General features: G+C 40.1%; 2 protein-coding genes and 1 long non-coding RNA gene across 3 annotated transcripts; 2 read left to right on the top strand and 1 right to left on the bottom strand.

The window, feature by feature from the left end:
- The first annotated feature begins 3,503 nt into the window (after positions 1-3,503).
- On the top strand, positions 3,504-14,186 carry LOC129178494 (secretory carrier-associated membrane protein 5-like). Its single transcript, XM_054770775.1, has 7 exons — positions 3,504-3,695; positions 7,294-7,338; positions 7,440-7,559; positions 9,481-9,637; positions 9,902-10,003; positions 12,606-12,723; positions 13,455-14,186. The coding sequence occupies exons 2-7, from the start codon at positions 7,332-7,334 to the stop codon at positions 13,632-13,634; spliced, it is 684 nt and encodes a 227-aa protein (XP_054626750.1). The 5' UTR covers positions 3,504-3,695; positions 7,294-7,331; the 3' UTR covers positions 13,635-14,186.
- Positions 14,187-27,736: 13,550 nt separating this feature from the next.
- On the bottom strand, positions 27,737-65,040 carry loxl1 (lysyl oxidase-like 1). Its single transcript, XM_054771749.1, has 7 exons — positions 63,718-65,040; positions 53,825-53,933; positions 51,197-51,334; positions 35,183-35,339; positions 33,973-34,068; positions 33,659-33,774; positions 27,737-28,810 (listed from the first exon to the last, which is right to left on the bottom strand). Exons 1-7 carry the CDS (start codon positions 64,796-64,798, stop codon positions 28,804-28,806), a joined length of 1,704 nt encoding a protein of 567 aa, XP_054627724.1. The 5' UTR covers positions 64,799-65,040; the 3' UTR covers positions 27,737-28,803.
- LOC129178990 (uncharacterized) lies at positions 38,377-41,366 on the top strand. The gene is made up of 8 exons (XR_008569871.1): positions 38,377-39,066; positions 39,185-39,215; positions 39,342-39,509; positions 39,655-39,791; positions 39,896-39,989; positions 40,086-40,144; positions 40,279-40,453; positions 40,565-41,366. It is a non-coding gene; the product is annotated as an uncharacterized LOC129178990 (long non-coding RNA).
- Positions 65,041-72,089: the final 7,049 nt, after the last annotated feature.

Below are 72,089 nucleotides of genomic sequence, written 5' to 3'. Positions count from 1 at the left end.
TACGTATATGGATAAAGATAAGGGGATAACACGAAAACAGTGTTCAGCAGAGATCAGGAACAGGGCTACAAGCTGGATCTGTTAATGCTGCTCTTCCGGCTATAAGGAACTTTAATATCCTTCAAAGAAAATAATAATTCAGACTATCCCAACTGTTATTGTTTCGCTTGTGTGCATGTTTGCACTTTCCTAAAAAAACATTGTGAACTATTATGTACTATTTCAATTTGTATACGTACTCCTAAGTTTTTACGTTTTTTAAACGGTGGTGATTGAACACTGCAAAAACTAAGCAAGGCAATAGAAGCAATATGGGGCAAAGTGCGTTCCTTGTCGGCTCAATACGGGTGTTGGCAACCCTACGTGACACAGCACACACCTTCACATTCATGTCATGTTTGTGTTGTCATGACATGTATTGTAATGTTGTAATGTAATTGTTTGTTGTGATCGGCTTAGAAAGGCATTTATCACGTGTTTTTAACGGAAATCAGCCGATACTGATCGGTGGCTGATCGATGGAAGAAGCAACCCTAGTTTATACCACTTATACTCAACTCCAGTCTTGTTCTGAATCACATCTCCACATTTGGTGACCTTCGACATGAGTAATATGTCGACCAACAATAGCGACAGCAGCGCAGCCGTAACCGTGCCGCTCAATGCTAACGAGGCAGCTGACTCCGGTGTTAATGGCAACTTTTGACAACAAAGCACATGCCTGTGGTTTCAACACATGGTAGTCTGCGAGGAATAACACCGGACGTGACAGAGTATTTCCATGTAGTGGCCACGCTGGACCTCCACTTTGCAGTTGACGGACAATTTTAGTGGTTTTGAAACCGTGACTTTTTCATACATTAGTATACCTTGAAACCAGTAACCGGCCCATGTCCATTTCTGTCTGTTTCTGCATGAAAACTGCGATAAAAATATGGCACTGAAGCCATGACACTGCCTCGAAGCACCCATCAAGCATCCGATCAGATTGCGCTGATGTCATCCTGTATACGGCCAACAACCACTCGGGGACAGAGTTACATGGTATCTGGGGACCACTATGATATGATGTGAGGTATTAAGAAGTGCGCTGACAGCATTTGTCAAGAAATAACAACAAAAGACTAATTCTGTCTCCTGAATTTTTTTGTCATGAGAAGTGGAAAAATCTGTCTTCACATTGTAATAATGTATGCAGTGTGAAGTGCCGCTGGCAGGCAGCATTAGCCGCCAATGTCCTAATTAGCCCCGAAAAGTATGTTTCTAAATTAGAAACAGAGACGGTGAGACTTTTTGAAAGGGGGCTTACTTAGGCTGGTGCAACACAACGACAAAATGAAACACTGAAATGCTGGGGGAAAAGTAACTTTGATTCGAAAGATGATATACTGGCATGGTTGTAGATAACCCTTGGCTATCCTTGGACTGTCTATATACTGCATACATGTCATAACAACAAAACAAGTCCATCCATCCATCTTTTATGCTGTTTATCCTCACTAGGATCACGGATATGCTGGAGCCTATCCCAGCTGACTTCGGGCGAGAGGCGAGGTACACCCTGGACTGGTCGCCAGTCAATCACAGGGCACATATAGACAAACAACCATTCACTCTCAAATTCACGCCTATGGACAATTTAGGTTTGCCAATTAACCTAATGGATTTTAGAATGTGGGACGAAACCGGAGTACCCGGAGAAAACCCGCACGGACGGGGAGAACATGCAAACTCCACACAAAGATGCCCAACAGAGATTCAAACCCAGATCTTCCCAATCTCCTGCCTGTGTGGCCAACATGCTAACCACCAGGCCAAAACAAAAAAAGCGGTCAAAACAAAAGAAGTCCTATGCATCCAAAAGAAAACTGTCACATGCGTTCTGTGCACGTGTAACAGATGCCAACTGGTGTGCAAAATTGTGCAAACCTTGGTAAACTTTGGTAACTTGGTAAACCTCACTCCATGACGCCTTTAGAGCCACGTCGGACAATAAGTTGACAGCTGCGGCTTTCAGCTCGATAGCTAGAGCTGCTCAACTCTTATTCAGCAGGGATCTGTGGACACAGTCCCAGCCCATGCAGGACGCAGGCCTGGCTGGGTCGCGCGTGTCACTTTGGTGCTGTGACCCGAATGAGAGTGAGGGCTGGGGGGTGAGTGTAACAGATGCCAGCAGGGATGGCTGTACAAGTAAACCTCACACCCTGTTGCCTTAAAAGCCGCAGTGGACGACGAGCTGACGGCTCAGGCTTTTAGCTCGTCTGCAAGCATTACTCAACTCTCATCTGTGGACCCTCGTTCGATCCCCCGTGAGTGTACAGCGATGGACCAATCGGGTTACACACATCTGTGTATAACTGAAGACATTCCTTTGCGAAACTATGGCCTGCGCTGTGCGCACACAAAAAAATTCTGCAGCTGACTATGAATCACGTCAACACAAATTTCAAAGCAAATAGACAGACGACTATAACGACCAATTAGTTGCTTTTTTAAAATGTTATACTCACTACTTTGAATGCACTATGCTGTGTCTGTAAAGGTGGCAAACCCTCTCTCTGTGTGAGCTTGGCAGGCTCCCAGCAAACAGTACGAGTCGTTAAGATAATGGATGGACGTGTGTGACATGACGAATGGCTCCTTCAAGCGACCTTCAAACATGTTGATGTATCACCTGTGACTTTTACCAGGCTGGCGTTTAAGCACCTCGGGAACCATTACACACAGTAGTCATACAATAGTGTCTCATGCCTGTTTCCACAATGTTTTTATCTTCGTAATACATTTTCCCAGTTTTAACTAGCGGTGCCAAAATGTCTGTGCTATTTTAATTATACATGCACATACAGTAGATAGTGTAGTACCATGCACTGATGGCTTTGAGGTTTATTAGCATATGAATAATTTATTGAGGGACGACCTAATGGCTTCATGTTGTTTGACATGGAGACCGATTGATAGATGGATGGTTTGATGGATAGATAGTTAGATAGATAAAGGGCAGAATTTTGTATTGGAATGTACTATTTCATTCATTTGTACAAGTGGACCGAATATTGTGTTATTTTAGTTCCCACACTTGCTCCTAGCCAAGGCTTACTCGTTAGCAGCTAAGCAGCGGCCTCAAGTGGTGAGGTGAGGTCATTACATTTACATAAAAACCTCCATACTGGAATCGTGTCAATGCCACTTCCTGCCTTCATGCATCTTATTAAGCTATATAAGAGGGTCAAAATATTAGAAACATCTCTCAGTATCATGCAATAATGCCAATTTATTTTAGGAATACCATGTGTATAGCTTTTATCACCTGAAAGAAGTGAATAACTAAACATCTGTCTATATGTACATAAAACTGAATGTACTGTATATGTATAAATACATTGTTCAGCACCATGGACAGAGAGCCCCGGGCAGCGATTGGATCATAAATACAACGTTAGGGATTACAATAATCTATGCTCATTGGTCTGAGAGGAAGGGAGCATCAGATCCACAGAGGATGATTGGTCAGAGGCCGGACTAGTTGGGATTTAAGAAGGCTGTGTGGTGACGAGTAAGTACTATAATCGACTAATGCTGTCATTTGCTGTTTAGATACTATCGTTTGGAAGTGTTGCACACTCGAACCTGTGAGGCCTCCGGTGGACGCCTCGTAGTTTGCGGCCACACAGGCAAGCTGCTCTCTGGAGAAGGTAAGAAGATTATGTCTCTCTGTAATTCCTCTTTACAGTTTTTTTTTTGTGTCCTCTTTTGTGTTTTCTGTGTATGTTCCGCATGCACACACACACACACACACAGTCCCCTGCAGTGTACCGTGGATTCAAGCTGCGTGAGTTTGTGCCTGTGTGGGTGCTCTTGGGTGGGTGTGTAGGCTCGTTAGCATGTTATCAGCAACATTTCAGCATGCAACAGAGGGCATCAAATCCCCCCCGGGTGCAAACGTCTTAATGGCGGCGGCTTGTTTAGCCCCCACTGAATAGCCTTAGTCACTATGTGTGGGATGGGCTACGGTTGTCCACAAGAAAAAGAGCTGCATTTCTTAACAGAATTTGCATAGAAATAAGTTGTTTAGTTGCATATTAAAGTGCACTGGTGTGACAAGACAAATGCACAAACTCGTAAATTGCCATTCCTATTAAAATTCAAGCCAAAATGCCAAAGAGAGAAATTAATTGAGGACTACAGGGCTGGTTAATGCATCACAGCATATCATAGCAATGGTTGTAAGCAGCACAGGGCATGATAATAACATCAATAATATAGATTATCAACCAGCAACTATTGACCGCTTTGATATTTTTATGTAGTTTTTAATTTTGTAAAAAGGCTAAAAATGTGTGTGTATACAGTATATATATATATATATATATATATATATATATATATATATATATATATATATATAAAATATATATATTAAAATATGTTTAAAGAGCTTTTAATGTTAGTCATTAGTATTCAAATTTTAGCTTCTTCTCTTTACATTTTGCCTTTTTGCTCTATTTTCTCCGTTTTTGTTGGGTTTTTTCATTTACTTTTATTTCTACAATGTGCCGCGGGCCAATACAGCTGTAACAATTCATTGATGAATTGATGATCAATCAATTACCGAATAAATCTACAACTGTTTTGTTATTCAATTCATCGTTTTTTGATGTAAAAATATAAATATGCTCTGACTTCAGCCTCTCAGATGCGAATATTTTTTAGTTTCCTTAATCATCCATGAAAGCACACCTATTACCTTTGTGTTTTAGGCAAAACAAAATATTCTCACACATCAGCTTTGACTGTTTGTATTTGGTTCATACTGATTCAGTCCATCTAGGGCCTAACCGATTGCTTGAATAATCGAAACAACAAGCTTCATATGAATCAATTAATCGACAAAATAAGCGTTAGTTGCAGCCCTAAACCATAATAAAACTGTGATTAGAAACTCCAATCCATTGCACTTTTCCTAGTCGACGGTCTTAAATATCTGATTTTCCAGTTATCTGGAATGTAGCACAATGTTGCGGCAATGCCAGGACATCATTGCCACCTTATTGCTTTGCCGTCCATCAGCTCATCTTTGATAGTCTTGCAGAAAAAGTGTAATATTTCAGAAGTAACGACCAATTTGGCTGAGAAACGTAATAACACACGTGTCCCAAAGAAGTCTCACACTTTGGGCATTAGACATTTAGACATTTTTAGACGGTAAAAATGAGTGTAAGAATTCAAAAATGATGTGTGTGAATATCTTCCATTCATCTTCTATGCCGCTTATCCTCACTTGGATCACGGATATGCTGGAGCCTATCCTAGCTGACTTTGGGCGAGAGGTGGGGTACACACTGGACTGGTCGCCAGTCAATCATAGGGCACATATAGACAAACAACCATTCCCACTCACATTCATACCCGTGGACAATTTAGAGTCGCCAGTTACAGTAACATGTTTTAGAAATGTGGGAAGAAGCCGGAGTAGCCACGGACAGGGAGAACATGCAAACTCCATACAGAGATGCAGAGATTCGAACCCAGATCTTCGAGATCTCCTGACTGTGTGTCCAATGTGCTAACCACTAACACACACTAACAGCCCACCATGCGGCTGTGAATCTTCATTCCGTCCATCTTTCCTCCACCTATCCGGGTCCGGGTCGCGGGGGCAGCAGTCTCAGTAGGGAAGCCCAGACGTCCCGGTCCCCGGCCACCACTTCCAGTTCCACCGGGAGGACACCAAGGCGTTCACAGGCCAGCTGAAAGAAATATTCCCTCTAGCGTGTCCTAGGTCCGCCCAGGGCCTTCCCCCAGCTGGGCATGCCCGGAACACCTCACCAGGGAGGCGTCTGGGAGGCATCCGGGCTATATGCTCGATCCCCCTCAACTGGCTCCTCTCGTTGTGAAGGAGGAGCAGCTCTACTCTGAGCCCCTCCCGGATGACTGAGCTCTTCACCCTATCTCTAAGGGTGAGTCCAGCCACCCTACGGAGGACACTTATTTCAGCTGCTTGTATCCGTGATCTCATTCTTTCGGTCACAACCCAAAGCTCATGACCATAGGTGAGGGTGGGAACATAGATCGACCGGTAAATTGAGAGCTTTGCCTTCCGGCTCAGCTCTCGCTTCACCACGATGGTCCGGTACAGCGACCGCATTACTACAAACGCTGCGCCGATCCGCGCGTCGACCTCACGCTCCAACCTTCCCTCACTCGTGAAGAAGACCCCGAGATACTTGAACTCACTCCCAATCTGGAGGGTGCAATCCACCCTTTTCCGACTGAGAACCAAGGTCTCATCCCAGAAGCTTCACACTCAGCTGCAGTAAACGCTGAAGGTCACAGCCGGATGAGGCCATCAGGACCACATCGTCTGCAAATAGCAGAGACTCGATCCTAAGGCCCCCGAACTGGACTCCCTCGACGCCTTGGTTGCGCAAATTATGTCCATGAAAATTACCAACAGAATCGGTGACTATAGTTCTGTGTTACTATCTTGTTTTGCCTAAAAAATAAAGATCTGCTTTTATAGATGAGCAAGAAAATAAAAAAAATCAGAGGACATTTACATTTTTAAATCAAAAAACGATTAATCGAATAGCAAAATAGTTGTTGATTAACTGGACAATCGATAAATCATCAATTCATCGATTAATTGTTGCAGCTCTTGTAAGAATAACTCAAAACGATATGTGAATGTTGATGAATGTTATCTTTGTGCTAAACTGATGCTGATTATCTGCGATTGGCTGGCGACCAGTCCAGGGTGTACCAAAGTCAGCACAAAGTCAGCTGGGATAGGCTCCATCATACCCTGCAACCCGAATGAGGATAAGCAGCATGGATGGATGATGCTGATTATTACATCACATCTTACCTATGCAATCAAAACACCGTAAATGCTCCAAATAATGCCTCCATTGAATTTCCCGCAGTCTCCTATACACACTGGCATTAACAGCTGTGGCTGTAGGCAACCTTCTGATGTTATTTTTATTAACCCCAGAAAATGGCAGCAGCTTGCATTTGAAGTATGATGAGTGGTCAGCATCCAGCAGCTTCCTCAAGCTCTGCATGTGCTTTAAAATGTCAGTTGCGCGACTGTTGGTGTGTAACTCATGCGTACTGTTGTTTCCAATGAACTCCTCGGCGGTCTTCATGCTGGCTGAGCCGTTTGCCTTGCCGCCATTACAACATTGGTTCTATAACTAGAGCATTTGCAGTACAGAAGCATTACGGTTGACATCATTGCTTTTGTGCAAATAACCCATGAAGTCTTACCTTCGCTTTCCCCTATCACAGTTTGAAGAGACTGGATTGGGAGTCAATCTGCTACCTCGATGGCTGGTTAGTGCTGATATGCTCCTACTTTAAACACTGCTTATACTTATGCAAGTTTCTCCAGTTATGTATTGCGGTTGCAAAATCTCTCAACCATCTCTTTGCAGAGCCCAACTTCCCCCCGCTGCCCGGATTCATTCCTCTCAAGCCATGCTTCTACCAGGACTTTGATGAGATTCCCGAGCAGCACCGCAGCCTGTGCAAGAAAATGTACCACCTGTGGATGTGTGAGTGGCATTAAGTCTTCAAGCTATGTATATAATAGCCACTACTAAATGTTACAAGACCTTCATTAGGCTATGATAAGTCTTGCAGATGGAATCATCCGTGTTGCTGTCTTCTGCACTCGCGATAACAGCAATTTACAACAACAGGGAGATGCTTTACAAGGGTCCTCCTGCAATAATAGCCTGTGCAAAGTGGGTTTTATTTGCTAGCGAATAACTTGCTGAGCAGATGCTCTCAGTTTGAGCATGGGGACATTTAGGGATAGACTTGTGTAACGTTTGCATCATTTTATGGCCTCATAAACAAATAGTGCAATGAGGCTGGTCATAAAAAATCCACCCTATAACAAGTTTACATTTAAAAGCTATACAGAGGCATTGCTTTTTGCAGAGAGATACGAAATAATGCTAAGAGAAATATTCTGTCCCGTGTTTGCGCCACTATGGCCAAGCTAAACATTTTCACACATGAATCCACCTCAAAATGTATAGAATTACATTAATATGCAGATATAAAAGCCTGTTTGTGTAATATGCACCACAATATTGCATTTAGAGAATTTTAAATACAACACATTATGGTCATGATATAGGATAAAGGCGATTTAGGACGTTAGCTTTATGCTAGAATTTATGCCAACATATACTGTAAGGCAATAGCAATACCCCCATGAATGAATTAACAGATATTAGCGTCACAATAGTGAGACATTATAAACGTACAAACAAAGTGTATATAAGAACAATTATCTTCAAACAGTGATACTTACAGACATATTCTCCACACTGTGAAAACAACAACAATACAGCACTTTTCACTCGAAAAAAAGGGCCTGTTTATTGCTCTCTTGACAATGCTAGAGCACTCTACGGAAGCCTGTAAGCATCAATAAACAACAAAATAAAAGAAAGCCTACATCAGGGTGTTTTTATTGACTCTTTAACATTTTAAAATACGATGAAACAAGAAACCTAAAACAAAAAAAGGGGGGGGGGGGGATAAAGATGAAATATTAAGATACTGCAGTCATAATGTTAAGAGAAAAAATAGCATAAAGATCAAAAATAAAATTTTAAAAAATGTAATAAAGAAATAATAATAATAGTAGTAATAAACAAACCATGCACAAGGAAATTTTGCACATTTTGGAAAATTTGGTTGAGAAAAAGTTAGAATATTACAATAATAATGTCAAAATATTATGAGAATAAACTCATAATACTATGAGAAACAATAAGACAGTTGGTATATTTATAAAAATAAAAAACAGTAAAAAAAAAGTGTAATATAAGGAGAAAAAGTGAATACTAATAATACCCTTTGTTAGTAATAACACAAAGCTGAGGTGCGTGCTGTTTTTTTTTCTCTAAATATAAAACATGCCGCTGCATATCGACATGGGTTGGTTTAAAAAAAAACATGTAAAAGTTGCCTCCACATCATTTGATTTTTCAGTATGCAGCCTAGTGTGGCAAAAAGTTTCACCACCCCTGGCCTCAGGGGTCCTGCCAGGAATTCTGGGCCCCAGCCCCTCTCTATTTTTTAATAATCACCTACTTTTTCTTGGAATTCTCCTAACTGATACATTTCTTAGTAACATAACTGTCATACAAGTGTAACAACAAGTTCATCGCTGTAAATATTAAGATGATGAAAAAAATCCTTTCTTTCTTTCTGCAGGCCTCTTCTTATTTCTTAGAAAAACATAAGCAGGTACAGAATGCCCTGATTTTTATTGTCTATGTAAGGCCTTGCATGTACTTTGCATATAATGCGAAATAATTCCTTATTGTTGTCTGGCTGACATTTTCATTCTATATAATGCATGCAAATTCCGAGGTCGAACATGAGCCAAGCGTGTGTCCAACCTAGAAGCTTTGAAGCCTAAATTACGCCTTTGTGCGTTTTTATTTTTTCCAGTAAACAGTGCAACGCTGGCTGTCAATCTCATCGGCTGCTTTGCGTGGATGTTCGGAGGTGGAGGCGTGACCAACTTTGGCCTGTCCATCATATGGCTGCTCATGTTTACGCCGTGCTCTTACGTGTGCTGGTTCAGGCCCATATACAAGGCTTTCAAGTAAGAACTGACTATCTTATCTTCTTATTTTGGTTTTTGATGCAATGCTTGGCTTGCTCTAATGTTGTGCAGGTGTGTCTGTGCAGTGTTACCCCGCTATTGTCCAACAGGGGGCACTAGTGTACAGGTTTTTGTTCAACACTTGCTCAAAACCTTCTCAGTGGAAATAAAATATGCACTTTGGGCAAAATGATAATTATATGTAATATAACAAAATAAATTGTGACTCCAGCAGAAAAATAATCCTAAATATTTTCTCCTCAGGAGTGATAGCTCCTTCAACTACATGCTGTTCTTCTTTGTGTTCATGGCCCAAGTCGGCATCAGTATCATTCAAAGCATCGGTATACCGGGATGGGGAGTCTGGTAAGAGTTCAAAAACAAGTTCAGTTTCAGAACACAGCATGCAAAATGTTGCACATTTGCATAAGTGCTAGATCCAAGTCAACAACACATACTACATACTTTGAGAAGAAATATGTACCGTAAACACTTCAAATACAATTGCGGCATTTATTTACATAAATTGCAAAGAGTTCATTGGAGGCGGCGATAATCAGTTATTTAACAAGTTCATTCTTTAACTTTAGTTGTGATTTTGAGAGCATGAGATACTCTAAAGGAAACCGTAGCACCCTTTGACCACTTGGCCATTTAACAAGTACAGTCGTCCTTTGCCACTTTGCAGTTTGAATTTCGCAGCTTCACTCTATCCCCCAAAATATATTAATTAATAAGTCACATCAGGCACAATAATCCCTGCTAAAAACCACTCGGCTCCCGGAACACATTTCTATCAACACACAAGAGCATGAGTCTTATTCTTGTCTTAAACGGCTTATTTACTCTTATTATGTCTACTATATCATGTAATATGAGTATAAAAGTGACTATAGGGGTGTTAGCTAATGCCTAGAGAGCTCTAATAATGTTAAAAAACGTATTTAGAAGGTCGCAAACAGGTTTTCTATTCTCAAACTATGAAAATATTCCGTTTATAAATAAGAAATTCTACTTTACAGAAATTCTGTTATCACAGTCGGGTCTGGGACCAATTAACCGCGATGAATGAAAAACGGGCTTACTGTATATTGCACAACAGAGCGGCAACAGAACCAACGTTGTAATGGCAATAAGGAGCAAACTGCTTGGCTAGCATTAATAGCGCTGATGACTTCTTTGTAAACAGTACAGCAAGTGTAGCACGTATTAATGTAGCAACAATTTAAAGTGCATGCAGAAGTAGATAAAGTATGTTTCAAATGCAGTTACTGCCATCTTGTGGACTTACTAAAAAAAAGATAAGGAGGTTGCCTACAGCCGCCGCCATTAATGCTGTTAATGCAATGTTTATAGGAGACTCTGCAGTATTTTTAGTGTCTAATACCAATTTACCTTTGCATAATTACACCAAAATTAGAGTTAAAAAAAATAAAAAATCTGTCAAAACTTGTACTTTTGTTGAAATATTTCACCTGTTCTGCAAGACTATTAAAAGTGGGCTCATACATAGAAAACCAATAGTGTTGATGTCCTGGCATTACTGCAACATTGAGCTACATTCTATAAAACTGGACACATGTAGAGGTAAATCAAGCTGCTGGATGCTGATCACTCATGACACTTCAAATGTTATAAAATTACCATAAATTCCGGTGTAGAAGCTGCACCGCATCCACAATATTTAGAAGGAAAAAAAGATTTGTACATATACTGCATAAGACGGACTATAAGCTACAAATGTCCCCATCATAAAATGACATATTGTGGCACGCATAAATCCCTGAGGGCGAGGCAGCTCTATATTTGACAGGAGCCAATCATGAGCTCTGAAAAAAATGTACAACAAGCTTGTCAACCCATTGGAAATTGGAGGAGTCTGACTCACGGTTTCATCTTACAAGGAACGCTAAACTCATCGCACAGCAACTCAACACTCAAAAGGTATACCTATACTTATAGTTAATATACAAACAAGTACCAATATCAAAGAAAACAACTATTTTAACGTTTTCCCACAATGCATTTAGTCTGAGCAAAGCATTTCATTGGAGGACAAGCGGCATAGAAAATGGTGGATAGATAAATGGTGCTGCAATGCTGTCTCTGTCCACCAGAGGGAGCCAGAGGAGCCCAGAGCCCAGAGGGTGGCTGACATTATTGCAGAGATTAGAATTTAGCCATAAATTTAAGAAAAAAGTAGCAGCACAGCAACAATGGAAATTACAGTAACAAAAACTACATCAGGAGGTTGCCTAGAGTAGCAGGTGTTATTGACAATGTTTTTTGGAGCTAATTAGAGAACCTGGCAGTTATTTGCTTTTGTAGCACCTGGCAACAATAGCAGATTGATATTAGATGTGTTAAAATAAACATTTTAGAAAAAAAAAATAATGAGAATAACAATCAGATAATATTTATAGAGTATATAAAAAACACAAAAATTTGAACATTTAAGCTAACAATTCAATCAAATTTAAACAAATATTTCCATCAGAAGGCATATTATTACCATGCAGCAAAACTTATACAAACTTGTTTTTAACCAGACCATATAATCTGCTTTTTCCTTATGAAACACGCTTCCACCCAACAATGTCTGCCGCCGTCATTAACACGACAGTGATGGACCATTAGAACTTACCCCCGTGGAAGTTTTATGACAGGTGTGTTATTAGATTTTTAGAGGCCGTTAACGAGCGGCTGACTCGGCCTGATGATCACAAATGAATCATATTATTATTACGACAGCCTCCATAAAGTTTATAAATGTCACTTTTGGATACACACCCGCGTGAAGAAGTGTCGGAAAAGTTTTTTAATCGCCTCTATACTTTAAGTCCACAAAATGATTGGCATTTAACGTCCAGATGGCCAAAGTGGTGCTAATGTTGTTTTAGAGGTGGTCTCAAATATCAGCCATGAATCATTTTTCATCATAAAACTGTCTCTTCTTTTCTTTTTCCAGTGGCTGGTTGGCGACAATCTCCTTCTTCAGTTACAATATATTGATAGCTTTGGTCATGCTGGTTCCGACTATCATGTTCACTGCTGTCGCATCGCTGTCCTTCATGGCCCTCACTAAGGTAAGACGCAAGAGTTGAGTTTTTATTAGGGCTGTCAAACGATTAAAATATTTAATCATGATTAATCACATTTTGTCCTTAGTTAACTCATAATTAATCGCTTTTAATTCCAGCTAGAAATAAATAATAAATATATACACACAAAAGCATTTGCTAGGAAAATATGTTTGGATGGATGGTATTTCTTCGTTTAGATTTTTTAATTTTATTTTTTAAGATTAATCCATGCACTCTGCTTATGGTTGTTTACATTGAAATATCACCGCATTTGATGTGTTTTACTGTATTTATTTATGTATGCTATACATAACCGGACATGGCGCTTACGTCTGCGCTACGTGCAGCGCGTGCATTTTTACGTAGCTCAGTCTTCTAAGTGCTTTTCTAGTTTATTATTTTATTTTGAAAAACTGTGATGAGTGAAGCTGCAAAATTTGAACCACGAGATGGCGAGGGGCGACTGTGTCCTAATTTCCTGAGACACAGAATTTTGGGTTTTTATTTTCTGTTTCTAATTTCTTGAGATGTGCCTGTATAATCGGGTTCCAGAAACCAAAAGGTGGCGCGTCGCGACTTCTCCCCGTGCTGGTCGGAGCATTTCTTCCTGTCACTCACACACCCCAGTGGCGAGATTATGTGGTTCTATGCAGCATGACAGAAAAACAGCAGTCCAGAGGGGACCACCTAAATATCAAAAAGATGATACTTTGTGATCCTCACCTTGGCCACAGATCCATAACTTCTACCGGGGGAGCGGGGGCAGCATGTCTAAAGCGCAGGAGGAGTGGACCACCGGAGCCTGGAAGAACCCTCACGTCCAGCAGGCGGCCCAGCAGGCTGCCATCGGGGCGGCCACCGGCGCCATGCAGGATCAGTACTCGGCCCCACAGTATAACGACAACCAAATGTAACCTTTAATGATACGCAGGTGCTAGGAAAAGTCCAAAGTTTGAATGACAACCTCACATCGATAGCAAGTTTGAACAAATGAATGATGCATGCTTGCTAGCACATCACAGAAACATCACAGAGATATGTTTTCAAGCTGTTTCATCATGTGGCAAACAAATCTCTCATATTGTGAATACTTTATATTCTTTCATATGCAAGTCATGAATATTTTACCATATGTTGTTCTTAATTCGTGTATGTTGCAGTGTTTGACCGTTTGTGTTAATGACTAACTGTGTTGCAACCAAAGACGTGAGTACTGTAAGTATTTGAATGCTTGAATATATTACTTCATTTGAATGTATTCGTATTAGTCAAAACGTTGTAAGCTTTGGAATGTTGTTCCAGATGAAGAGTCACTCCGTGACCGCATGATGATTTCATTGATTTCTATGCAGTTTGACACGTTTTTCACTGTGAAATTAAACAGTGTTGTAATACTATGCAAGAGTAGGAGGGCCACATTGAGAGGAGACACAAAAACCTTGGAGAATAAAGTCATACAACTATGAGACTGAAGTTTAAATACTGCAAGAAAAAAACTGAAAGACAAAGAAAAAAATTGAAATATTGATCTAAAAAGATTATGAGAAAAAAAGGTTGTCATTTTAACAGAATAAAGTTGTACCATTAAAAAAATAAATGCAATATTATGAGTAAAACATTTTTAAAAAGTTGAAATATTAAAAGTATGAAGAAGAGGAATTTGAATATTACAAGACGTAGGTTTAAATATTCAAGTAAAAATATTACACAACTGAAGTTATTATTTCCTGAGAATAAAGTAAAAATAATAAAGATGTGCATACTGCTACCGGAAAATAACTGCAATATAATGAGGAAAAAAAATAATCATGATATTGCAAAGATAATGTCCTAATTTCATGAGAATAAAGCTGAAATATTAAAGTGGTAATATTATGAAAATAGTTGAAGAATCACAGCACATTTTAAATTAATAAAGCTGCAATATTACAAGGAAAAAAACATATCATTTTACAAAGATAATGTTGCAGTTTTAAAGGAAAAAAGAAAAAAAGGGTGGTATTAATTTTTAAGTAGTAATTTTCAGAGCATAAAACCTGCAATATTATGAGGAAAAAAATAGAATACCGATGAAATAATGCAGCTGTAATTTTCAGAAAATTATATTTTTATATTTATTATTATTATTATTATTATTTTTTACTAAAATTAATCAAAATTTTTAGGTCGGAACATTATGAAAATAAAGCTGAAATATTACGAGGAGAAAAGTGGTTTGTTGTGTTTAGGTTTGTGTGAGAATTCTGACATTAAATCGTTAAAATGACAAATGTTTTACATTGTGTCATAAACATCAGATTGACAGATTGACCAAGATTCAAACATCAATTGAATGCCGTTCTATGTAAGTGTCTGACACGGCCTCTGTGCTGCAGTATGGAACCTGTGCGGGTTTTGTATTGTAATTAAATACAAAGTATGCTCTTTTATTAGTCTAAAGTTTTGCTATGTGCCTCTTTGACCACCAGGAGACGCTATGGATATTAGTAAGACGTGTTCAACATAATGAACAAGTTACCTTCATTCTTCCTTCACCAATAATTGTCTAAATGCATGCCGGTGCATTCTGTTTCCTGTTTCCTGTCTCTCTGCCTGCTTTAGTCCAAGGAAACCAAGGTAATCAACATTCTGCTCATATCTTCAATATTTTGACATATTTTCCCAGCTATAATTTGCATCACAATAAGGCACGATGACGCGAACCATGTGGGACATCGTCATTCATCATCACTGGCCTTTTTTCCGCATGCTCTTTATGTTAATTTAGTGCATGGCTGTTGTTTACATCCATTGATCACAACAGTAGATACACCTGCATGAGACGATTTCTCGTGGGATACGTCGTGGTTGTCTACAACCACGCATTTGCAGCTGTAACTTTTCTGAAGGCAACTAGAGGATCTCTGACTTGCGTTTCGACAGCAGGTCCTTTAAATCTGCACAGCGCGCCTTTCATACAGAGCACGGGTGTCCAAAGTGCGGCCCAGGGGCAATTTGGGCCGCACTATTTAAAGAAAAGAAGCTGAAATAAAATTTTGGACCCCCCTGATATAGAGGATCTTTGACCAGCATTTTTGCAGTAGGTCTTTAACAGCTTTCTGTCATATTATAGAGAGGACCTTTGACTCGTGTTTTTGTAGTACATCCTGTAAAACAGCAGGGGACTCCTGCCATATACTGTAGATAGTAAGGTGAAAGTGTAAAGGTATGGCAGAGTTTTGCATTAACATTACAGTGTTCCCTCGCTACATCGCAGTTAACCTTTTGTGGATTCACCGTTTTGTAGGTTTTTTAAGTGCAATTTTGCATTTTTTTTAAACGCCGTATGAAGGCGAATTGTGTTTTGTGTTCTTGTGGTGTATTAGAGTGATCTATCGGTGCTCTGTTGTATGTGTCTGTTATCGTATTTAGTACTGATACCAGTAAAGGGTGGTGTACACTCCACTTTTCTCAGTGTTTAAGTGCCTCCAGGAGCATATTAGGAACCCACAGTAGACAATAGCCGGCTAAATATAGAGCTACAACAGTCCTTATTGGCTAAGGGAGAACCTGTACATTGTGTTCTGCGTCCTGATTGGCTGTAGACCAATCAATCTCCTTTGTGCCGTTTCCTGTTGTGGTCAATAGTCGCTTACAAACTAGCTAACTGCGTGAGCTGCTTGCTAACAGCCAATAAACAATAGAAGAAGAAGAAGAAGCTAACCGGCTAAATTCATCTTCGTTTCAAGAAGTAGGACGATGACGGCAGGAGCAATATGTTTTAACAAGGATACAAAAACGCTACTGCCGAGGAAGAGGAGTGAATATGTGTCAGTCACTTCATAATTTCTTGTCTCCAATAGTGATGTGTCACGAACGAATCGGCTCTTCGGGTCATTGGAAGCCAATTGGGAGCTGATGTTTTTCCTTGTCTTTTTATCTGTTAAAGGCGAATGTCATTGTTCAAGATGTGTGTCCACACTAAGCAGGAGGAGGGGCGGGGTTAAACACACGCTGTGCTGGTGGTGCTCCTAGAGCCGATTCGTTCGTGAGAAATTTGCATGAAGAGATTTGACCTATTTTGACGTCATTTGTCTCATCAGATGGGTCTTTGTTTTTGCATTTTATTCATAACATTATAATATTTTTGGTAGCTGCTCATTAAGCTTTCAATAAAACCATTTCAATAATAAACATTTCATATAATTTCTTATTTACATTAGTAATACATTTTACACAATACATATAATTCCATAGTAAATTAATTTAAGACAACAAAAAATATCAGAAGGGCCGCTTGGGAGCTGAAAGAGCCAGCTCTTTTTAGTGAGCTGAGCCAAAAGAACCGGCTCTCTGAAGATTTCCATCACTAGTGGCCAGCATAGTAGATTGATCATTAAAATTCAAACGAAATTAGAACTTTGACAGTGCTTTAACAAGAGCGAAATGTAAGAAAATGTTAATGCCTGAAAAGTGTATCAAATGTATGCTGAGGGGTTTTACAGCCTTAAAACATACATAATAATTGTAAAAAAAATAAGTTGGCTATTTCGCGGACTTCACTTATTGCGGGCTATTTTGGGAACCTATCCCCCACGATAAATGAGGGAACACTGTATACACAAAATAAGTAATAAAAATACCTGGTAACTACGGTGATGATGTCTCCTATGTGTCATTCCCAACATAGAGATGCGATTATAGAGCGCTGCATATTCCCACAGGACCGAGTAAACACTTTAATTGCCGCACACATGGAACTCTCCAGAGAATAGTGGAGGTGACAGCATCAAGATGCAAAACGCGCTCGCCTTCAGGTAAACAGGACAGGCTGTCAACTGCAGAAAATAGTCGCTGATTAATAACAAATCACCAAATGTGCTGCTCTTGTTTTTTTTTTTTTTGTTATTATTTATTGTTTGTCTACTAAAGTTTGGAGGAACGGAGGGTGGCTCAACAAGCAGCAATAGTGATGAAACATTTCGAAGGGAGTCTTTTTAAAAAAAAAAATCAGGCTTTGTAGCTGGCTTCACTAAGCTAGTCTAGCTCCTGCCCAGCAGGGGGCAGCATTCTATTCAAGGTTTCGAAAGACGTCATACTTAAAATACATCTAATGTTGAAGTTGCAGACTGCTGGAAAGTGGGATATATCGAAGCTTGGAAGCTTCCAACGCCTGACCTTAAAACGTCCATAGAAAACGTGGTCCCAACCAAAGAGCACACAACAATTTGGCAAAATATTGAGGCTAAAGCTCCATTTGTTTGTTTTTAAGTCTTTTGCCAGTCAGTTTTCAACATCTTCCGAGGTAGCCAATTTCTGGTGATTGCTCCATAGGGGACACCAAAACCGTCACCTGCTACAGTTTTTTTTGCTTCCAGTACCAAAAACACATTAAAAATCATTTCATTTCTCAGGGTGAAGCCATAAAGTCAATGCACGTCAACCGTGAGGTAATCATGGCTTTTCATAATGCTGCACAGAGAGTCCTTTCCTCATGAGTCGTCAGGAGCAAATTTAAGGCGGGGCTTTTTGGGGTATTTTGCCAGTAAATGTGCACTATATGACCTAAAAGTTGACACAGCACAGAGGACCTTTTTGTTTCATGTCTCCAGAGAGATGTGGATAGAGAGCTCCTTTCACGCTGTTGAACAAACACGCACATTGCCGTCTGGACAACATTGGACACAGGCGCACGCATAGACTCATGCATGTGGGCACCGTGCGAGTCAGTCATGCATCCGTCAGGTGATGTAACTGCTGAAAGGAGGATGACTGCGAGCACACATACGAGGATGTTTCACTCTTCTGCTTATCCAGGCTGTCTAACCCGGCTGACGAAGGCAGACTACACCGTGGACTGCTCATCAGTCACTGATTGTACATGGGGCATGAGGCAAGAATTGACCCACAGCCCGCGACACTACCAATGGCCAACCACTGGTGCAACACCCCATGAAAATGCGTCAAGTTCACGTCATATCATCAGTGGGGCTGTAACATCCTACCTATTGGTGTCCAAAATCTGACATAGGAGTCATTTGCGGCCTTCAACTGGTTTATTGGACGAACAAGTCACGAAAATGTGTGCTTCCTGATGATAATGTAAGACACATAGATGAATAAAAGGACAGTGACATTTGACCCTGAAGTGATGGAGTGTTCCATTCACGCCTTTGTGACGAGAGTTCTTGATTTTCACCTTTTTCAGAATCCGTGTCAGAATTTAATGGCTTTTCTGTGGCACCAGGAAAAGGGCGACTGAATGTATGGTTTAGATACGGAAAAAAAATGCGAAGAGAAAAGAATAATCACAGCGTTCCCTCGCTCCATCGCGGTTCACCGCTGTTTTTTTAGTGCAATTTTAGTGCTTTTTTTTTTTTTTTTACAGCATTTGAACGCTGTTACAGGCCGAGCCTGGCCTTTTAAGAAGAACTGCTTTGTGGAAAGTTGAGTGTTGTAGTTCTGTGCTTTAGCATGAGGTGGCTGTGTTTGCACTGCTTATTGTCTTCTGCGTCCTGATCGGCTGTGGACCATGTCAGTCCACAGCTCCTTCGTGCCAACTCCTGTTGTGGTCATCGCTAGCAAACTAGCTAACTTTGTGAGCTGTTTGCCATCTAATAATAGAAAAAGAAGAAGAAGCTAACTGTGTGACTCTGAACGCTGTACGTTTGCGAGTTTTCTCCCCGACAAAACCCACAATGTCGACAAAACGTTCTGCACCCAAAAGGCAGAGGAAGCCGAGCATTGCACAAAAAGTTGGACTTCTGGACATGCTGAAGGAAGGTAGAAGTTGTGGCTGGGCACCATTACAGAAAAAATGAGGAGGAGGACGAGGAGGAGTAAAATACGACGACAGGAGAAATAGATTTTAACAAGCATACAAAAACGCTACACCAGAGTGGCACCAGGACAAAGAGGCACAGTCAAAGGAGTGAAATACGCATGAATCACTTAATCCTTTCTTGTGTCCATCCTTGTAAGTTGATCAGTAAAATTCAAAAGAAGGTTTGAACTTTTTTGAGAGTTTTTAAATAAGAGAGAAATGTGAGAAAATGTTAATGCCTGTCTGAGAAAACTGTATAAAGTGTGTTTTACAGCCTTAAAACATATTACTTTTCATATATTACGTATTTCACTTATTGCGGCTTTTCCCGCGATAAACGGGGGAACACAGTTGTCACTTTCAACGGTTTGGTTGGCCACGAGGTGCAAATGTGTCCATTTTTATGTAGCTTTGCCATTTTAGGCTTATTTAAAAATGAACAACTCGGAAGTTCCAGAGTATCTTTACATGTGCATACTGCTAAAGAAGGGGGGAAGGGGTCGGCCAGATGTCTGGGAGGGGGCCATGATGTTTTGTCATCAACGCCAGAGGGGAGGGATGCCAACCTGTGAAATCTGATGAGCGTCGTCCTGTCATTGACGGCACAGGAAACAGTGACAGTGAGAAGATGAAATATATTTTGTTGAGGGGTTGTTGTACCAGGTTGCGACTGACTTCTCCTTCCACCCTCCCACCCTAGAGTGGGGGACTAGCGGGGTTTGCCCTCACAAGATATTATCCCGTCATAAATATCCTTTAAAAGGACGGCAAGGTGTTATGAGAATTTATTGCTCTGTTGTTGCAACCGTGCGGACTAGAGGACACCCATTTGCATACTCCATAAAATTGGGAATTGAGTTGAAAGAAAGTGTCTTTTTTGCTATCCCTTTGCCCTGCGAGGATGAGTTTATTCCTAAGGAAAATTAAGATTCACTCTTTGCATCTTTATTTGTATAATTGGGCCGCAAAGCAGAGCTGCATGCAGCCAGAAAGATAAATTACCTGTGGCTTTGGTACTCAGCCACACAGTCTCCACACGGTGGGCTCCTGCAGAAACCAGACCTCATGTCTGGAGGTGCGCTTTTTTGGCAGAGACTCATTTCGCATAAAATTCAATTATCCTCACATAAACCTGCTGAAGTAGAGAAACAATGGAGGGTTGAAGTCGTATTTCGAGTCAAGCGAGAGAGTCATGCTATGGAGGACTATTGAGATTTAAATGTACCGTTGACGCTTCAGCATCTCTCCATTGATGCACAGACAGGTAGCCCACTTCTAGGACACTTAGGCCTTTTTTGATATTTTCAGAGAGGTCGCGTTTCCACTTCAGCATGTATGCCATCGCTGTTGAGGAGGTTCAAGATCACATTGTACTTAATGAAGTAGGCAGTGAGTGCATATGAGGCAGTCTTATGACTCCAAGAAACTGGAGGAGGCTCTTGTTGAGGTATCTACACTTTATGACCTAAGCCCCCTTTCCGCACTGATAATTAACCCTGATTTTTTCCACTGGCAAAAATTGTGATGAAGCTTGAGCCAAAGATCCTCCATGTGACATGACACTCGACTGTTTTCATTGGCCCACTGCAAAAACACAATCAAAGAGGAACCAAGTACCATGTTTTCCAGACAATAAGTCACACTTTTTGGTGTACCACTGAAAATTTACAATGTCAACATCAACTTATAAAGACAATTGAGAAAGATGGAACTTATGCATAAAGCAAACAAAAACCTGCTACCCAAAAACGGAATACAATTCTCAACAAGAGAGGAGAAATATGACCTTCGGGAAAAATTTAACTTAGTGAGTAAAATGTGCAACAGGAAACAAAAGCTGGATGCTGCTTTGTCTTTTAGTTCTTCACATTTTTACTTATATTTTGGTTGTGTAATGTGTTGATTGTGTGTAGTTTCACTGTAAATAGTGGGGAATTTACAAATACACATAAGCAGATAGGACCTTTTTGTTTAATTGAGATGAGTCTTTGTTTTGTGTGTAAATATATTTTGTTTTTGTAGCAATCCATGTTCCACATTGATCATATAACATTTGGTATAATTATATTTTTACATTAGACATGTTTACATTTGGCCACACTTTACAATAAGGTACACAAAAATACAGTATTTACTGAGGAACTAATGAAAAACTAATGAGGAACTAATAACTAAGGCGCATAAATTTAGACTAGTTACTGAGGAACTAATGAAGAACTAATGAGGAACTAATGACTAAGGCACATAAATTTAGACTAGTTACTGAGGAACTAATGAAGAACTAATGAGGAAGTACTAACTAAGGCATATAAATTTAGACTAGTTACTGAGGAACTAATGAAGAACTAACGAGGAACTCATGACTAAGGCATACAAATTTAGACTAGTTATTGAGGAACTAATGAATTACTAATGAGGAACTAATGACTAAGGCACATAAATTTAGACTAGTTACTGAAGAACTAATGAAGAACTAATGAGGACCTAATGACTAAGGCATATAAATTTAGATTAGCTACTGAAGAACTAATGAAAAACTAATGAGGAACTCGTGACTAAGGCATATCAATTTAGACTAGTTACTGAGGAATTAATGAAGAACTAATGAGGAACTAATGACTAAGGCATATAAATTTAGACTAGTTCCTGAGGAACTAATGAAGAACTAATGAGGAACTCATGACTAAGGCATATACATTTCGACTAGTTACTGAGGAACTAATGAAGAACTAATGAGGAACTAATGAGTAAAGTAGTTGCTGAGGAACTAAGGCACACAAATTTAGAGTAGTTACTGAGGAACAAATGAAGAACTAATGAGTAAATAATGTATAGTGGTTAAGGTTAGGTAGGTTCGTTCCTCATTAACTATTGTAATTTTACTTAACTATTTAATTTTACTTGTATTTTAGCAAAAAATGTAAGCAACAAAAAATATGAGGAGCCCTTTGGGAGCTGAAAGAGCTGCCTCTTTTTAGTGAGCCGTTGCCAAAAGAACCGGCTCCCTTAAAAGAGCCGAAATTCCCATCACGATGACAGGAGCGCTCTGCTATTTTTAAGGATACTGGAAAAACGCTTGTCAAAGATCTTCTATATGACAGGGGCAAGCTGTGCTGGGAATGTTTGATATGTACGATTTTGTGACGGCTGTTTTTTTTTTTTTATGTGTGATGGTGATGTGTCAACGTCTTACATTTTCTTGCATCACCCAGGCTAGCATTGATTGACAGCGGCGCTTTTGCAAGTAACAGGTGTCTTCCTGGTGTTCTTTCAGCAGAATTCCCAGGCAGATTGTGACGTCCCAGCGGCGAGGATGCTTGGAAGATCTAATCAGTCTTGCTTCACTTCTTTTGATCTGTTTTTTCAATTATGCTGCAAGCTTGCAGCTGCAAAACGCTTGTTGCTTTGCTTTATGTACTGTAATTGCAGCTTTGCTGGTTATATATATATGTATCTTGTTGGAAATGTCGGGGAAACACTTTGCTTGCAGGGTAATTACTCTACCTCTATAGTACTCCCCCTGTTTATTACTCCCGAGAAAATTGTATTTAATCCATCCATCCATTACGGTCACGGGTAACCTGGACCTTATCCCACGTGACTCCATGAACTGGTCGCCAGCCAATCGCAATTGCAATAGGAGAAAAATAAAGACAACAATGTTGTAATCTTACAAGAAAATGCTACAATATAATATAACAATATAATAATGCCACAAAAAAGAAAATCGAAGTATTACGAGAAAGTTGTATTGTTTTGAGAAAAAAGTTGCAATTACATAGTTGCTGTGACAAAAATGGATTGAGTAACAAAGTGCAATAGGTAAATTGCAAGTAGGCCTACTAAGATTCGGAATACAATGTTTGGGCATTGTTGTTTTAATGTATTTAACTTTAAAGGGTCCCTGACATGATTCATCAACTTTGCTTAAGTATGTCTTAAATTTGTAATTATGTTCTACATTGTTCAATTTTTGAAAGCGAACAGTAAATTTGCAAAAAAAAAATTACATTTAACTAGCTCGCAGCTCAGCATCATTTCCGGAAGTGACATCATCGGGGTACTATCGCTCAGGTAAACAAACGTGGCGCTGTAGGAGACAGAGGATGTTTACAGTGACTATAGCGTAGATTTGCGTGATGTATCAATAGTTTTCGAGGACGAAGAAACATTTGGAGATGACAGAGAACTGTCAGAACATGGATTTAAGCCTTTGAGGGTCACTGACATGATTTTTTCAACTTTGCTTAAATATGTTTTATATTGTTTGTAATTATGTTCTACGTTGTTCTTTTTTTTAACGCGAACGTTAAATTTGTAAAAATTACATTTTCTGTATGTCCCAAGCCACCATTTTGATCGGAGCTCGTCAGAAGCGTTTCCCAAGTGACGTCGGTGAAGTAGCAGGTTTGTAAACAAAGGTTAGCTAGTCGACTTGGTTCGGAATATTTGTCATCAAAATAGTAGTCATGCCAAAACGTTGTGTTGCCGCTTGCTGTTCACAGAGTCCGAGTGATACTGTAAGTTTGTTCTCTTTTCCAAAAGACAAAGGTTGAAGACTACAATGAACGAAGCAAGTACGATAGCCACCTGCCGAGTGCTGGGAGCAGTCCCGAGTGCAGCTGTGACTGCCAGGAGAACCACACAGGAGAGCGGGGACTGAGTCACCCGCCGTGGACGAGAACGGTGCATTGTAAGCTAACACATGTCATAAATCATGCTCAAATATGTTCTATATTGTTTGGAATGATGTTCTACGTTGTTCATTCTTTGAAAGCAAACGGTAAATTCGTAAAAATTATATTTCTGTATGTGGCGGTCGCCATTATGGACTGAATGCCTTAGAAAAGCTGTCAGCCAACGCCTAGTAAACAAACCCTTCTAGCGGTAACTCGTCGGCTTCGTTCTGTATATTTTTCATGGAAATGTGTTGCCGCTGGCTTCTCACAGCGTCCGAGTGATACTGTAAGTTTGTTTTCTTTTCTAAAAGATGAAGGTTTAAGACTACAATAAACGAACAGAGTGCACAGAGAACAAGAGACAAAGACATATTGTATTCCAACGCTATGCCACCATATTGACAAGCATTCCTAGCATTCTACACGTTATAAAACATACTTTCACAGCGATATGTTGACGGTGGGGGCGGCGAGACGACGACGGCGACAAACTACCCAATAAAAAAGGCTCTAAAGACCTCTTTATGCTCATTAAGAAGCCGATTTGAAACAGTAATTGAAGGACAAGCAACTCCAAGGTAATTTAGCATTCTGTGTTTGAAGCTGGCCATTCTTCATCTCCATGTCTTAGTCATGGGACACCTCCGCATCAGACATTTAGTCCCATCGTCGGTGGTTGGAATAAATAATGAACTTATTTCCATGTTCTGCAAGTTTCATCTCCGGATGTTTCTTCCTCCTCGAAAACTATTGACACGTCGTTTAAATCTTTGCTATAATCACAGTAAACATCTTCTGTCTCGTCCATCCTCTCATGTTCGTTTACTCTGCTGAGATGAGAGCTGCGCCTTCGCCGACGTCACTTGGGAAACGCCCCTTTTCTAAAGCGTTCAGACCATAATGGTGCCTGCCACGTATGAAAATGCAACTTTTCACAAATTTACCGTTCTCTTAGAAAATTAGAACATAATTACAAACAATATAGAACATATTTAAGCAAAGTTGATAAATCATGTCAGTGACCCTTTAAGCCTTAAGACATGGAGATGAAGACTGGTCGCCTTTAAAACACACAATGGTAAGTGTAAATTACTCAGGAGTTGCTTATGCTTCAATTATTGCTTTAAATTGTCTTCTTAATGAGCGTAAAGGGGTTTTTATAGCCTGTTTTAATGACTATAGATGCGGCCTCACGTCGATAATGAATGTTGGCCGTCACCGCCACCCCTCACAGTACATATATAGCTGCCAAAAAATGTTGGTATAACCTGTATAATGCTTTGCAGCCTTGTCGCTATCATGGAATACTGTTTAGAAGACATGATTTACTATCTTGTGCCAACTTTAATGTAGTGGTTCGTCTTCGTTGTCTTGTTTTTTTGCTATGTACCAACTGTATGTAAATGCGTTTATGCCGCACTTTTAAGCCAAATTCTTATCGTAAAGAAGGTGTTCCTTCGAAGCAGTCATCAGTGAAATGATCACTGCAAAGGACAGAACTGGAGGTGGGCGTCCATCTGTCTCTCGTTTTCTGCTCTTGCTTCGTCCATTTGAAAAGAAAACAAAAAAACTTACAGTATCACTCGGAAACTGTGAACATTCAGCAGCAACACGAACACAACGTTTTGATGAAAAATATCCCGAATCAAGTCGACGATCTGCCTCGAGAAGCGTTTGTTTACTCTTTGCTTTAGCTGAGCGGACGTCACTTACGGAAATCAGGGTGAGTTGCGAGAGCTAGTTCGTCAACTATAAATGCAATTTTTGAGAATTTATCGTTCAATTAAAAAAATCAAACGATGTAGAGCATAATTATAAGCAACATATTTAAGCAAAGTTGATGAATCATGTCAGGGACCGTTTAATACATTAAATGTCATACTTCATCATATACAGTACAAACACCACTGCCAGATGATTATTCTCATTCTGATAATCCTCATTCTCATGAGGATTTTTGTCCATAGGACATCCCTTTGTTGCAGCATGCAGATTGTTGCGCTGATTTGTACTTCAAGTTCCCCCCCACTGTTCTACTTTCCCCCGAAACCAAGCTGGCGTCGGCACCTCTGGCAGCGTGCATTATGTATATGGTGTATCTTTGCAGAACAGTGGGCTGTCTGTCTGTCTGCTGGGTTTTTGCTCTGTGAGCACCTTGGACAGCACACACTGTCCCCTTTGCTGCATTTCATGATAAATACAAAAGTCCACTACTCATTTGTGTATACTTTCCAAACTTTGTTTCACCAGCATAGCGTTTAGTCAATAGCTGCGGTGCGGCCGTAAGGCGAATTAAAACTAGAAATCAGCATAGCTAAAGAGGCCCACTGGGAGTCATTAGAATAAATATCTAAAGCTGCTAAATATACATTGAAGTGAACACATTTCAGAAAGAGGAGTTGACACAAAATGAGAAACTAAATGGACACAACAACACACAGGTTGGGAGAACGCATGGCCTGACTGAAGCTGGATTGGTCCACTACAGAAGGGGGCGGTGCTAATGAGAAAAAGGAGCGGAAAAAACAACAACTTTAAAATAATCCAAAATAAAGCCTTTCAAAACATTTCATATATAATTAGAATTCAACTTAACAGTGCAAAGAATTTGACTTCAATACTGAAATTAATGCATGGCCTCGTCTTTATCATATTTTACTATTAAAATGCAAAAATATTAAATAATATGAAGTATTTTATTTTGCGATTTCTGTGTGTTTCGCACAGCAATTAAAAGTCAAGGTTTTAATTTGGCCTTTTGGTTGGACTCTTATTGAATGTAATGTTTGGTATAATACATACGGATAAGCCTTTAGTATTATCACTTATTCTGAAATGAATTTGAACATTTTGTCGTTTTATTTATTTATGCATTCATTTTCAGATATGGGTTGCCATAGAAACTTGGGCAGGGGAAAAGGTGATTTATTCAGTTTCGCACCAAAACTCATATGAAACCAGTTTATATTTATCGAGTGTGAATCTCCACAGCACCTGTAGTCCGACTAGTGTTGCACATGTACTCCTATACTTGCTGCAAGGAAATTCTGCCTCTATCCACCAGAGGGAGCCAGAGGAGCCCGGAGCACAGAGCCCAGAGGGAAGCTGACATCATTGCAGCGCCCCAATGAATGCGTTGCTCAGACGCAATGCCTTATGGAAAAACGTTAAAACGTTTTATTTTTCATTTTAACCTATTACATGTACATGTTTTTACATTTCTGAGCTATACCTTTGGAGTGTTAAGTGGCTGTGTGATGAATTTAGTGTTATTCTCAGTAAGATGACACCGTGAGTCAGACTGTTATGTTGTTATACTGTTATATATAATGACCTCCTGCGATTCCCAATGGGGTGACGTGCTCGTTGCGAGTGCACTGATAGCTCGTGATTGGCTCCTACCAAAGAAAGAGCTGACTCGCGAGCGGCACAGTATTTACACAATTAGTAGTAGTTCTGAAAGTTCAAAGTTTAAGAAAAAAGTAGCAGCTTATACACTGAAATTTACGGTACTTAATTTTTTTAATGTTAGGACGTTTTCCTTGCGACAACTTGTCTAAATTACAACTTTATTCTCTTTATAACACAGCTTTATCATTGCAGTATTTTTTTTTGTTCTTTGAGTGTGTCCCTCATACTCTTTCATATACAATCTCGTGACAGCCAATACACAAATCTGCATTGACAAAGATGATCCGGTACAGATTTTAATAGTCAACCTTTAATATTGTTACATGAATTACGTCTAAAAATGAGCATTATTATCTTTGCAAAGGCAGGACACTTTACATTGTACATCGTCTAGTGAGTCAGTTGGAGAGGTAGGTGCACATCTGTGTTTGGTATTCTGCATTTATTTCATTTCAGCCCCAACAGCACATAAATTCTGATAACCGATAAAATAATACACACAGATTAGCTCGACGTCACAAATGACATGACAATCGGCAAAAAAAAATTAAAAAACGCAACAGTTACAACAAAAGTAATCCGTCATGTAAGTCATGCGTCAGTGGAATATTTGCTTATACATTCTTCAAAAAAAGGCATAGATGACGTATGTGCCATCTGACCAGTGTTGGTAGTTGAAGAAGACAGTGTAAACGTACAGCTTACATACATTAATAATTATAATAATAATGAGCCTTGTTTACAAGAGAGCACCTTGAGTTGAGTTTCGATTTAAAGGGGATGTTCACACAATAACAATGAGGGGACCATTTTTGCTGTGGGCTTGTGAAAGGTTGTCAAACATTCACACAGCCTTCCCAAAAGGAGTGAAAACGCTGTAATATGCATGCCAGGCCAGTAGTTGGCGATGATACTTTCCATGCATGTTACAGTCCATGCATTCTGTTGCAAATAACAGCACACAAAATGCATCACACAATACGATGCGTTTACGTTACAACCCCTAACCCCAATTGAATCAGTGCCAGTGGATCCCACTTCTTTCACCACGTGGGAATGTGAAACAGCACAATAAAAAATCAGCAAAAGACAAACAAAACAACTATTGTGAGCCAGCGAGTTCCATTCACATTCCAATGGAAGAGCAGTCAGGGTCACTCTAGTGTGGTTAGTTGGTCTTCCAGTGCTTGATCAAGACCTATAAGGTAAACAACACAATAATGTTAATACTGTTTTTACGACTATAATGATATACTTATGGGAGACAATAAAAACTGGAATGGGGCTGAACCATTACTAGTTTCTATACGAGGAAGCCACTTTTTTGTTAGAGGAGGAATGGTTTATGAATGAGATGGGCAAAAAAGAACATTTTATTGCTGTCCAAAGCAAAAGCCTGTATCTCCGCATTTTCTACTTTTTACCCAAAAAACAATAACTCATAAACAAATGCCATTTTCTTTGTGTTTTGGCCCCCCCCAAAAAAATACTCAGCACATTTTGGAGGTACGTGCTTTTCATTTCACAACCACAAATTGTTCTGTGGTGAGAAAAATTTAATCTGCGTTCTTATATGTAAAAGCACCAAAACTGAACGAGTTCCTCCCTCACGTTGATGCCACCCCTCCATAAATTTTCACGAAAATTGTTTTTTAGCATGCCAGAATGGAGATACATGCTTTTCATTGCACAGCCATCATGGGCATTCTGGTGAGAGAATGAATTCAGTAATCCACAACTTTATCCAGGATACAGTATTCCCTCGCTCCATCGCGGTTCACCTGTCACAGACTCGCTGTTTCGTGGATTTTTTTGTGTGCAAATTCAAATTCAAAAACAAATTCAGGTTTTTTTGTGCTTTTTTTTTACAGCGTATAAATGCTGTAATGCCTGGCCGTTTAAGAAGAATTGCCTTGTGGGAAATTGAGTGTTATATTTTTGTGCTTTAGCACGAAACGGCGGTGTCTCTATTCTGTTCCTTCTGGCTGCAACGCTCATTGTCTTCTGCGTCCTGATTGGCAGTAGACCATTGTCAATCAATTTCCCTTGTGCCGTCTCTTGTTGTGGGCATGACTAGCAAACTAGCTAACCGTACGAGCTGCTGGCTAACCGCCAATATTGTAAACAAAAGAAAAAACAGAAGAAGCTAACCGCGTGTGACTCTGAACGCTGTATGGTTGCAAGTTTTCTCCCCGACAAAACCCACAACCCGCAGAAGTTACGCGGCTGTAGGGGGACATTATGGAATACTGTAAAGGAATGAGGAGTGAAATGCACGTGAGTTACTTGATCATTTCTTGTGTGTAGGTTGATCATCAATATTCAAACAAAATTTTGACTTTGAGAGAATTCTTGAGAAAATGTTAATGACTGTCTGAGAAAAGTGTATAAACTTTATGGTGAGGGATTTTACAGCCTTAAAATATATGTAATAATTGTTAAATAATAAAGTTGGCTACTTTTCGGAAGTCACTTACTGCGGGATATTTTGGGAAGCCATCCCCTGTGATAAACGAGGGAACACTGTCCCACCAAACAGGTGGGTCCCTGAAGTACATGCCACTTCCATACGATTTTTCAAAAAATGATATGTTGTGAAAATATCGGAATAATAGCTAACTTTTGGAGATACATGATTTCCATTGCACTGCCACAGATTACATTCTAGTAAGAAAATTAATTCCTTAATCCACATCTTTATCCAGAATTTAACGGGTTGTTCCTTGGGGTCCATACCATCCCTCCATCAAATATTGCAATGTGTGTGTTTTTTTTTTTGCCTAATCCTGTGAACTAATAACTCGGGATGCTCCGATCAGAGTTTTATGCTGCCGATTCCGATCATCCATGAGTGAGATCATCGTCCGATACCAATCACATGGATTAACTGTACATTTTTCAATGTATTTATGATGAGTGGTATTGGCCAGGGCCGCCGTCTAAGCAAACAATTCCCTGGCGAAAAAGTAATTATTTAAAAAAATTTATTTTTGGGCAAACTTTTGTTTGTTTTTTTGCCTTCATTTGTGTGAAACAATTTTTGTATTATTTGAAAAAAAACTAAATTTAATTTGATGTTTTGGAGTAAAACGAATAGATGGGAAATCAATTCATAATAAATAAATAATAATTAATTTGGTGCTGTCAACTATTTGTGTTTTATTTATGCTTGGCCACATTTAAATTGTACACTACTTTATTAACCAAGCAGATCTCCACTCAAACAGTGTGGCCATTGTCTTTATGCTATTTCTGCAGTCAACAGTTATAATAAAAAACTACTGAGAGTTGAAGCAAATCTTCTTTGACCCTTTGTGAGCTATTCAAAATCAGCCCCTGTGATAGCGTCACCATCATGTGTTTATGTTCATCAAACAACAACACTGAAATCATGTTTTGAGGACAAGACGTGATTAGTATAATGACAACAAGTGACTGAAGCCATTGACTGAGCCACTGGCAGACTGGTGTTGATTCTTGCGGCAATGTGGAACAAAGTGCGTCCTTTGTCGACTCACCACCGGTGTTGGCAACCGTACGTGACACAGCACACATGTAGGGTTTGCCGCAGACCGTTTTTTGTGATCGGCTTTGAAAGGCATATCTCGGCATATGCCGATTATGTGTTTTCTACGGAGCTCTGTCGATGCTAAGCGGTGACCGGTCGCTCGGAGCATCCCTGCTAACAACCAAAATAAACCCCCTTTGTCCTTTTCCCACTTGGAATACACTACCAGTCAGAAGTTTTAGAACACTCCAATTTATCTGGAGGAAAAAGCAATATTTTAAGTGTTAAGATGGTCTGTCTTTCTTCCATTGTTAATTCCCTTTTTCTTGCCATTTTTGTAGCAACATATGACTTTCTCCAGTACAAGGCTGTTCAACTGATGTTCACGAGGGTATACTGTAGTACCACAGTGTGTTCCGAACACTGTTTTTATGCAGACAGAGGAGGTAGTAAGTTCTCCACAACTTGGAACACCTGTAGGAATTAGCTGCACCAACTGCCAAGGCTTGATCAACCCCCATTTCTGCAGAACAGCTTTGAACTGTTGACCCTTTTTATGGTCCCTGAAACAGGACTTTTGGTATAATTCTGAAATACACATTATTTTTCAGTTTTGGGTAACCTTACCTTTTTCACCTTACTTTTGTAGCATTTCAAGCTATTCATTGGACTTGAACGACTTGAATTTCCAATAAATAACTAGAAAAACTGGGACGTTCTAAAACGTTTGACCGGTAGTGTACATATGTGATAATGGTTGTGTAGTCAATAAAGCTGCACAATGCATCACACAAATCCATCATTTTACTATTCTAATAATTGTCTGTAGTTCTTATTGTGAGTGCTAATAAATGATAACAACTTAGTGTGATTTGTAACTCATCTGGAATTATAGTAATCCCTTGTTTATCTTGGTTAATTGATTCCAGACCCGACCGTGTTAAGTGAATTGCCACAAAGTAGGATTCCTTATTCATAAATTGAATATTTTCATCGATAGAGCATATAAAACCATCAAAAATATTTTTAAAAAACATTATTAGAGCCCTCTAGACTTGAAATAACACCCCTATAGTCACCTTTACACTTGTATTACCCAATATAGTAGACATAATAACACAAAATAAGACTTTTCAGACTTCTGTTGAGAGATTTTTGTTGTCGTAAATGTGTTCCCGTGCTAGGGGAGCTGAGTGAGGTGCTTGTTCTTGAGTGAGGAGTTCGAGCTTGGCTTGGGTTGCTGCAGAAACAGCAGCCCATCTTTTGACATTCACTGAGAAGGTTTTCAATTTTCAATTGTGAGGTTTTCATGATATCGGATGCGGGGTTGCACATTTCTGCGGTCACATTGGTGCACATCTTCAGTGATATTTTCTAATTAACATTTTATTGATTTGATGGGTAATTTATGACATGAATATTCATCATGTGAAATTATGCAAATAATTAGAAACACATGGTGTGTAGTAGCGTGGACGTGATTACGATATAGATGGGCTTGATTTAAGTGGATCGTTTGGCATGAAGAAACTGCTCAGATTGTCATAATGGAGGTCACGCTCCTGACATCTGCGTTTATAATTTTTTGGATCTCATTTCCTTACAAGTGAGGCATTTATTACCACTTTTCTTTCATGAAATGCTTTTGCTTGCATATTCCTTACTTTGCATGGGGCATCTTCTCCACTTGCTAATAGAGCTTGAGGAAAGTTCAGCACCTCTGCATCTCTCAAATGTGAAAAGTTTCAGAGCCCATTAATCTTAATTGAAGAATGAGAACATAATTTGTTAAATCATCAAATAGTTTGGCCGAGAAGCCATTAAGTTCGCTAATAAGTCGTAAGTAATTTGATACACTTTGATGCTCTTCACGGAGCTGCATTTAAAAAAAAGTCCTATTCTGTTTGCCAATTCACTGGGGAGAACATGACGTGAAACCCCATTTACAGGCCACAACATTAGGTACACCTCCAATATTAGGTTGGGCATAATAAATGTTTAGTTGATGTTAAAAAAAATCCGTAGTGTCGATTCATCCCATTTTGAATGAATTGAAGCAAAGCACGAGTTTTCTGCAAAAAAAATACTTAAAAATAATTATAAATATTTGTATACTAAATTTAATTAACTTCTTACCTATTTGAGAGAATAAAATTAATATTATCACTTTTTTCATATGTAATATTATCTCAATAAAACAAATAAAAACAAACAATAAATATAAATTATTACATAAATTCTATTATATTTATGTGGCTTAATATTATTAACTGAAAATTCACTTACTACATACATACAGTGATGTCTCGCCACATTGCGGCTTCACTCTATCATGTATTTTCAAAGATATATTAATAATGCCTCAATGAACTAAAATACTAATATATGGCATTCAGAAGACACATTTAAATTTTGCTGTATTGTATTCTCCGTTGTCACGAGGTTGTCTCTAAATCCGCGCCTGCAAAAAGTTATGTCCTTTCAAACCTAATAATGTGTCAGTGTATGAACTATAAAACAATCCTCAGTCTGACTTACTGTGTTATCTTGCATTTGGTGGTTGTCACAAAGCGTCCTGTGTAGTGAATGTTACACCTGACCACGTTGTTGGTGAAATCCGATTCCATTACAAGGAATTTGGGGTTGACCTGGAGCTGAAGACACAAAACGGAAATGATATTTCTGGTCATGATATTTCCATTATGAGCGATACTTCATAGCGTAAACATTGCCATACAAACGGACATTGTGTCTTTATTAAAGTTGTGCCTGCCCATTCCCAAAGAGTTTCTCTTGCCTCTTTTCAACATGGCTTTGTGAAACAAACTACTATGAGCATGTTAAGGTCTTACCTTCAGTATGTAATTTCCAGGCTGGATGTCTGTGATATCGATCCATTGGCAGTCAATATCAGCATTGTAAGTATCATAGCAGCCTGGGCTCAGACCCTAAAAAACACATCATGAGTAAAAGCCCTTTGTAAGCGCAATGATGAACTGGAACTGTTACTGTGTACATTTACTTAGGTTTAGGCATTACACAGCGCAAGTGCACGGTCCGATTTCGATATGGATCATAGCGGCGTAAAGACAAAAAAAGTGGATATTCTCAGATTGGAATCAGATATTTTCCAAATGTTATTGCCGATTAAGATTAAGATTAGTTTGCAGCCCATGACATACACACACATGCATGTTTACACAAACAACACGCCCACGGTGAATCAAAAACCACCCGTGGGGAATCATACCTCCAATGAAAGCACAAACCTGTCTTATTATTATCAAAACATTTTTCTTGCAAAAAAAAAAAAATACTTTATTATCTTTGTCCTTATACAAGTGACATTGTGATTTAGTTTGACAGGGATATCAGTCAAATGAATCTGGATTAAACGTGTTCTGACGTTTTAACATTTGATGCTACACACGTACATAGGAATCACGGCATATAATACAATTTTTGTCGGCCTCTCGATGACCCAGAGTCGTGGTGCTCAAATTTAAACGTGAAAAAATTTAATTTGCATAATTTGTTTGTCCCGAAGCGCTGCACACAAAAGGGAGAGCATTTGTCAAAAAGATGCGCCCCTACTGTATTACCTGTGCTATTATTTTTCTGACTCATGCACCGCATGGCGCTGCTGTTATTAAACCACAAATTCTGACTCCTATTCAGTCAGATTGACTTGAAATTCCTCACACAGCTCAAAGCACTCTACAAAACATCATCTGTAATAAATTTGGAACAAACCTTTAGGGCACTGGCAAGGACATGGTATCCAAATATTTTTATTTATTGTTCTTATTTTATAGAAAGGCTAAAAGAAACTATTTACATATACTGTAGTTAAAGCCAAAGCTTAGTGTTATTCATTATTAGTATCAACATGCCAGCTTTTTTCTTTCCATTGTGCCTTTTTACTCTATTTGTTAATTTTTTTTGTGTTTAGTTTTATTTCTAGAACGTGCCGCGGGCCAGTAATAAATGAGTCATGGGCCGCCGTTTGAACAGCCCTGATGTAGCGTCATGTGATGAAAATGACATGATTTGCTGTGTTACCTGAGTGTGTGAGCTACATGCGTAGCGTTTCAGATGTCCAAAGTCGCACGTGGTGTCCTCCAGGCAAAAACTGGCCTTGTGTCCCTCTGCGACCTTGCGTCCTGAGCTGACCTCCAGCAGGTCGTAGTGGCTGAACTCATCCATACTGTGATAGTGCCTGGGTGGGGAGGGCACGAAAAAAAGAGCGGTCACTTAGCAACAAGTCAAACAAACACTGTTAAGAGTTAAGACGTTAAGCTTTTTCCAGCAAACTCTACGATGTTGTTCGTACTGTATATTCAGCCCCATGAACTCATGTGTTAGTGTTTACGCGCGTAATGGCATGCCGTGACTTCACACATGAACGGGATCTTTCACAACCCGGGGAGGCTAATTAATGACACATTGTTGATGGAGGACATTAACACGTTAGGCACTGAATAAATCAGGTAGAGACAACGGACGTTTGCATGTGCGGGGGCTTGTGTGTTTTTGCGGGATTAATGTGCATATGCTTGAGTGGTGCTTTGGATTTGCAAGGTGACTGTCTGTGTGTATTTGCACAGCTCAGGATAGCTGGGATGCACGTGGCTGCTACTGACCGCCTGAACCCAACAGCGGTTGGATTTCCTGCCTGGGCCTGTCTCTCCAGACCACAAGAAGTGCGTTGTACATACAATCACAGCAGGGCGTGCTAACATGCCAAGGATGTTACATGTCTCCATGGCCTTCAGTGAAATTGTTATGAGTACCATCGATGCCACCTCATACTATAAATCTTATTCCAAAATGGCCCCAATTTTTTAACTAAAGTGCAGTACAAAAGCACAATTACTGACCTTGACCCTGATTTGGATTTGCATCAAACTTAGTTTTGTCTTTAGGAGGCTAAGCTCCGCAATTCAATCACAACTTTTTGAGAGATGCCTGTGTTAGAGAACGTGATCTGGCACCAGATCACTAAATACGATCAAAACATGTTGCCAATGTTTTGTCCTTCATGATGAACAGTGAAAAGTCTGTTGAATTGTTATCATTAAATTATTATTAAATATTCAGTCATATTGTTATTATACCTACTACAGAGAAGCTGTTTTTGTTTTTTTTTTACAAGGTAAATCCTGACAAAGAACTATAAAATCAATGGTGTCCAAAATACGGCCCGGGTGGCTATTTATTAATGGGCGAAAGACACATTGTAGGAATAAAATCAAACCAAAATAATGCATTAAAGGCAAAGTAATGTGAAAAAGTTGAAATGTTGATACCAATAACTAATAATTACGATTGGGCATCGTTTCAATTTGAACGATTCTGCTTCTGATTCCTCGTTTCCATTCTGGTTCCTAATGATTCTCGATTTCCAATGCTTTTAAGCGGCGGGGTCATAAACGTTAGCATGGTTTAAATGAGTGCTAAGCAGAGTTCTTTATGGATGAAATGTCTGAACTGAACTGAACTGAATTGGTGGCATGGTGGCATAGTGGTTAGCATGTTGGCCACACAGTCAGGAGATCTGTAAGAGATGGGTTCAAATCTCCGTTGGACATTTCTGTGTGGAGTTTGCATGTTTGCCCTGCGTGTGTGTGTGGATTTTCTCCGGGTACTTCCTCCCACATTCCAAAAACATGCACGTTAGGTTAATTGGCGACTCTAAATAGTGCATAGGTATGAATGTGAGCGTGCATATCATTGTGTTGCAAATATTGTACTAAACCACTCCTTCTTTTTAGCTGCTTCTTCTTTGCTGGTGGTCGCCGGCTTCTTTGTCGTTGGTGTTTGAGGCTATTTCATCCGGTTGGCCAAATGGGCATTGGAATTAGGAATCAAAATAAAAACATTTGAACAATCCCGGGAGAATCGGAATGTTCGTCTTGGTTCCCACTGATGCTTGAGAATCGGTGTCCAACCCTACTAATAATAGCACAAAGCTTTGTCTTCATGCAACGGTGGTCACTCGACAGTTGAGCAGCGCGAGCTGACAAGGTAAAAACCCAAGCTGTTATATCAAAATGCTGATTAGACAACGAGATTATTGCACTAGTCTGCCTTATGCTGGGCACAATAAAAGGCCACTCACACAAAGCACAATACCACAGAAGTGTTGAGGGAGCGTACAATAGGCATTCTGACGAGCTGCTGCTCGTGAATTGAATGGTCATTTCTCTTCCATAAGTCTTCTCCGTTTGAGAGAATTTGGCAGTACATCCAGCCGGCCTCACAACCACAAACCACGTGTAACCACACCAGGCCAGGACCTCCACATCCAGCATCTCACCGTTCACCGGGCAGCTGCTGCAATACCTGATTTGCAAATCGAAAGAATTTCTGTCAGAAACCATCTGAGGGAAGCTCATCTGCATACTTACTGAATTTTATCAAAATATCTTGCCAATGCTTACAAATATGCCCTTGATGATAACGGTGAAGGTTCTGGATCTAGGTCATGATCAAACAACAATCTGTCACATGAACTTTCATCTACATCTCCATGCAACTTTTTGAGTTCCGCTCATGTTCGAAAAATGATCCCAGTCCAGATTCTGGGTCCAGTCCAGGATGATATGTTTTTCCTTTGGCCATATGGAACCTTTACACCAACATTGATCTAAATCCATCCCCAAGTTTTGTTTAGTCAGTGCTTCTGGTACTGCTCTAAACTGGTTCATGTCCTATCTGGAGGACAGGAAGTACTTTGTTGGAATTGGTAATTGTATCTCAGACAAAACGGCTATGACCTGTGGTGTTCCCCAGGGGTAAATTGTGGGACCCCTATTGTTCAGTCTGTAGATGCTTCCTTTTGGTCAGCTAATACGCAGCTAAAATGTGTCCTACAACAACTATGCAGACGACACTCAGATCTACGTGTCACTGATGGCCGGTGAACATGGTCCTGCAGATTTACTTTGTCACTGCGTCAAACAGATCAGTGTGTGGATGCAAAACAACCTTCTTCTGCTAAACTCAGACAAAACTGAAATCATTGTCTTTGGCCGACAGAAACAAAGAGAAAGTGTTATCAGTCACGTTTTCACTCTTTTTCTAAAACCTAATCATCAGGTTAGAAATCTAGGGAAGTAATGGACTCTGATCTGAACTTTAACAGCCACATTAAATCAATAACATCATCAGCTTTTTATCACCTAAAAAACATTTACAAAATCAAGGGAATAGTGTCCAAGCCAGAGTTACACAGCAAATTGAGGAGTGTTAATTTTTTGGTGTTGATGAGAATCTTGAAGTTGGAGTGTCAATCTTGCACTATTTGGAGTTGATCTAACACTGCATTTTCTTAAAAATGTTAAATTTAACACTGGATCATGATAGTGTTGTAGTTAAAATGGAGTGTTGAAAATGTTCAAATCTTGTTAGTGTCACAATAAAGACATTCAACACTTCTACACCCCATTTAACACCTAACAGTGTTCACGTGTCTTAAGCTCCGCCCACGGACATTTCATTTAGACTCCACCCCTCACTTCATGTTGCTGATGGAAGAAGTTGACAATTAGGAATCATTTTGCATCAGTAGGTAAGTAAACGTTTAAATAGATGAACTAATGAATTGTGTTGTACCTTGTTTACACATAAAAAAACGTTACTTTTTGGTGTGATATTTAATACTAATAAACTGAGGCAGCTGTTTCCACCCAAAGCCTTTGCTAATGTTACCTCGTGTTTTTGCTAAGTTATATTTTCTATTTAGTGTTGCTGTGAGCTGAATCGGCACTACCTGTGCAACATTTGGCAAAGTAAGTGAACGCTACGTTACATCTTCATTATACTGTCTTCAATTTGAATGAGCTAATGGCTAACTAGCTAATTGGCACGAGGAGCCCCCACACGTAGGCCTGCTGGCCCCCAGCAAAGGACTTGATATGCTGTACAAGATACAAGATATCAAGGTTGGCAACTCTAATTGTTACTTTAACTTAAAAATAATTGTCAGGCGTGTGTTGGAAGTGAACTACACAATTTTTTTTTTAGAATGATGCATCTTTATTTTTCTTTCTTGATTCACAGAAAACCTTTCCTTGAGTCTTACATGAATGTGGTAAGTAATATCTTTTTTTTTTAATCAATGCATAATAAGCCCTGCAACTGTGGCAATTCCATATTTATTTTATTATTTTAGTAGGATGTTTTATATTATTATTATTTTATTTATTCTTATTCTCAGAGGTGGATGGAGATGTGTAGACTCCACTATCCCTTCACCCCAGTTATCGCCAGTGGTGGCGAGCCTCCACTCTTGCCGACTACATCCCATTCATTAGGTTCGACAATTTATCCTTCAGCCCACAAGAGGAACCCAACAGAACCAATGGATCAGGATGAAGCATGACGGGTAAGCTTTGAGTAAATGAATGTAAAATTAATATTATCAATGATACAGTACATAGTGTTTTTATGCATGACATTGTTTTATTGAAAAATCCTCTTAAATTCCCATGAACACACTATACAGTATATCATTTTAATATTTTTGGCAGAAAGTCGGTGGTGTTTTGAGGGCCAATCCGAAAGGTGAGGAAATCTTCAAGGAGTGCACCCAGACTGAAACACTAACCGACGCAAAGTGTAAACAGATGGTGAACATCCTGGTTGCAGATATGATGGAGCTGCATGGGTAAGAAGAACTTCCCCTTTCCATTAGAACAGTCATTCCATGTAAGACCATGTACTGTGGGGATGGTTCTGTCTGTGATCATTAACTATGATTTGTTTTGAAAGGAGGGTTCTGCCATCATGTGTGATGAGAAATTACGCCCTGAGAATTGTGACTTGTTTTCCATACCTAGAAGATCCATTCTCCAAACCTGGATATGTAAGTGTCTTTTCAATGTAAAACCCAAAGTACCGTTTTTGTTTTTCCTTTTGGTGTGTAGTTTGTATTAAACTCTTGTTTCAAATATGTTCATAGCATGCTTAGCTTAGCGGCAGTGGCTCAGGAGGTAGAGCAGGTCGTCCAGAAATCGTAAGGTTGGTTGATCCTTGCTTCCTCCACCCAGTCACTGTTGTGTCCTACACTTCTCCTGGCTCTCAAAGCCGTTCCAAGACTGTTTCTTCAGGATGGTCCAAAAACCAGATGAGAATATCTGTTAACTGGTCAACAGCTGTTTGGTGAGGAGTGCAGGGAGGCGCTATCTACAATAAGACATTCAACTGATGAATCCGTGGTCAAAGAAGATGAGAGCAACTTTCCAGTATCGACAGAATATGATCCAAGCACAAGATGTATCATCGTCTGTTCTCAATGTGTTCCCTCGCTTCCTTGATGTTCCAGGATTGGTAAGGAAATCTTGAGTATTTGGACTAGTTCAGTATTAGATTACCCGTTACGTCAACCATTTGTAAACCTGTAGGCCTACAGTATATGAAATATTCATGTCTTGTTTATAGATTGACCAGGATTTCTCAATGATGTTTGCTGATGAAGTATCTCAGAGGTTCCTGGCTAAGTGGTCAACTGTCTTCAAAGCAAAAGTCATTGCAGACTTCAAGACTCTCCCGCAAAAGCAGAACATTGATGAGTTGCTGTCAGGAACTGAACCTCAACCTGATGACAGCTGTGGGTGAGAAGTTATGGTATAGATTACCATGTTGGTGTGTTCAAATGTACTGGATGTAGCTTTGATCTACCTGTATTCAAGAAGATCTGTGATATAATAAAACACAAAGAATGTGCTTTCATAATCGCCTGTAATGTAGAAACAATGTACTATGAGGACCTGTTTAACGCGTACTGCATAGAAGACCAAATGCTTGAGTTTTCTGTCATGTGTTTAAATGAACTGACTCATTTCAGACCATTTGACAAGCAGCACTCTAATGACAGTTGTCAAAAAGCAAACATACTGTAGTGCCCTGCTGTTATTTAAGCTGTCTGTTGGAAATGAAATGTTTTTTAATAAAATGTATGAAGCAGTCAACTAGTCATTTTTAAAAAATGTTTAAATTTTATTTTGAAGTAGTATATTAACACTTTTATAGTGTTAATGTTGCAACTCCTTTTGAGAGTAAAATGACACTATAAGAGTCAATAAATGACTCTTAAGAGAATTAATTTGTGACACCTCACACTAGTGTTAAAAAAATGCAACACCGGTTGGTGTCGAGGAGTGTTAAATTTTAACTATATAAATAGTTAATATTGACTCTACGATGGTGTAAAAATGGCTACACTTTCAAAAGTGTTAAAATAACACTTTGTAGAGTGGACCCCATGGGACACTTTGAAAGTGTTGAGATTAACTCCTACAGTGTCAATTTAGGCCTGCTGAATTTGCTGTGTAGAGAGACTAATCCATGCCTTTGTCTCCAGCAGGCTACACTACTGTAACGGCCTTCTCATCGGGCTCACTAAACGAGCTGTAAAACAGCTGCAGTACATCCAGAATGCTGCTGCTCAAGTCCTCACTAGAACCAGGAAATATGACCATATTAGCCCAGTACTCAGGTCTCTGCACTGGCTTCCTGTCACTCAGAGAATAGACATTAAAACAGCTCTGTTTGTGTACAAGTCTCTTCATGGTCTTGCGCCAAAGAACATGTTAGAGTCACATAAACCATCTCAAGCTCTGAGAAGCTCAGAGAGTGGTCTCCTGCGAGTGTCCAGAGTTAAAACTAAACATGGTGAGGCTGCGTTTCTGTTTTATGCTGCCAAAATCTGGAACAGCCTTCCATAAGATGTGCCACAATCCTCAACGTTGGCAACGTTCAAATCCAAGCTGAAAACAACACAAATGAAAGTATTTTATCTGCATTCTTAATTTTTTGTTTTTGTTTTCTGGAATGATTACTGAATTTATGTAATGATTTTAGAATGATTTATGTTTTTATGGAATGATTTTATGAAGCACTTTGAATTACGTTGTGTACAGTATGAACTGCGCTCTATCAATAAACTTGCCTTGCCTTCACCGAGATCCAGGTCTGATCTGAACAGAACACAACAAAACAGGGCATACAGTAATATTGAAGCTATACAATAAATGTAACTCCAAATGTCTGTGACATCCATACCATAATCCAAAATTCCTGGATTATTGTTCATACTGACCCTGCTAACTAAATGTGACTGCGGTATGTCCCCAACGTTTTGATGTAAAATGAAAATTTTAAAGCAAATATTTTGGTCCTCAGTCATATTGAAGCAACACACAAAAAGAATAATCCCAATTTTGGAGTGGAAAAAGGAAAAAAAAATCCACGTCCCCATTTACAATCCATATCGTGATCAAATTGGATCAATTAACTGCACAAGAAATTTTTATAAGAATCCAGTCTCGACTTTAAATCACACCATAATTAAATAACCAAGTGACTCGTTTGACGTTGGTAATAAATACATCAACATCTTGACATACAAACTAAATTGCATAGCTACCCATCAACGTATATAATATGGGTTGGACAACATGAGAAAAATAATATGGCATGCATTTGTTTGGTACTTAATGGACAACTCCATTAACAATATACTGTATGAGTCACAGCCATACAGCATATAGTGATACCTTGGTTTCCGTATGCCCCGGTTTTCATAGGATTCATTTTTCAACAAAAATTATTGCTAAAAATATGCCACGGTGTTTGTACACTGTCTGTGTTATTGTACACCGAAACACTGTACCTAATAAAGTAGTCATTCTTTTCATTTTGCTTATTATTATTATTATTATTTTGCTTTTTTCTATTGAGTACGGCTGCAAAATGACCCACCATTGGACGAAAAAAGTTGTAAGTGTCAGCACTGTGATAAGGTAGGTGAGAAACACTACTGAATTCATTACTTTGCATTACTTTGCCAACAGGCGTCTCCAATAAAGGTCATCATTCAGTCATGATTAATACTTGATCAAAATTGTAAGACTATTTGAAAAAGAGTTGCAAGAGTTTATATTTTTCACTGTTGGATCTTAAGGACTTTCTCAGTAGAGCTTCAAAATACAAAAAGAAGAGAGTGAGACCAAAAAATTTGTAAGCAATTTATTGCAAACAACCATTAAACTGAAACAGGTTGTTCATCAGATGATCAAAAGTTTAAGACCATAGGTAGAACCCAAAAAAACCAAAGCCCCCTTAAATAGAATTAAAATGTTCAAAAAAGACTCAGTAATGAGTAGCTGTGCCATTCTTGTTAATCACCTCAAAAATATGTTTGGGCTTGCTTGATGCCACTGTTCCATGTTGCTCCAGGTGGTGAAAATAGCTTCTGATGTCCATTTTTGTAAACACCCCTTGCCATCCAATTCCCATATGTTCTCAATTGGATTTAGATCAGGGGAACACGCAAGATGACCCAAAAGAGTGACGTTATTTGTCTGGAAGACGTCATTTGTCAGGCAGGCATTGTGAACTGCAGCGTTGTCCTGTTGAAAAAGCCAGTCATTACTACACAGACGAGGGCCTTCAGTCATGAGGGATATCCCTGCAACATCTCCACACAGCTATCTGATGTTTGACGCCCCTGCACAACCTGAAGCTCCATTGTTTCATTGAAGGGAAGAGCACCCCAGATCATGATGGCGTCCCCTGCACTGTGCCGTATGAAAAAGGTGGGATCCCCTTGTCATGCCAGTAATGTTGGAAGACATCAGGCCCATCACGGTTACATTTTTTTTCCTCATCAGTGAATAATACTTTCTTCCACCTTTCAATGCCCCGTGTTTGATGCTCTTGTGCAAATTCCAAACGGGAAATTTTGTGGCATTGTCGTAGACAAGGCCTCCTGTTTTTTGTTCTTAAAACCCTTCTCTCGCAGATTCCATCTGATGGCTATTGGACTGCACTCGGCACCAGTAACAACCTTCATTTGGGCCGAGGGTGAAACCCGCAGCATTTTTTTGGGGTCTACACTTGACTTTTTTGTTCCATAACTCTCGGGATCTTTGAAGAGGTTTCAAATGACTGTCTTACTGCGTCCAACCTCAGCAGCAATGGCGAAAGGCCTTGCTTATGCAGCTCAACAATCCGACCACGTTCAAAGAGAGAAATCTTTTTTGCCTTCACCATCAAGAGATCATGATCACTGTGAATGCCTGACAGAAAATGACATTGAATCCACATTTTGACCCCAATTTTGGCTTTTAAAAGGTCATGATTTTAAACTTTCCATCAGCCGATGAATAGCCTATTTTAGTTTAATGGTTGTTTGCAATAAATTACTTAATTTGTTTTTGTCTCACTTCCTACTGAGAACATCCTTAAGATCCAAAAGTGTAAAATGTAAATTGTTGCAATTTTTCACCTGGTCTTAAAATTTTGATCAGGACTGGATGTATTTTGCATTGTTTCTATCATTATTCTCTATAAATGTGTTTTGTGTTAATATTTGTGGGTGTCTGGAACAGATTAATTGGATTTACATGATTTCGTAGTATGATCTGGTTTTCGACGAACCCTTTGGAACGGATTAGGAAAAAAAACAGGATCACCGTATAGAACCAAGCCATTAAGCCAATGTAGTGTTGATAGTTAATGAGACTAATGTCACTTCCTAATGTATACACAGCACATACTTAAGCATCGTTACACTGTCAAACATGTGTATTTAATAAATGTAATTTACAAAAAACATGCTACTAAGTAGGAGCAATAAAATGTATGTATATTTGCATCTAGCATAATTTAAGAGAGGTCAGTTGTAAGGATCTTTTATAGTCGCACAAACAGCCATTGTGCAAATATTGCTTTTTTTTTTTTTTTTACGCCAACAGTCGTTAAAGATTGACTTGGAAAGCAAAAGCGTGTACTTTCCACTCATGGAGCCACATTGGTGGTGACCATTCCTGCAGTCATTCTTTCCATGGTGACCAATTAGCAGGGACAAACGTGTCCCTTGTTATCTGAACATGATCAGCGAATCATGCGTCGGATGAAATTTAAATGCATGCATCCTTTTGTTTTCTACTTGCAGGAATGTTTTATTTGTGAGGCATTGGTGAAATGTATTCCAGTGCATTTGTGTCACTAAACAAACATGAGATGCTGTGTACAATTTGTGTGTGTGAGAGAATGAGTGCAGGCAGCATGGGATGAAACCATGGAGTAGGACTTTGCCTGAAGGGGTCCCCTGCCTGCTCAGATTCCTGGATCTCCTCTCTCTCCCACTATGTAAGCTCCAGAGAATGTCGTGTTGGAAGGACACGGAGCGGATTTAGCAAGAATAGCTCGTAATCATAATATACAAATCATTCAAATCCTTCATTCTTAGTCATGAGTCATTTTTCCAAGAGTGTTGCAACTAGCGTGGCTTCACGACAGCCTCTCACATCACAGCTCGGCCTGTAAAAAAGCCAGAAAATACCGGAGGTGCTTTGACTGTTTGCAAGCGACCTCCATGCACTGTAAGCAGGATATGAAGACATACTGTACTGTACTGTATGTCCTAACATCTGCACTAACAACAGCATTGAACTTTGACACTAGGGGTCATAAATCTGCAGGAAACAAGATGTGGTGGAAGATGGATACATTCAATGGGTAATATGGAAGAATGCAGTTGTTTTTTGTTTTTTTTGCTCCTGGGCTCAACCTACCATAACAAAACTGAACCGCAGTGTTTTTATTGAAGACTATTTTTGAAAGACTACTTGTCTTGCAGTTCATTATGAAACCTAAATAAGAGCTAAGCTAGCTATCAGGAACAGCGACTTAAATAAACAGAATTTTCAAAAATTCCTTTTCTTACTCTTTACGTCACTCTGATTTGCAGCTAAACAGAATTTCACTTTCTCACTCACTCACGAAGAGAGTAACTCATTAGAAACGTTACCAAATTACTGCATGCATGTGTAATATCTTGGTTGTAATGCAGAATTACTACAAAAAATACTAATGTTAATGTATTTCATGATTATATTATCGCTAAATATGTTGTCATATTATACCTACTACAGAAAAGCAAAAAGGCAAAATTTATTTTTTACAAGGTAAACCCTGACAAAGAGCTACAAAGGCAGGGGTGTCCAAAGTGAGGCCCACGGGCCATATGCCGCCAATGGCTCATTTTTTAGTGGCCTGTGGCACTTTGTAGAAATAAAATGAAACGAGAACAACTCCAGCAAAAATGGCAGGCACAAAAGGCATAATGTAACGAGAAAAAGCTGAAATGATAATAAGAAAAAGTGATCATAACACAAAGCTTTATATTTTTAAAACAGTGGTCACACGTGCAATCCGGCCCTGCACCGGCCAAGGCCTCAGAACCCGGGTCCACCGATCCTTACTTACCAATTACTATCATATCAAGACGCTGATTAGACAGCGTGATGATTGCAGAGGTGTGCCTAAGGCTCGCCACAATAAAATGCCATTCCAACATGCACAGTTTAACTGTATTGGGGAGATGGGGGTAAAAAAACAAATCAGTATCTTGTGTGACCACCATTTGCCTCATGTAATTTTATCCCACAGCACAATACCACAGATTTTGCAAGTGTTGAAGGAGCGTGCACTAGCCATGCTGACTGCAGGATTATCCACTATGGCCGTCGCTTGTGAACGGAAGGTTAATTTCTCAACCATAAGCCGTCTCCCGAGGCGTTTCAGAGCTTTAGAACTTCAAGGCTGTTCTCTTCATGGACGAATCCCGGTTTTCACACACTCTACGGGGCAGATGGGAGACGGCGTGTGTGGCATCGTTGGGTTAGTGGTTTGCTGATGTCAACGTTCCAGTGGCCCGTGGTGGTGTTGGGATTATGGTATGGGCAGGCGTATATTATGGACAACAAACACACGTGCATTTTATTGATGGCATTTTGAATGCACAGAGATACCGGGGGTATACGGCGAAAGTGGCTCAACAAACCCAGGCTTTGTGCTCAAGATGCAACTCGACAAAACCTAACATCCGCAATAAGACTCAACTGGCCCCGCGACGGTGGTTATCAACTTACTCGGTCAAGTCCGGTTTTCGGCTTTGTGCTAAGTGCGCGTTCACATGAAAGGGGGCGTTTGACGTCATATTATTCTACTTCCGCTGAAAAGTGAAGCCAGTGCGTTCGACAAAAAATAAGTACGTAATTATGATGGAGCGTTATGAGGAGTTCCCTGCGGACAGAATGATGCTGAGCATGTAATAAGCAAGTTAACACTGATTTATTTTACAAACTATACCCTACTAGTTTTTACATTTATCACTGCTCCACATTGCACAACTTTCACATTTAACGCTTATCCATTTAATAAATAAATAAATTGGAGCAAAAACGTATTTTTATTAAATATTTGCGGTATGTATCTCGTTGTGACCACTCGATGGCAGTGTTGACGTGTTGACGCAAGGCCTAATTATCAATATATCATATATTGCATTTTATTCCTGGTTTCTATGCCGCTAGAGTTGCGGGGGTATGCTGGAGCCTATCCCAGCTGCCTTCGGGCGAGAAGCGGAGTACACCCTGGACTGCCAATCGCAGGGCACCATTCACACTCACATTCATACCTATGGACAATTTTGACGCTCCAATTAACCTAACCTAACATGCATGTTTTTGGAATGTGGGAGGAAACCGGAGTACGCGGACAACAACCCACACATGCACGGGGAGAACATGCAAACTCCACATGGAGATTTGAACCCAGGTATTCCCGATCTCCTGACTGTGTGGCCAACATGCTGACCACTCGACCACAGTGCGGCCTCTAGTATATTCCCTCGTCTGAAAATCCATCTCGCTTACAGATGGATAATATCATCAGGGAATGCTCTTTTTTTCCCCCAAAGGAACCTCGTAGGTTCTCAATAAATGGTGACGCTATCTCCGAATTAGCTAAACAGTGAAACAGTGGCACTTTTATAGCTGATTTCAAGCTGAAAGCCTGGACACAACCTGGTACCAGGTTTTGACTTTAGCCCAAGTTACCATGGTGAAAGCTGGCGGAAGCTGAAAACATCACAGTACCTGCGTGGCCAGCACACTCACCGGACATGTCACCAACTGAGCATGTTTGTGATGCTCTGGATCGGCGTATCCAACAGTGTGTCCCCGTCGCCACCAATATTCAGCAACTTTGCACAGCCCTTGAAGAGGAGTGGCCCAATACTCCACAGAACACAATCAACAACCTGATTAACTCAATGCAAAGGAGGTGTGTTTACTGCGTGAGGCAAATGGTAGTCACACAAGACACTGATTTGTTTTTTGACCCCCATCTCCACTGTGCATTTTGGAGGGGCCTTTATTGTGGCCATCCCAAAGGCACACCTGTGCAATAATCACGCTGTCTAATCAACATTTTGATATGACCCATCTGTGAGGTGGATGGATTATCTCACTAAAGTAAGTGATCACTAACACAGATTTAGACAGGTTTGAGAAAAATATTTGAGAGAAATAGGCCTTTTGTTTACAGAGAAAGGTTTTTACATCTTTGAGTTTAGCTCACGAAAGATAGGATTGTACATACGTTTTTTATAAGTGACTGAAAAGTAACGCGCCATGAATCGTCCACCAATATTACAAACCGCTAAAGTAGGGGATGTGGGGTTGCCATAGAAATGAAACGCAGTAGAAACTGATGTACCATTAAAAAAAAAAGAATACTTTTAAGCTGTTACATCAAAACTGGGTAAATATTCATATAAATATATATAAATCTAGCATTTTCCCAGTGTTCTCCTGCTGAGAAAGATGTGAGCGTATGTGGTGAAAAGCCAAGTTGTCAACTACAGAGCTTATTGAGTAGAAATGTAGGGCAGCAGAGTTGATAGTGAGAATCCAGCCTAGAGATTTTCCTCCCTTAAAAAGATTTCTTTATAAGCAAACACTGTGCCCCAGTAACCCATATTCATGCCATCGCACTTGAGCAGCCATGTGATCGGGTGTCACGGATTGACAGCAAATAAAAAATATAAAAAAACTGGATTGATTTGTCAACTCGCAGAACACAGTCAGTGGAAATGATTGCCTTGGCTTCCTGCCTCCTGGGATCCGCTGTGTCAATGTCGACTGATGTCAGACTAAAAAAAAAACAACAAAAAAAACACAACACCGCCAATCTCCTAATGGCCGCTCACATTCCTTCTAGATGAGTATAGTCAGGTGGAGAGGGGGGCTTGGCACGCTTGGACGGTGGGCACGCTCGCGGAGACAACATCCCATCTATGTGGAATATAATGTCATAAAACAAGAGCAATAAGACCCAGAATTCACACCAAATTCCTGAGTGACATTCAATTTGTTCCACTAGTGCCTTTTCCTGAGCCAAGGCAAATATTTCAACAGGGAGAGTAGTCAGGATGCCAATAACATATCTTTGGAGGACATGGAATACAGGAATCTGACCTGTGCTATCCTGTTTGGAAGAGACTCACCTACTTCATACATTTCTTGTCAAAACAAGAACTCTATTGATGTTGAATCAACCTAAGATGACTGAGGTAACTGGGTTCAAAGTTCTGTGGCCACAATCTTTAAACTCTCTGGGGATGTTGCCCATTTTCACGGAAATATTCTTACATTTTTTGTGCAAAACGTATACGTATCAATAAAGTTGCATTCAAACTTTCAGAGATTGTCAGTACAAATCTTCTACTGCTTCCACCACTTATTTATAAATGGAATATTTTCGTAGTTATGGCATAGAAAACCTTCTAAATACAGCTTTTAACATTATTAGAGACCTCTAGAAATGAAATAACAACCCTATAGTCACCTTTACACTCCTATTACCCAGTATAGTAGACATAATAAGAGAAAATAAGCCACTGAAGACATAAATAAGACTCGTTGCTATAAATATCTTCCAGTGCTAGGGGAGCTGAGTGACAGTTTAGTTTTAACTCGGCATGGGTCATGGCCGCCAAAGTAGCTAGTGTTAAGAATTATTGTGCTTGTCGTGAGATCATTCAAACTTGCAAAAAAAAGCCTGTTGTTCCAGTCATCAAGTTTGATGCTTGTGTGTTTCATCAAACCTTACAGTAACATTACTGACACTTAGTGACCAGTGTAGAATACATATCACCACAGCATCGTTGAATGCGTGTTCTATTTATATTTTAGTTCATGTAGTCATTTTTATGCTTGAAAATCCTTAATGTAGGCAATACACATGTCAAATTTGCTTTAAAATACATATTTTCTGACTAATAATAGGCAGTATTGAAACAAGAAACAGCATGATTCAAAAACAGTGATTGAGTAAAACTGCAAAATTTGAAGCCCAAAGTGGCGTGGGATGGCTTAGTGTAATGAACTTCCAACACTGAACAGTCAAAACAAAAAACACTATTGTTTCTTGTATTCTGTATTTAAAGGGACTGTATGCAATTGTCAGGCAGCTGCGCAGAGGGCGGTAAGTTTCAAACATCCTGCAAGCGTCATATCCTGCCCTCTTCCTCTTCTGAGCATGCAAGCCATTCCCCACGCAACACGCATTTGTTTCCAGCAAATGAGGACGAAGTTTGAAATGCCTTTTGAGGTGTCTTATGGGGGAGGAAAAAAAAAATCACTGGCAACAGCTCTGGTGGACATTGCTACTGTCCTGTGTGATAAAACTGCACATTTTGGAGCGGCCTTTTATTGTGGCCAGCCCAAGGCACGTGTAATAATCATGCTGTCTAATCAGCATGTTGATATGCCACACCTGTGAGGTGGATCTTAACTTGGCTATGTAGATTTGTGAAGAATATTTGAGAGAAACAGGTCTGTTGTGTACATAGAAAAAGTTCTACATCTTTCACTTCAGATCATGACAGATGGGAGAGAAAACAAAGTTCCGTTTGTATTTTTGTTGAGTGTATTTTACAATTAATATAGAACATTATTTAAATTTCTAAATTAAGAGCAAGAACTGCTGTTGAATGGCTGTTTCAGGTAATGACCTCAGGGTCATTTCAGAAAATGTCGTTTATACTAGTTGCAGTTTGGGGACAACCATGTAAGCTCAACTTGTTTCTGCAACTGCCAGAGGTTTTATATCAACACAAGCAAACATGTTTACGAAATGAGCCCTAAGATGACGATTTGTTGTTAAATTGCTGCATGACTACCTTGTGTAAACACATGTTTTCTATGAAGCTCTTACTGGTGACAGCTGTGCCACTCCCAGGTATGATGTGGCCTGTTGGGCATGAAGTCAGCGGCCCCCCTATTCTTCACCCTCTGTGGGAAGCGCAGCAGCACTCGCGTATCGTAGTCCTTGGTCTCCGGGTCATAGGCGGAGCTGAATGGTGGACAGATAAAACAAAAAATGTTATGTGTGTTTCCTATAACAACACAGAACAAAGATCAGACTTAGAGGCCGGAAAGGTTTGTGGTAAACAATTCATCCGACAGATTACAACCATCTAGCTGGCGTTGAGAGGCAACCCGGCAATACACAGGTCCCGTGTTACGGGATTCACTTCTGTGTGAAAGAGGGAGGCGCAATCTCGAGCTGGCGCTGCTGACTGAAGATCCGAGCCATTCATCTTGCGCCGGCTTGTTGACATTGGAGTGTACGGCAAATTACAGCGGCCCATCTGGCGGTGATTGCTGCATACTCAGACAGGATATGAAAGGGCTTTGAGGGATGGCTGTGAGCGAGGAAGCGACGCAGGCGTGGGGACGACGCACTTCCGTCGTGGTCTGAGTGATGAGTCAGTCAAAGGGCCTCGTTCAAGTAAAGTACAAATCATGTAATGTTGAAATCTGTGTCATAATCTTACTAAGACTGTAGGTCTTGTTTTGTGTTAGGTTACTTTGACCAGATGCCCTTGTGTTTCCCAGGGCAGGGTTTTGCCTAAAAAGTGCAAAAACATATGGACCACTGGTTTTAGAACTGGTTTTAGAACTGTAGGATGGTCCAAAAGAGTGAGGTTATACCTCTGGTAGAAGTCTGTTGTTACGCAGGCAATGTGAACTGGCATTGCCCTGTTGAAAAAGCCAGTCATTACCGTGCAGACGAGAGTCATGAAGGATGCCCGCTGCAACATCTCCACATAGCCGACTGCTGTTTGACGCCCCTGCACAATCTGAAGCTCCATTGTTCTTTTGAAGGAAAAAGCACCCGAGATCATGATGGCGCCCCCTCCACTGTGCCAAAACATCTCAGGTGGGATCCCCTTGTCATGCCATTAACATTGGAAGCCATCAGGAGCATCAAGACTACATTTTAATTTCTTCCACCTTTCAATGTCCCGTGTTTGATGCTCTGGTGCAAATTCCAAATGGGCAATTTTTGTGGCGTTGAAGGAGATAAAGCCTTTGAAGATGTTTTTTGTTTTTAAAAACCTTCTCTAAGAGATGCTATCTCATGGTTATTGGACTGCACTCGACACCAGTAACAACCTTCATTTGGGTTCAATGTGGTCCCATGTCTTGACGGACAGCCAATCCCCCAGCTCCGGGCCGGTAACATTTTTTTGGGTCTACCACTTGACATTTTTGTTCCATAGGCCTCAGGATCTTTGAAGAACTTTCAAATGACTGTCCAACCTCGGCAGCAATAGTGCTCTGTGCGAGGCCTTGCTAATGCAGCTCGACAATCCGACCATGTTCAGGGAGAGAAAGCGTGTTTTTGCCTTTGCCGTGAATATCAGACACAAAATTACATTGAATTCACATTTTTGCCAATATTTTGGCTTTTAAAGGCTGTGGCCTTAAGCCTTTGGTCAGCTAATGAACAGCTTATTTCAGCTTATTTGTTTGCAATAAACTGCTTACTCAAATTATTTTTCTCTCACTCTCATTTCTTCTTTTTGTATTTTTGAAGCTCTACTTAGAACCTGAAGATTTTTCAACTGGTCTTAAAATTTTGATTAGGAGTGTATTTGGTTTTTCACTCTTCATGACCCATATGTCAGTCATTAAATGATGCAGCAAAGTTTACACTCAGCAGGTGTTTCGAGTCAAAGCAGTCGTATTTTTTTGTTTGGTTCAGTGAAAAAGTACAAACGTTCAAAGAAAACTTGGGACCAACAAAAAACATCACTTCCTCGGTCTGCATGTATTCTTCCACTGTTCTGTGGCTTGTGTTTTTGTTATTAAGTTCCGCCTTCAAGCGTAGTGTGACTGCGCTCATGTCATTGGCAGGCTTTTCAGTGACTGGTCACGCATTCATGCACTCATGTACTCATTATTCATGCATGCAAGTCAATCAGCACAATACGCAGCACCGCTGATGGGTCGTGATGTCATTGTAGATATCAGTCATTGAACACAGCAACAAAGATTACATTCAAGTTTACAAACGTTGTTCGGAGCAGCAACAAGCACCATGTGCTCAGTCTGCGTGTATACTTCACGTGTTCTGTGACTTGCAGTTCTGTTAATTGCAGACTGTACCACCGGTTGGTCGTGATGTCAATCAGTTGTCATGCAAACATCGGTCATAGTTAACATCCACACCAGTTTACATATGTAGCACATAGCGCCCAGCGAGTATTTATTAATTCATTAATTTTAGGTCCACACATTAGTATAATTATTTGATTTAGTACAAAAGTTCAGAAAAGTAGGCCTATTAAGATTGTTATCCTTTGTAATCTGTTGTTTTGGTGTTGCTGTCTTGCTAAAGGTCATCGGTGTATCAAACTTAAATGTCAATTTGCAATATAAATGCTCGGGCACTCTGTGGGGAGTGGCGTTTTTTTTTGCCCATACCCGGTATCAAACCAAGTTTGACTCTGAAAAAGCTTGATAACAATTCTTTCTTTCTTGCTAAAAGCATCACCTTGAGAGGCATTTCTCCTCAGCAGCACAGCGAAGTGAGTACATTCGAGCTCTCTGAATGTATGTAGAAGCCTGGACGTAGTTCGGATCGGGCACCAGGTCGGGTAAACCTGATAAAGAAAGAAAGAAAGAAAGAAAGAAAGAAAGAAAGAAAGAAAGAAATTCTGTTTAAAGATAGATATAAATACATGGTTGTACATGACTACAACATCAAATCCATCAACTCTTTCGCAAAAAAGGTCATAACTTCCTCAAAACTGATCGAAGATATACCTTGTTTGGCACTTGTTTAGCACCTCAAGTACATCTCGAGTACTCTTACAAACACAGACGTTTTAAACTTAAACCGAATAAAACTGTGGTCTGTGCTCTGTGCAGAAAAAAAATTGTAGGCAATAAATTATATAGTGGGTCAGATGGTCAGATTTGTTTCATCGGTATTAATTTATGTATTTTCTCCAAGGTAATTTGCACTGTCTGTTATCAATATCTTATTTCATTTCTTCAATGACCCACGTTCCATAGATGGAACGTATACCACACTTTGGAATCCCATGCGTGTTTCACCAGGAAGGCAGGTGCTGCCCGGTGAAGGAGTGTGTCTGCTTCAGAAGAGATCCTGCACGGCAGATACTTCACCTATGTGACCCCCTCCCCCATCTATTTTAACGTTTTCCCATAATGCATTGTGTCCAAACAAAGCATTCATTGGTTCCTGCCGGGGCGGTGCAATGATGTCAGCCCCCCTCTGGGCTCCTCTGGCTCCATCTGGTGGACATCCATCCATCCATTTTCTATGCCACTTGTCCTGCAATGAAATGCTTTGCTCAGACGCAATGTATTATGGAAAACGTTGAATTATTTCTTTTTTTTCATATTACTCATATTGGTACTTGGTTGTATATTTCTTAGGTATACCTTTTGAGTGTTAAGTTGCTGTGTGATGAGTTTAGCATTGTTTGTAAGATGTCACTGTGAGTAAGATATTGAGTAATGACCTCCTGCAATTTCCAACGGGTTGACAAGCTTGTTGTGAGTTTTTTTATAGTCTATGATTTGCTCCTGTCAAATAAAGAACTGCCTGGTCCTCACGGACTTGTGCGTGCCACAATATGCCATTTTATGACGTGGACATGTGTGGCTTATAGTCCGGCTTATATATATGTAGGAATCGGCTGATACACCGAAATTGACGCTACTTTTAAATTTGCTTGTCACTGTTGGGACTGGAACCAATTCACCGTGATAAACGAGGGAGTACTATCTATGGAATTCCAATCAAAATGAAGGTCAAACAGCGTCTGATGACCACTACCATATCAAAGTATGTATAATGATGTTATCTAACACAGATCATCGTTACAACATTTTTGCTATCCAGCCCTACAATATTGCATCATCAATTTTTTATTCCCTGGCATTTATAGAAGCACTGATAGACGATATAAGGGGCAAACCGTGACGAGGTTGGCAGTTCAAAAATGGGTTGCGGTGCAGAAAGCCGTCGGCCACTAATTACTGTGCATTCCAGATGATTATCACGCTTTTCTAATGAGCTGTTCCAAAGGCCTTTTTAGACTAGGGGTGACTTTAGGGTGATGGTGCCAAAGGGTCACATTTGTGTAAAATCACCCAAAACAGAGCAACATAACACACACATTCAGCCTCTAACTACCACTAGCTTGTTATTATTATTAGGGAAATGCGTTATGCAGATGATGCTATGCTGTCTTGGCTAATTTGATGTGATCTTCCCTGACTCGCATTTAAATATGAACCTGCCACTTGAGGTTAACCTTTAATAAAGTGTGCCTAGCTTGATGAGTTCAGTGTTTGGGGGATAAATCTCAGCTCGGAAACATATAAGCTATTATAGGAGGGCTTATTGCCATTCAGACGGTGTTAGTCATACTTTACTTACACAAGAGCTGAGAAGAATGTACGTGATGGAAGAAAACAACAGTGATCTCACACTGCTCCTGCTGCTGTTGTGTTTTTAAAAGTGAGACACTGACCAAGTCTGAAAGTTTGATTTCCATTTCCTGACAGAACCTATTTGTAATAAATCCTCTCTACAACAGGTGGTATGGAGACACTTTTTATCCAAGAGGAGACTGAGGGCGGCAAGTAAAGAAAACTCAGAACGAAAGTGGAGACTGTGGAGTACAATACTTCAGCATATTTTCGGGTTTTCAAAAAGAGGTATCCAATAGAAATTGTATCTTGTAATTATAAGTTTTGTACAGTTGCCTATACAGTAGCATGAGTGCTGCCATTCAATGAGGCAAACATGAATTCCAACATCAAGATCATGATCTACTTTTACAGTTTTTCTAGAGGATTTAGTACAGTTCCTGAAATATGAGGGGCGTACTCGTATTTGTGAGATACTGTAAGAAAGAACATGCTTCATTTTGAATCATGTGGGACACACATGTTCATTTTCGTGCGCTCTACCAGCTATCGTATGAGACACGAGCAGCGCTGCCAGAAAACTACAAAAGGATTGGCTGTCGTCTCATTAGGAGCATGCCCTGACATTGTAAGAAGTGCATACAAAGCACAAGAAGAGCACACATCAGAGCCACATTAGGAGTTTTTCCACAGCTTTGAGTATGATTCTGAATCCAATATCCAGTGGGTTTTAAGGATTTTGTTTTGATTTTGATTTGGGAAATAGAGTAGATCAGTGACGGTGTATAGGTGCTCACCACTTATGAATGACAATGTAAAATGATCCATTAGTTCCAGCATAGAAAATCTGTTTATGACTTTCTAAATATGATTTTTTTTACCATTATTAGAGTCCTGTAGACATGAAATAACACCCCTATAGTCACCTTTACACTCCTATTATTCTTTGTTTACACCACATTGCGCAACATGAATGCGCAGGCCACGGGATCACTGCGGAGACACAAGAGACGGCCTTCACTTTAAACATAGCATGCTAGCAAGATAACTAGTTAGCCTCCAATTTCTTTATTCTAATCTCAAGAAAGGGTTTGAAACGGAGTGGGGAAGAAGGAAAAACCGTACCACTTTCACACGGAATGGGAGGAAAACGTTTTTTTCACTCTATCATGGTGGACATGCCATGGCTGACTCCATACAGAGTGAAGGTGATGTCATGTCAATGTAACATTACTGATGCTGAGCTACCAGAATACGACACGTGACTAGTCTTTCAATAGTTTTGACTAATAATATGCCATAGTTAACCACGAAACAACGATTAGTTATTAATTAATACATTTTTGGACAAAAAAGTGATAGAGGGAGCGATGTTCGAATCACAATGTAGCGAGGGACGACTGTATGTTTCGTTTTGCATCTCACAGCAACTATGATGCGCTCAGAGACTGCCGAAAAAAGTGCCAAATCTCACCGCTTGACAAAAGAGAACACACAGACGTAAACATGTAAAAAATTTTGGGCATATTTAAACATGGTACATGTTTGCCGTATGTTTTGCCTGTATTATCACATATTAATAAATTATTACCAAGTTAGGGTGAATTAGATGTGTTTTCGAAAAAAAAAACAATTTCATAAAATAAATACATTTATTTATATGATTGATAATTTATATTTCGCCGGCTATTGTTTACTGTGGGTTCCTAATATGCTTGTGCAGTCACGTAAACACATACCGAGACAAGAGGAGCTGCACACGTCTTCAACATGAGTATACACCACCCTCTACTGGTAGCGGTAGTAAATACAATAACAGACACATACAACAGAGCACCGATAGATCGCTCTAATACACCACAAGGACGCAGAACACAATACGCGTTCATACGCTAATTACACCTTAAAAAATCCTCGAAGCAGCGAATCCGCAAAAGGTGAACCGCGATGTAGAGAGGGAACATTGTACATGTATTTTTGTTTTCCAGTAATTAAAATCAGCGAATTTGCGGGGCTGTGCGTGAATGTTGAATCGCGGGGATCCACTGTACACACAGTTTCAACAGATGCCTCAACATCGCCGCGTGTTTATAGAGACGTTCCAAACGTGATGTTTGCTAAGTGTTTCACATCGAGGTGAGTCTTGCCATCGTGACACAGTCTAAATAAGGGCTTTAGGTTGCTGGCTGCTACGCAAACACCTCATCCGAGTGCTCCCTCTCTGAGGCAGATGTAGTAGGACAGGGCCATACTTCCTGGGGCTGACCATGTCAACATTGTAAGAGCTGTGTGAGACCACAGCAGTTTTTTTTTTCTCTCTCTCTCTCTCTCTCTCTCTTTTTCTCTCGCGCTCTTCCACCCAGGAAGACTTTGTTCTCTAATCTTTTCAAATGAGAAATTGGGTCTCTTTTAAAGGGATAAAGTGTTTGGAGAGACTAAAAGCTGATCGGCTCGCAACAGCATGTGACAAAGCCACATATTACGCTCTAAGTGGGACACGCTTTGGAGAACTTGGATCTTGCCGGGCGTTTTATACCAGTGAAGTAGTAAAAAAAAAAAAAAAAAAAAAAAAAGGACACGCAGGCTGCCTTTAAGATAATTTCAAGCTAGATAGAGACTGTGTGAGCTGCGGAGGGAGCGACACATCCGAATATTTCACATTTATTGAGGTCAAAATAAAGACGAAGAAAAAGTGGCTCATGGTTTTAGCTCAGCTTTTTCATGATATGTTGCCTTGTTCGTTATCGTTCGTTATAGTTTATTGAGCAGTTGACACATTGTTTTACAATCAAGATCACATCATTACACGGTAATGAAGCTCAAAAGGAGTAGACTGAAGCAAGAGGCGAAACTCATAGTTTTAGCTCAGCTCTTTCATGCTGTGTTGGCTTGTAAACTGTAGGATCGAAAATTAGGTACAAAAACAAATGGAATATAATTTGTTTTGGATTGTGATTACATTTTGTCCACTAAAAATCAAGTGTAAAATAACATTTAACATTTGTGATAATTTGAAAGAAAAACTTTTCTACTATCGATGATACAAATATAATGGCTTATTGTTTGTAATAGAATTGTAATTATTAATATAAGTTCAAATTTCATTTGAATTATAAATATCAATCGACTCCAGCAGTCTCAAACTCGCGGTCCGCGGGCCATTTGCAGCCCACCAAATCGTATTTTGTGGCCCGCGACTGGACATCAAAGAGTAGTGTAACTGCAGCCCGCAACATCCGGGCAAGCTTAGTGTTACTTCCATACTTACAGGGGCAAGTAAACACCAACACTGAACTAACAGTGGTGTTATCACATGGATGTATTGTGAATTGTATCGCATCGTGAGGTACCCTGAGATTCCCAGCCCTCCTCCCAATACTTGATGCGGCCCAGCCTCAACCAGACTCTACCTCCACTGGCCCCCAGTGAAATTGAGTTTGAGACCCCTGATCTACTCGGTTGGATACAAGAAATTATTAAGTGACTCACGCATATTCACTCCTCTGACCGTGCCTTGTCCTGGCGCCATTCGGCTGTAATGTTTTTGTATCCTTGTTAAAACATATTGCTCCTGCCGTCGTCCTCCTTCTTGTTCTACTCCTTGAACCGAGATTCATTTAGCCGGTTATTTTTATTGGTGGTTAGCAAGCAGCTCACACAGTTGGCTAGTTTGCTCGCGACTATTGACCACAGCAGGAAACGGCACAAAGGAGCCAATCAGGATACAGAACACAATGCGCAGGTTCTCCCTTAGCCAATAATTACTGTTGTGGCTCTATATTTAGCCGGCTATTGTCTACTGTGGGTTCCTAATATGATCGTACAGGCATGTAAACACATACTGAGACTAGGTGAAGCCGCACACGTCTTCAATTCTCACGTGAGTATACAAAACTCTTCTGGTAGCAGCAGTAAATACAATAACCAGGGATTCCCCTAGGATTTTTTGAAGCTGTGGTGGTGGGCTGCCTGGGAAACAGACTGCCGCCGATGTGTCGTGTCGCTGCTGCGTCGCTGTGGCAGGATCTTTTTTTAAATATTTCAATTTACAGTCGGTAATAATGTCAACATTAGGGTCGTTTTCACAGGCTTGAACAACAAATGCATTCATTAACTTTAAACGCCTTTCTCTCCGCCTTTTCTTCCACTCATTATCTGTCAGGTGCCAACAGGGCGGACAGGTGATTCTGCTGCAGGTTTTTCAAAATAAATTGTATTGAAACGTTTTATGATATTTGATAGATATTTTACTTCAAATTAAGTGTGGGCAACATGTAAATAATAGGCTATACATGTATCTATGTGGCACAGGGGGCTCACACGTTTTCCAGCCTGTCGGCTACTTTGTCCCAAAGATCTACCTCCCACTATGAACATAGAGACTATATCTATTTATAAATGAGTATTTATGTACATTGTACATGTATGTCAGGGGTGCAAACACTCAAAACAACCTACCTCTTACTGTAAAACATACAGCATATATAAAATCTAACCAGTAAACTTTGCAACTGCTATACTAAATACTAATGATTAGTATTTCACGTTCATAGTTTCAAGGTTTACAGGTCATTAAAACATTAGATGTTGTTCAGTAATTCACAATTCAAACCAATATGGCAATAAAGATAATTACACAGAATTCCTCAATAGAACATAAACTGAGTGATATGCCAGCGAAAATAGCTACGAAGCGTTCATCGTGTACTCAGTCCAGTTAGTGTTTGCTATACAACATGACAGATTTTATGCAAAAGACAATGCAGCTGTAGTCAAGGTAACATATTAAAAAGCTTTCAGCAATGGGCACATTTTCCAATTCATTGTGAAATAGTAGTTTAACAACAAACTCTACTACAAAAGTAGTAGAGTTCATGACGGCAAGCGCAGCCATGAAACAACTGACTATTTTGTACATAACAGCCGCTACACGGGAACGGATAACTTTTGTAATAGATATAAGGTAATAGATACATTTTACCGCTGAGTTAGTTCATCCGTAATCGGAATAATATAGATGAAATTTGCATTATCCGTGTGTGCCTGCCGACATCTGTTCTCCACTTTTTATTTATGCCGGCACAGGAGCAAATCAGGAGGGGGCTTAATGTCAGCTGACTGATGTCATGTGACATCTATGAAGTGACAGTAAGGATGAAGGTGACCAACACTATCTTCGCGATCCCTGTAATGGGCACCCCTGATATAGCCTCATATATGTCCATCCATACCCTGTATTACTTAACATTGTTTTCACGTGAAAAAAACAATCATTTCCAAGGTGTGGAGGTATTTATTGAGCCGTGGCACCCCGCCACGATCCACTACGTGTAGCGGAAACCCTGATCACAGACACATACAACAGAGCACAGATAGATCGCTCTCATACACCACAAGAACGAAGAACACAATGAGCGTTCATATGCTGTTAAAAAAAGTAAAATTGCACTTAAGAAAAATCCACAAAACAGCAAATCCGCGAAAGGTGAACCGCAATGCAGCGAGGGAACGCTGTATTATCATTATTCCCCTGTAAAATAATCATTAACATGGCATCAACCTTGTAGCATATAATATAATTTGACTGAGTAGATCATTAGTAGTTTTCCCCTGTACTACCAGGCTGCGACTAATGAGTGAAATAACTTAACATGCTTTGCAGCGGTCTTTTAATGAATTAATCAGTGCCAATTATCATCTAATTATTCTTTTGTCATGATGGCTGGCGGCTTTGTTTCTGAATATTAGAGGAAGGCCGTGTTGCAGTGTTGTGCAAAGTGTGTATTTGTTTTGATAGACACACTTTTTAACCACGTCTTTGCCACAAGCTGTGCTTTCCATTCATAGAGTAAAGCAAGTCCTCCAATACACTGTCATCTACCGCTTGAATAAATGGATGAGCAGTACTCAAAGCAACAATTTGTTGTCATTTGACCCTAAAATAAAAACAGGCAGGGAAAATTCTATTGCCAAATATTATTGCCAAATATCGCATTATTAGGACTGTCAAAAACAGCGCATCAGCGGCGGTAACTAAATTATTTAATTAGTTTTGTTAAAAAGTTTAGTGTCCTTAACGCATGCGCTTCATGTCAAGCCACATCTCTCTGTTACGACGGAGTCACAAGAACGTCCCCACACAGACGCTGACGCTCTTTTATAACTTTATTGTGACCTGAACACATCAATAGCAGTGGAATTCCAACAGCATATACTGTATGTATCTCCAACTCACATGCACCTCTCTAGTCAGCTCGTCCTGGGAACGACACGTCCTTCATTGTCACTAGACGACGGCCAGATTCATTCACTGACTACGAAAATCACAACAATGTTGTTATTATGCGTGTACAGTATAGACCAAAAGTTTGGACACACACAACACAACCGCATGGTCCCAACCCCATTAATAAGGCAAGAAATTCCACCAAGTAACCATGACAAAGCACAAAAGTGAAGTGAAAACCATTTCTACCTCATGAAGCTCATTGAGAGAACACCAAGCGTCAGAAAAGCTACTTTGGGGAATCTAAATAATAAGACATATTTAGAGTTATTTCACACTTTTTTGTTAAGTACATAATTCCACATATGTTCATTCATCGTTTGGACTTCTTCAGTGAAGGTGTCCAAACTTTTGGCCTGTACTGTTTGTGTGGTCTAAATAAGCAGAAAGACAAAGAGCCTACAAAGTGCATCTACCTTCAAAACATGTGATAATTGTGGTAAATGATATACCCTACAATTGAAAGGTTTAGAGCTCAGTTATATGGGAATTTTGTGCACGTGCTAGCATTATTATTATTGCCATTTTACACATCGTACACTAATCGTTTTTGCTTCTTCACTGATCAAACACGATCCAATTCCATTCAAAAGTCAATTAAGTATCCTACACTTTAAGATGGACGCAAAAGCTATCATTAATAGTTCTAATGTCCATTTCACGTGTACGCTAGTATAATTCAAAGTGTGAAACTGTGTTATAGAACTCAGTGAGACGCTACGGAAGCTCTCTCTCGCTGATGGTGTTTGTGGCACACTAAAACAAAATTTAAACCTGCATTGTTTAGTCTGAGAAGCTCTTGTTTTCATGGTCGTAAAACAGCCCAAGGCAGGAAAAACATTCAAAATCACTTTGTATGCATCAAGTTTTTTTGTTTTTTTTTGGCATTAGGAGCTATACTCGTGGGGCTTGCTTGAGAGCTTGTGAAAAACAACTTTATCGAAGTACTGTGTTGTTGTGGTGCACATGTTTTATTAACTTACGCAGCCTATGACAGCCCCAGTAAGCCTAATAAGCTTTGCTTCTTCTTACTCCTTTTCAGACATGTTGAATTATGCAAACGTAAACATGCAATGCACTTCAATGTAACCTGTTCAGCATGTTCGAAATAAACTACACCATAATTCTACCTCGGAAGACTCCTAAAGGGGGACTTTCCATATCTCCCTCCCTTCTTTACGGGAGTGGTGAATTGCTGTACAACTCTCCCCTCCTTTTTGCCTGTGCTTTCCAAGCTTGTTTACTCTTTCTTGTCCCCAAGTGCCAGAGGGAGTCCGCCCCCCGTTCCCCCTTTTCACCAGACCCAATGAGGTCACCCTCGCCGTTACTAAACTGCACGTGAAGCGCACAGAGCCCCCCCTCATGTGCAAACACAGTGCTTCTTGTGTGCTGGGCTTTCTCAATGGTCCAGTTTTTTTTAACAGCACAAGCAGCAATTGGATGACTTTTACATTGATTGCTTAAGACGTCTGATAAACCTGCTGGATTCTGCATGCAAATTCCTACAAGGAATCATTATGATCTTCTCAAAGACAGAAATCCCCCCAGTGGCTGCAAGTGAAGTCTCTCTGACTATTTGAAATATTTAAAAAGTCTTCTTCAAAACCTCGCCTCTCCCCCCGAGAGATCTATTCCAACTTCCTGAACAAAATGTGTACACTCTCCACCCGAAGCAAAAATAAAGCTTACTTTACCTCCTCTGTCTTGTTGGTACACGCTTCCGACGTTGCTTTGCTCGATCGCAGAGTTGGGAGAGTTTCTTCCGGATGGGATGGGCTGAAAGAAGGGTGGCTGGGGTCTTCCAAATGGCGGGAACTGCTCATACTGAGGGCTCCGCACGGGCAGTTGATCAGTGCCTGGTCCAGACCGGTCCGCTATGGCATCTGGGACGGAGGCGACGGCGGGGTCCTCGTTGTAGAGACTGTGAGTGTATCTGCGATCGAGGCCATCTGAGAAGGGTGGCTGTGCAGGAGGCGAGGCTGCCGCAGGGTTGGACCCGTAGCCATAAGACTGGTAGAATAGGTAAGTGTCATCTGTGAATTCAGAGGGAGAACCTGGGAGGACAGGAGCACTACCTGGGAGTACACCGGCACCTCCTGGGAATACAGGGGCGCCACCTGTGTAACCCCCTCCAGTGTACCCCTGTCCACCAGCATATGCTCCACCGCCATAACCGCCACCAGCAACTGGCTGAAAGGGTGGCTCGTAGCTCCGGTATGGTCCCTCTACATAACCAGGGTCGAATGGTACTGGTTGGTAGACAGGCTGCTGAGGGATGGGATACTGAGGGTATGATGGTATGTTGTATGGAGATGATGGATAGGAAGATGAGGAGGATGTGGATTGCCTTACTCGAGTACCGGAGGATCCCTGGAAGGGGGCTCCACCTGTTGCCCCTGCAGTTTGCCTCCAGTTATCAGGCACTTGCCCAAAGCCGAAAGGATGCCTGGCCTGCCCGCGGATCGTCTCTGAGGAGCCCCTTGAGGGCGCCTGTCTGCGGACGTTGCCCCCTTGGGTCCTGCGGTGTGACTGAGGGCGAGTGTCGGCCACCACTATTGTGTGATCCCGGTCCTGAGCGGCAGTTCCAGCTGGAACATATTCAGATCCACTGTTGAGAAGGCTGAACACACGGCCGTTGTTCTCCCACTGGATCACCTGCCTCCACGGAGTGGCCGAGCCATCCTGCCTCGTGGTCCGACCCTGGCTCTGTCGCTGGGCTTGTCCTGATCCAGCTAGCATGAACACGAAACAAACCACAATGACAGGCAACATCATGACTCCCCCTTAAAAGCGTCTTCCAAGTCAAAACACCTGTAGCTCTGTCAAAAAAAACATCCCCTGGAGTTTGTGTGTTGGTTGACTTGAGGTGATGCAGGGCTTCTGCTCGGGTGCATCTGTAGTTCTTCCTTAGACAGCAAGGGATGGTGAATCCAACTCTAACTAAGATGTGGTCGTCTGTTCAGCGTCGGCTGGTTGGCCTGTCAGTTCCTGTGCACTGCACTCCACTCTCCTGCAAGTTTCTATTTGCCTGATTGCTTACAATGAGCTGTGAAAAAACCTCCAAAGGTTTTTTTTCTTCTTAAGGCGAGGTCCCACATGGCCCTAGTGCTAGTGATGTTTCCTGGCCTGCAGCAGCCAGCCCTCTGTGAGGCCTCCAGAATCAACATTACCATCTGCAAAGGCATGCAGACGTACTGTAAAATACACCTCACTTGCAACTTCTTAAATTCTTTTCTCATGGTGCTGTACACAGACACGCCATATGTGAGCAACAGGTGTTCCCATGGATGGTTATGCTGTTGCTTTACCTTTTAAACCTCCAAAAAATGACAATAATCACAAGCAGATGTGAAGGTTCCTAATTGGTAACAGCAGCATTCGGTCAGAGTAACTACACTTACCCAATAGTTGGAACACATCGCTAACATAATGGAAACAAGGAATGAGATAGAACTCAAAAGAATGAGTGAGGAATGAGGGTCATACATGTGCACTGAATTCTTGAAAGGGCTTGAATGTTAATGTTACATGTTCAAGGTTTTAGGATAAAGTGCTTTAAAGTGTTTGAAATTGCAACTACTGCTCGCTCGAAATCAACTCACTGACAAAGGACACTTTATGAAACACAGCAATTGAAGCATGTTTTTCATGAACTTCTTTCTTTCCAAGTCACATTATAGAAAATAAATACATACAAACGTATTTGGTGGATTATAGCAGAGTAAATCAATCATTCAAATAAAAGGACACCCACCGAAAGAAAAACCATGACTATTTATTGAGACTATTCAAATTGAGAAAAAATATTGTTACAACAAGTCATAATAAATCATAATTATTCATATACCTGTGTGTGTGTGTGTGTGTGTGTGTGTGTAGTATATGCATATATAGCATTCACACATATACAATTGTACACCGATTTCCATCTATTTATTACTCTACTTCTGCTTTGCCTCATTGTTTTGTCTGCAAACTTCTCCCATATTTCTCAACTCATTCAAACCCATCCCAATGTCCAAATTTCCAGGACTTTAAAAAAAATTAAAAATGAATGGGCCCTTTATTTGGTGCCCCCTTCTGGTGGAAAATCATTTCAAATTTTCCATTACTGTAACATTCTGCATATTGTACAGCTGGGGCGCTCACACTTTTTCAGCCTGAGAGCTGCTATGAATATTTAGTATTATTTTGTATTGGTATTAGTAATTTTGTATGTTGTGCATGCATATCTGGGGTGCCCGCACTTACAACTTGACATGATCTATCTCTTACTATTAAGCATACCATATATATATATATATACATATATATATATATATATATATATATACATATATATATATATATATATACATACATATATATATATATATATATATATATATATATATATATATATATTTAAACTATATTTAAAGCATATAGTTAAATTCTTACTAATAAAAAATACTATTAATTCCTCCCTCACTGTACCACATTTTTCTCAGGAATTAATTAATTAATGATTGCTGTTTTGTGGTTCACTACGGCCTATTAATAAAAAAAAATGCATATGTAAGTACATTTTATGTATCCTTGGCCTCAATAAAGCATTTCAAAAATAAGAATTGCAAAATGAAGGAAAATACAAGGCCTGGTACTACACAGCATAGGAAGTTATTGTTCAATATCCTCTGCACTGATTGGCTCACCCTCATGCAGCATCCACGCATATGTTGTGTCTCACACATGTGCTTCCTACATTGTTGTTACACAGTGGAAAGTGTCTTTGCTCTTGTGAATGAGTGATTTCGGACTCCACAATAGTCATGTGTCGGTCGCGAACGAATCGGCTCTAAGAGCCGGCTCTTTGAAATGCACACAGTCACACAGGCCACACAGTCTGGAGATCGGGAAGACCTGGGTTCAAATCTCCGCTGGGCATCTCTGTGTGGAGTTCGCATGTTCTCCCCGCGCGTGCGTGGGTTTTCTCCGGGTACTCCGGTTTCCTCTCACATTCCAAAAACATTAAATTGTATTCTTCATAGTGAGATGTGTGGTATCAAGTTTAAATCCCCTCTTAAGACACAGTTTTGTAAAAGTTAAGGATATGGAAATAAGGTGACAATCACGTTTAGTGTTTGAAGTCCGATTAGTATAACTTCGAGCTGTACTGTTTTCTCCACCCTGATAACAATGTAACTTATGAACATGTTAAAAATGCTCCTCCCACCTCCTGACACACACACACACACACAAGCACACACACGCATTTTTTTCCCCACCCTTCACTCCCTCGCCGCTTGTAGCACAAAAGACGTGCACGATCTCCCGGGCCAAGCGGCATGCACCGTGTGAGCGCTATCAAAGCAACTTTGCACTCCGAGAACCTTCATTTGCACAAATGTTCACAGAGCGAGACGAGTCATTAGGAAACACGCTCATGTGGGAATGGAAGCTGCCTTCATGCTAAAGTGCACGCAGGCACAACTACAATACACCATCATGTACTCCGCAAACCCCTGTGTTATCAAAGTCAGCACTTTGGAAGGTGTTTTCCTTGGAAGCGGACTGCGTGGCCACCGGCCTCAGTGATGTCACAGCACAGCCAAGAAAGGGCAACATTCCACCAGGCCTGCAGCACTCAACGTTCCCTTTGTTTCCCATAAACACAACCCATAGAAACATCACCTTCACGTCTTGCAGGAAAAAGCATGCATGATGTCGCCATTCCTCACTCACACGACATGATAATGCGACGTTGAGCCAGGAGTTGACCGCCGGTAGCCAAGGAAATGAGGGATCATAACGAAGACAATGTTAGCTACACACTTCTCACTTGTCATCGAAGTGTTCAACTACGCCCTTCAGTTGTTTTGAATTCTGAAAAACAGCATCCCAAAACAGATTAACGTTTGCCATCATGCAACTTTTAAAATCGAACTTTTAAAGCATACTTTAGAGTCACGTTAAGAGCCAGTCAAAAATTTGAAGACATTTCTGATTCAATAAAATGCAAGCGTGTCTCAAAAGTTTTGACTGGCACTATAAATATTGATGCTTTTCATCATTTACATTCATCAGGGTTTTTTTTGAAGACTTTCCTTCAGAGGGATTTACATCAAGATTTAAGTGCATGCCAGAGCCTTGTTTTCACTTTCAGTTTAGCAACTAATGATGCATTTTTCTGGTGATGTAGCTCGAGGCTTGTTTTGGCCCTCCACGCTTAATTACAGATTGATCCCAGAGGATTTTCTTCTGCTAAAGAAATGGCTCGAAGAGAGATTCAGATTCGTCTTGAAATGCTGTCACTGGAACATTCCAACAAGATTAGTGGAAGGAGGTTGTGAGGCGAAGGATGCTTGTTTTTGTGTGTTGCCGCTGTGTGCCTCGTTGCGTTGCGTGCCCTGAAAGAAGCCTTTTTAATGTGAGTGACTGTGCAGAATGGGATGAAAGCCCAGGGAGGGAACGACCTTTCGTCGCACACATACTGTACAATGGACAGGAATGAAGTCCAATAAGGTCGTACAATTTGGAGTTGAAAAATATGTCCAAAAATGTCATAGCTCGACCCGGGTTAATTCTGGGTGTGGGTTTTGCAGTTTCTTTTGCAATACTTCTTCTAAAAGTACTTAATGTTATAAGTAAATAAAAACAGCAAGCATCAACACATCGCTAGGTATCAAAGGTAGAGTTTGGCAGTGGTTAACTTTTTTTTACACTTGCTAAAAATGTGCTATTTCTTTGGCTTTATGCATTTTTCCCTTTGTAATACCGCTTCCAAAACTGCATTATAAAGTAATACAGTCATCCCTCGTTTATAGTGGTTAATTGCTTCAAGACCCAACCGCGATAAATGAATTTCCGCACTATAAATAATAATATATGGAATATTTTCATAATTACTGCATACAAAAACTGTTTATGACTTTCTAAATATGTTTTTTAACATTATTAGAGCCCCGCAGAGATAAAATAACACCCATATTGTCATCTTTACACGCCAATTATTCTTGTTTCCAACACATTGCTCCACCCTGATGCTGCAGGGACTCGAGACAGCTGCTAGCTAGCAAGCCCGTGAGCTAGCCAGCTAACCATTTAGCCTCAAATTGATTTCTTCTCAAATTAAGAAGCCAAAAAAAGCAATATATATAAAGAAATGTATCTTTTCTTAAAAAGCTGGTTTTCTTCCTTTTCTAGTCGGGAACTGGTATTTTCCTGAAACTTACCAATGTTCTACTGCTGGTTACTAAAGAACAGAAAAAGGTACAAACAAACTTTTTTTACTGATGAAAGACGGGAGTCTAATCTTTCTTTTGGTAGGCTCCATGTTTATATAGCCATAGAACACAATAGTCTGTGTGCCTTGAAAGATAACCTAAAATGGGGGTTGTCTTTGGAAAAATGGCTGGGATTGAATGAGTCAATTAATTTCTGGAAAACCGCAATGTCATGAGGGAGCAATAACTGAACCGCAATATTGCCAGGGACGACTGTAGATACAGGAAGTTAACTTGAAGTAAATAGGCTCCTGCATCAGCACATGTCACTTGCTATCAAAGTTAGTGTTGTTTCTGCAGTGGTTAACTTCTTCTAAAAATGTGCTTTTCCTTTGACCTTCAGCATTTTCTTTTCTTTGTGCTACTTCTTCCAAAAGTGTATTATTATTATTAGATATAAACAGGAAGTTAAGTGAAGTTAGCAGACTCCAGTGTCACTTGTTATTAAAGTTTGCGTTGTTTTTTCAGTGTTTGACTTCATTGGTTTCAACTTCTTGCCTTGGTTTGCATACATTTTCCGGTTAGGCGTGTGTCTTGTCACGTTATTATTATGCTGCACGAGTCCAACTGTGTTCTTAAGTATTTTTATTTTTAAAAAGTGCTTGTTAGCATCCACAGCTTGTTAGCAAAATGGCAACCGGAACTGTAAATGAGCTACGTCGCCCGTTTATGATGTTGGCAGCGCTTGACATGTTTTTGTAGTTTTACAATGATGGGTTAACATGCAGTAAACCATTCTAAATACATACAAATGATGGATGAAAGGGATAAACAAACATTTAAGATGACTTTTACCTTCATTGTAGACGTGATTCTTGACGTGACTGTTCCCAAAGGCACAATGTAGTAGCAAGATCAACACCTCCCTCTTTGCCATCATTTATTGCTTGAATTCGATAGTGTTTCTCACCTCAATGACCCAAAATGGAGCCAAAGAAAGTTGCAATTGCCAGCATTTTGATGAAGAAGGTTAGAAACACTATTGAATTCAAGAAATAACTAATGACAAAACAGGAAGGTGGTGTTGAAGAGGAAGGCGTTGATCTCGCTGCCACATCGTGTCTTTGTGAACACATGAACACAATCAGTGTCCGTTTTGGTTCGAGTCGGGCCTTCTGGAACAAAGTATTGATGCTAACCAAGGTTCCACTGTATTTGGGGTCGAGACATTAATGCACGGAAACCAACAGGTGGTTCTCTGAAAACGAGTCTTATTTCCATTATTTCCTATGGGAAAAACAGAAATTGGACATTGTATTGGCTTGAAATAAGACTTCATTTGGACTGAACTTGTTTTGTCTTTGTGCCAACATTGTCATTAAACCGCCACATAGTTTTTTTTTACCTGAGAGATTACATCAGATAGTATTCTGTGTTGTTATTTGATTGCATTTTCCAACCATTGTCACTCTGTCACTGCTAATCACTGCATGAACACACCATCCTGTCACACATGTCAAGTTGTGTATCATTTTCTCTCCTACGCACACTAAATACACTCTATTAAATGCCTCATAATGGAACAATGTCACTACGGTTCACACAAATGTGTGTTTTCATGTCACAGAAAATGTTTCCACACATTCAGCATTCCTCCTCATGTACTGCAAACTTTCATTGGAAGATTGCCATGGCTGCATATTCAAGATCTGGGTCATGTTTCTTTCCCCATTATTAAACATTAAGTCATCCTGCGCCTTTGTTGTTGAGGTGTGCTGATGTGAGCCACACTGGAGGTAATAAACAGGTCAAGTGAGCTGACGGAGAAGAAATAAGACAAAATAAAAATGACACTGAAGATTGATATGACAATGGCAGTCAAGTCTTATTATTTCATTGGTCAAGGCCTTAAAGGTGAAAGAATCACATGACACAGTTGACACATGACACATGACACATGCCTCACCTACCCTATTGTGAATCATTCACACTTCAACAGCTGGAAATAAATAATCTAATAATAATTAGTTGAGTAATTATTATTCACTCTAATTGTTGCCCAGTTAGTTATACAGTGGTGTAAAAAAGTGTTTGCCTCCTTCCTGATTTCTTATTTTTTTGCACGTTTGTCATACTTAAATGTTTCAGAGCTCCAACAAATTTAAATATTAGTCAGCAACAACACAACTAAACACAAAATGCATTTTTTAAATGAAACTTTTTTATTATTAAGGTACAAAAAATTCAAACCTACATGGCCCTGTGTGAAAAAGTGATTGCCCCTCCTTTAAAAATAACTTAACTGTGGTTTATCACACCTGAGTTCAATTTGTCTGGTCACACCTAGGCCTGATTACTGCCACACCTGTTCCCAATCAAGAAATCACTTAAATAGGACCTGCCTGAAAAAGTGAAGTAGACCAAATGATCCTCAAAAGCTAGACATAATACCGAGATCTAAAGACATTCAAGAACAAATGAGAAAGAAAGTAATTGAGACCTATCAGTCTGGAAAAGGTTACAAAGCCAATTCTAAAGTTTTGGGACTCCAGCAAACCACAGTGAGAGCCATTATCCACCAAATGGTGAAAACATGGAACAGTGGTGAACGTTCCCAGGAGTGGCCGGCCAACCAAAATTACTCCAGGAGCGCGGTGGCGACTCAACCAAGAGGTCACAAAAGACCCCACAACTACATCCAAAGAACTGCCTCACCTGCCTCCATTAAAGTCAGTGTTCATAACTCCACTATGAGAAAGACAGTGGGCAAAAACGGGCTGCATTGTAGAGTTCCAAGACCAAAACCCCTGCTGAACAAAAAGAACATTACGGCTCATCTCAGTTTTGCCAGAAAACATCTT

This window comes from Dunckerocampus dactyliophorus, chromosome 3 (genome assembly GCF_027744805.1).
Source record: "Dunckerocampus dactyliophorus isolate RoL2022-P2 chromosome 3, RoL_Ddac_1.1, whole genome shotgun sequence".
NCBI classification, from domain to species: Eukaryota; Metazoa; Chordata; class Actinopteri; order Syngnathiformes; family Syngnathidae; genus Dunckerocampus; species Dunckerocampus dactyliophorus.
This window is presented reverse-complemented; position numbering and strand designations above follow the sequence as displayed.

Coding starts and splice junctions, on each gene's coding strand:
- LOC129178494 (XM_054770775.1), top strand. Junction 10,004..12,605: donor ATACCGGGATGGGGAGTCTG/GTAAGAGTTCAA, acceptor TTCTTTTTCCAG/TGGCTGGTTGGCGACAATCT. Junction 12,724..13,454: donor CCTTCATGGCCCTCACTAAG/GTAAGACGCAAG, acceptor CCTTGGCCACAG/ATCCATAACTTCTACCGGGG.
- loxl1 (XM_054771749.1), bottom strand. CDS start 64,798: ATGATGTTGCCTGTCATTGTGGTTTGTTTCGTGTTCATGCTAGCTGGA. Junction 51,335..53,824: donor GAGGAGAAATGCCTCTCAAG/GTGATGCTTTTA, acceptor TCCACCATTCAG/CTCCGCCTATGACCCGGAGA. Junction 34,069..35,182: donor CATGTAGCTCACACACTCAG/GTAACACAGCAA, acceptor TGTGTTTTTTAG/GGTCTGAGCCCAGGCTGCTA.